The 67,730-nt window shown below is 54.8% G+C and overlaps 3 protein-coding genes across 21 annotated transcripts in view; 1 reads left to right on the top strand and 2 right to left on the bottom strand.

Annotated features, from left to right (window-relative positions):
* LOC134729340 (uncharacterized) overlaps positions 1–3,047 on the bottom strand; it is a 6,408-nt gene extending 3,361 nt beyond the window's left edge. The window contains exon 1 of the mRNA XM_063597893.1: positions 2,784–3,047. Coding sequence (XP_063453963.1) covers positions 2,784–2,859 — 76 coding nt within the window. The 5' untranslated portion in view covers positions 2,860–3,047. The remainder of the gene's footprint in view (positions 1–2,783) is intronic.
* A 7,185-nt stretch (positions 3,048–10,232) lies between these two features.
* KIFC3 (kinesin family member C3) lies at positions 10,233–55,294 on the top strand. 11 transcript variants are annotated; one of them, XM_055100035.2, is made up of 22 exons: positions 10,987–11,179; positions 15,267–15,477; positions 18,414–18,556; positions 24,846–24,984; positions 27,893–28,095; positions 41,236–41,301; positions 41,839–41,982; positions 42,088–42,327; positions 42,825–42,998; positions 43,570–43,717; positions 43,800–43,930; positions 46,537–46,648; positions 47,882–48,063; positions 49,285–49,389; positions 51,262–51,392; positions 51,960–52,083; positions 52,325–52,454; positions 52,541–52,770; positions 53,080–53,214; positions 53,670–53,778; positions 54,357–54,385; positions 54,597–55,294. In XM_055100035.2, the coding sequence occupies exons 2-21, from the start codon at positions 15,306–15,308 to the stop codon at positions 54,359–54,361; spliced, it is 2,823 nt and encodes a 940-aa protein (XP_054956010.1). In that variant the 5' UTR covers positions 10,987–11,179; positions 15,267–15,305; the 3' UTR covers positions 54,362–54,385; positions 54,597–55,294. The 11 variants fall into 11 exon arrangements, with proteins under 11 accessions (XP_063454091.1, XP_063454092.1, XP_063454087.1 ...); XM_063598021.1 differs by lacking the exons at positions 10,987–11,179; positions 24,846–24,984; positions 27,893–28,095 and adding an exon at positions 10,233–10,250; XM_063598022.1 differs by lacking the exons at positions 10,987–11,179; positions 24,846–24,984; positions 27,893–28,095 and adding an exon at positions 10,296–10,563.
* A 974-nt stretch (positions 55,295–56,268) lies between these two features.
* KATNB1 (katanin regulatory subunit B1) overlaps positions 56,269–67,730 on the bottom strand; it is a 22,430-nt gene continuing 10,968 nt past the window's right edge. For 3 of the 9 annotated variants that reach the window (XM_055100049.2, XM_003823725.5, XM_055100050.2), the window contains exons 5-20: positions 62,672–62,772; positions 62,297–62,338; positions 61,875–61,958; positions 61,544–61,659; positions 60,998–61,069; positions 60,671–60,821; positions 60,332–60,522; positions 60,080–60,210; positions 59,604–59,654; positions 58,516–58,583; positions 58,275–58,394; positions 58,019–58,168; positions 57,596–57,672; positions 57,447–57,521; positions 57,041–57,157; positions 56,269–56,699 (exon numbers count right to left, since the gene is read on the bottom strand). In XM_055100049.2, the coding sequence (XP_054956024.2) occupies positions 56,567–56,699; positions 57,041–57,157; positions 57,447–57,521; positions 57,596–57,672; positions 58,019–58,168; positions 58,275–58,394; positions 58,516–58,583; positions 59,604–59,654; positions 60,080–60,210; positions 60,332–60,522; positions 60,671–60,821; positions 60,998–61,069; positions 61,544–61,659; positions 61,875–61,958; positions 62,297–62,338; positions 62,672–62,772 (1,679 nt within the window). In that variant the 3' untranslated portion in view covers positions 56,269–56,566. Of the gene's footprint in view, positions 56,700–57,040; positions 57,158–57,446; positions 57,522–57,595; positions 57,724–58,018; positions 58,169–58,274; positions 58,395–58,515; positions 58,584–59,594; positions 59,655–60,079; positions 60,211–60,331; positions 60,523–60,670; positions 60,822–60,997; positions 61,070–61,543; positions 61,660–61,874; positions 61,959–62,296; positions 62,339–62,671; positions 62,773–67,730 lie in introns of all 9 variants that reach the window. The other 6 variants (XM_063598027.1, XM_008977388.4, XM_008977389.4 and 3 more) reach the window with 3 other exon arrangements.

Raw genomic sequence — 67,730 nt, 5'->3', positions numbered from 1 at the left:
CCCCAGGGCTGGGATTCTCAGAAGGTGGTTAGAGTCTCCATTTGTTAACTTAAGACAGGGGCATCCGGTGCCATTTGCCCCAGGAGATGGGCATGAAGAGCATAGGACAGGGAGGCGTGGAGGAGGTGGAGTGGCGTGGGGGCAGTGTGTGCTTTCTGGGTTATCTGGAGATTTAGACAGGGACACTGTGCCTCCAAGATCCTCTGGGTTCTCCTTTTCCTTTTATTTATTTATTTATTTTATTTTGAGACAAGGCCTTGCTTTGTTGCCCAGGCTGGAGTGCAGTGGCGCAATCTCGGCTCACTGCAACCTCCGTGTCCCGAGTTCAAGCGATTCGCCTGCCTCAGCCTCCCAAGTAGCTGGGATCACAGGCGTGCACCACTACGCCCGACTAATTTTTGTATTTTCAGTAGAGATGGAGTTTCGCCATGTTGAGCAGGCTGGTCTCGAACTTTTGACCTCAGGTGATCCACTAGCTTCAGTCTCCCAAAGTGTTGGGATTAAAGGTGTGAGCCACGGTGCCCAGCCAGGTTCTCCTTTTTCAACAGCAAGTTGCCCAAACAGTACAAGTGGAATGAGCTCCTGCCTCTTATTGGCCAGTTTAGCCCTCGTGATGGATCCCTTGCACCTGTGCCCCTGGCTCAGCGTTAGGTCTAGTCTGGGGTTGCCTCTTGGGCAGCTGCAACTGCCTGTGCCCCATGACTGCCAAGCAGACATGGCTGGACCAGTTCGGGGGAGCCCCTCAGGGGCAGCAGGTATTCCTTACTCACACTTTCTGGAGTGTTAAGATGTTTCCAGGCAACTGAGAGCGCCCTGGCCAGCCCGGTGTTTCGGTGTTTCCAGTCCAGGCTTTGTTTCCAGGCCCTCCCTATCTGAGCAACACCTCATCTCACCCTGACTCATGGGGTCTCTCCTGCTCCACCTCCAGCCGTTTTCTTGCCACCCTCCCCACATTCCTTCAGGTCCACACACACCTGCCCTTTGATTCATGGCTCTTTCCGCTCTGAGGAGGGCAAGCACCAAAGGCCAGGGCCCCATCACACTCGGTCAGCAGCTGGGGCCACCGCCTGCCACTGGGTGTCTTCACACACACCTTTCCTGGACTCTGGAGTGAGGCTGCTTAGAGGGGGATGATTGCAGAGGGGCTGGGTGCTGAGGGCCCTATTCCCAGAAGGCAAATCCCAAAGGCAGCTCTGGCCTGACCTCTTTTTTTTTTTTTTAAGAGATGGGGGGCTGGGCGCAGTGGCTCATGCCTGTAATCCCAGCACTTTGGGAGGCCGAGGAGGGCAGATCACGAGGTCAGGAGATCGAGACCATCCTGGCTAACACGGTGAAACCCCATCTCTACTAAAAATACAAAAAATTAGCCAGGCGAGGTCGTGGGCGCCTGTAGTCCCAGCTACTCGGTAGGCTGAGGCAGGAGAATGGCGTGAACCCTGGGGGATGGAGCCTCCAGTGAGCCGAGATCGCGCCACTGCACTCCAGCCTGGGTGACAGCGAGACTCCGTCTCAAAAAAAAAAAAAGAGAGAGACGGGGTCTCACTCTGTCACCTAGGCTGTAGTGCAGTGGTCTCATCATAGCTCACTGCAGCCTTGAACTCCTGGGCTCAAGTGATTCTCTGGCCTCAATCTTCTTTTTTTTTTTTTTTGAGACGGAGTCTTGCTGTCACCTAGGCTAGAGTGCAGTGACACAATCACAATCTCGGCTCACTGCAACCTCTGCCTCCCAGGTTCAAGTGATTCTCCGCCTCAGCCTCCCAAGTAGCTGGGTTTACAAGCTTATGCCACCATGCCCGGCTAATTTTTGTATTTTTAGTAGAGACAGGGTTTCACCATGTGGGCCAGGCTGGTCTCGAACTCCTGACCTCAAATGATCCACCTGCCTCAGCCTCCCAAAGTGCTAGGATTACAGGTGTGAGCCACTCCGCTTGGCCCCACGCCTCAGGCCTTCTAAGTAGCTGGGACCATAGGTATGCACTCCATACCCAGCTAATTTTTAAATGTTTTTGTAGAAATGGGGTCTTGCCATGTTGCCCAGGCTGGTCTCAAACTGCTGGCCTCAAGTGATCCTCCCTGCTCTGCCTCCCAAACTGCTGAGATTATAGGCGTGAGCCATCGCGCTTGGCCTGACCTCTGTGTAGGTCTCTCTCTCTCCTGTCCTCCCTCCTTCCTTCCTCCTTTCTCTCTTAAACGGCTTTATTGAGATATAATTATCATACCGTAACATTCCCTGTTTAAAGTGTACAATCCAATAGTTTTTAGTATATTTACAGAGTTGTACACTGTCACCATAAACTAACTTTAGGACATTTTATCACGCCCCAAAGAAGCCCCATTCATAGTCACTCCTCATTCTCCCTCCCAGGCCCTGGCAACCGCTCAACTACTTTCTTTCAGTGGAGTTCCTTGGAGAAGCAACTGTGAACAGTGAAGCCAACCCCAGGTACTGAGGTGGGATGCTCCTGCCCTTGGATCAGGCTTTCAGCAAGCAGAATCCCAGAATGAGGACCATCCCTTCCAGCTGGCCCACTCACTTCCTTGTGGCTGTAGCCCTGAGAAGGTCACCAGTCCACCCTCCTCCTTTACCCAGGGAGGGGCATGAGACCCAGAACAGGGAGGAAGTCTGACCAAGGTCACATCGTGGGTTGGGGCCACAGCTCCTGCTGGCGGTACCCACCATCTCTGGCACTCCAAGCTACCTTCCCACAGCAGCCCCTACACATCCATAGGCCTTCCACTGGCCTCAGTCTCTCCATCTGTACAATGGGAATAATAACACCTACCACACATGTTGTTGCGGGGATTGAATGAAAGCAAAGGCAATCCTGTGTGTAAAGAGTTTTTCCCTTTGCCTGGCATGAAGCTGTCCCTCAGCCCATTGCTGAAGTTGAATTAGATTAAATTCCCGTCCTGGCATTCAGGGCCCTGCACATTCTGGTTGTCTGGTGGATGGAAGTTTGTCCCTCCCCTCCCTTGGAAGGTGGCAGATGGAAGCCACTGGAACCGCAGGATCCTTGCTGCTTCCTCTCGGTCACCTGGAAGCTGGTGGTGTCAGCGGGCAGGCGGGAGGTTGACACTGGTGGCGATGACTCAGCACTGAGAGCTGTGGGAGTCTAGTTAATCAGCAGCGTCAAAACTTCCTGTTGCTGTTTGCAAACAAGGGCCACCCCCAGAGGAGGAGGACCAGAGCTAGGGGAGAGGCTGCGCACCACAGAACCTCAGCAAAGCGAAGCTACAGTTTAAAGGCAGCAGCAGCAGTGGTGCTAAGAGTTCAGCAGGTGGTCAGGGGCTGTGGCTATGGCTTTCCAGGAGCACGTGGCTTCCCTTACGGCCCCTGTCCCCATCTCCCTACCCAGGAGGAATTTTTTTTCCCCCCAGTAGTAGCTGATTGACTTATTGCAAGGAGCCCCAGTGAAGTGCCAGGGTGTGAGAGCAGGAATCATGGTGGTGGCACCAGATGAGACTCATCCGTCTAGGATGGGCCAGAGTGTTGGACCGCGGGGTACTGAGGCGTTCCAGGACTGACCTCAGAAGATCTCTGAGGGCTTAACAGCAGGCAGGGATTGGGAGCACTGAATCAGTGCTCTCAGCCCCACCTGGCCTGGCCCAGCAGACAGAAACACTCCCGGCCTGAGCACCTGGCAGAAGAACCAGATACGCCCCTCTGGTGACAGCCATCGCTCAGATATCTTTATATATGCCTCATGCCTCCCAGGAGAACCAGCCAGGGCGAGAATTCCAGATCCAAGAGAAAAACTGTAAATTAGCGTGAAAAGTAGTTCTCGTCAAAAAATGCTGCCAACGACAGTGTAAATTTGGTACAGGCCTTCTGAGGGGCAATCTGGCAACATGTTTAGAAAGTGAAAAAAAATGCTCAGACTCTTTATTCAGAAAGATTTTTTATGAAATTGACAACCTCTCTTCTCCCTTCCCTCCCCACACCAGGGAATGAACGGGCTGTGTGGGTGGCAATGGTGACAGCAATGCTGTTTATAAAAGTGACAAAAATGGGAGCTACTCAAATATCAGACCCTATGGAATGGCCAGCTCAGTCAGGGCACAGGCTCTCAGTGGAATATTATGCAGCCATTTAAAATAGTTTTTTGCTGGGTGCAGTGGCTCACAGCTGTAGTTCCAGTACACGGGAGGCTGAGGTGGGAAGACTGCTTCAACTCAGGAGTTTAAGGCTGCAGTGAGCTCTGATCATGCCACCTCACTCCAGCCTGGGTGAGAGAGCGAGACCCCAACTCTAAATAAGTGAATAAATGAATTACTTTTCAGCCATTTTTATTGAGTGCTAGGTGCGCCCCAGACACTGGAACCTCCATTCTGAATGTGACCTTGGCTTTATCCTATGATGTCTGCACTTCAGAAAAATGTAGGCATTAGTAGGAAAAGTGACATGGAAAATGCTTATTATAATAATTTTAAAAAATTTAGAGATGGGAGTCTTGCTATGTTGGCCAGGCTGACCAACTCCTGGGCTTAAGCGATCCTCCCACCTCTGCCTTCCAAGAAGCTGGGACTACAGGCATGAGCCACCGCACCCAGCACTTACATGATTCAAAGTAAGAAAAGGCAGAGTAAAAAATTCTATCCAGTCTTTGCCTCCCACTATAACTGCAGCTTGTGTTTGCAGAAACGCCAATTGTGTGCCAGATGCTGGGCTGAGGGTGCTATGTGCTTGCTCCAATTTACATCTCACCATAACTCAATGGGTTAGACACTAGCCCTACTCTCATTTTCACAGGAGGAAACTGAGGCACAGCGGAAGTGACTGAGCCAGTGAATGAGCTCAAACCCAGGTCTGCCTGGCCTCAGAACCACCTTTAGCCATCTCTCTATACTGTCTCTCCTTAACACAGAAATGACATCAGCTCAAGGTCAGATACTGGAAAGAAAAATCTGGGCCAATGACAATAAGTGAAGGGTGGTGGGATTTGGTGTTTTAGTTTTTGTGTTTTTCCTCTCTCTCTTGATTTCTATTAGATTTGTGCAGAAAAAAAAAATTTTAAGTTCAAAAACAAAAACTGCCACCTAGAATTTGCAGCAGGTGGGGAGAAGTGAATGAGGAAGTGGGGAAAAATGCGAAGGATGTTAATAACGCATCTGTTGGTTTAGAACCCGGAGCTAGAACAATTTAGGAGCAAGGAGAGAAGCGGCAGACCATTTAGCAAGGAGGAGCCCGGCGGCTTCTGGAGGATGGTGGGAGGATCCTCGGGCTGAGAGGCGGGCCGGGGGCGGGGCTTATTTGGCCCGTGCTACTCTCAGGGCGGTTATTGCTAAATCTTTTTATTACCTGGTGCTTACGTCCATTATCTCCTCAATGTTTGCATTCCTCTCATTTTTTTAAGACTACAGGAAATGATAAAAGGGGAAAAAAAACCTCACAAAGCCTCGGTTTGCTTTTAGCCTTGGAGTGCTAGGAGGGAGGGAATCTCCGCCAAATTCCTCCTTGAGTCATAAAGAGGCTTTAGGTTCCCGTAAACTGAGAGTTAGGGGAGAACTGTCGAGTTCAGTCTTTTTGGCCAATGCAGAAAGGCAGCCACCATTTGGATTTTAAAGAAAGGTGGTTTCCTTTTTATTTTCCAGTCCTCTTAGAAGTTGTTTTTTTTGTTTTTTTTTTTAAGACAGGATCTTGCTCTGTTGCCCAGGCTGGAGTACAGTGACATGATCATAGCTTACTGCAGCCTCAAACTCCTGGGCCCACGCCATCCTCCCGCCTCAGCCTCCTGAGTAGCTGGGACCACAGGCCTGTGCCACCGCGCCCGGCTTGTTGTTTTGTAGAGACAGGGTCTCAATATGTTGTTCAGGCTGGTCTAGAACTCCTGGCCTCAAGCGATCCTCCTGTCTCATGAGCCACTGTGCCTGGCCGGCAAGGTGATTTTCTTGGGGGAAAGATTGCCTTGGTTCTCTGAAAATGGGAGAACTGTTTTCCCCTGTTAATACAGCTTCTAGAAAGGAAGGGACACAGGGAGCAGGAAGGTGAGAGGGAGAGAAAAGAGTGAGAAAAGTACCATTAGTTTAAATATCACTTGAACACCTAATGCCTGCTGAGCTGGGTCTAGAGCAGACAAGGATGAGAGGAATTTACAGTCCAGTCAAGGGACATCCAAGACCACCACCTCTCCATGCCCACGAGGAGCCTGGCTTCCTGAGAACTTGCAGCTGTGAGCCTTGTGCCAGACCCCCTGAGGTGCTCAGGTTGAGTCATGTGCCCAAGACCTGCAGTTGGTGACATGCAAAGCTGGAAACCAAATTCATGCTTATGGGGCTGGGTGCAGTGCCTTCGCCTCCAAGAGCTCTTCCACAGGGGTTTTTTTTTTTTTTTTAGACAAAGTCTTGCTCTGTTGCCCAGGCTGGAGTGCAGTGGCATGATCTTTGCTCACTGCAACCTCCACCTCCTGGGTTCAAGCAATTCTCCTGCCTCAGCCTCCTAAGTAGCTGGGATTACAGGCGCCCACCAGCACATAGGGTAATTTTTGTATTTTTAATAGAGATGGGGTTTAGCCATGTTGGCCAGGCTGGTCTCGAACTGCTGACCTCAGGTGATTGCCCGCCTCAGCCTCCCAAAGTGCTGGGATTACAGGCGTGAGCCACTGCGTCCAGCCTCCTCCGTAGTTCTTTCTGCGGTGCTCATGATGAATGATTTCAGAGGGATTGGAAGATTGGAAGATGTGGATTCAAAAAAGCAGCTAATTGGGTCAGGATTACTTAATATGCGGCTCACTCCAGAATGAGTTTCTCCAACTTCAATAAATGTTCTGTTACCCAGAAGCATGAGAGGACACACTTTTCACAGCTGCAGGGCACTCCTTCCTGACCACATGGAAATAATTGCTAAGAAGCCTTCTCTTACTTCCTTTTGGTAGAAATTATCATTACTTTACATGGGAAGAAAGTCTGTTTGGGTACATTTCATGCACCTGTTCTTCCCTTCTGACTTCTATGGGATCTATGGATTTATTCAATGAACATGTCTGTGATACCAGGCCCTGAGCTGGGGTCAGCTGAGGATTTCCCTGTGATCAAGTAACGAAAGGGTCCTGTCCTGAAGGAGCAGATGGTATACACAGGAACGCCATCATGATCCAGGGTCGGGGATGCTGCAGGGGGTGAGTTGAGCCCGCCTGCTGGTGCCTGGGAGGGTCAAAGAAGGTGACCTCTAAACTTGAAGGAGGGACAAGCAGGTATGGAATTGGCCAGGTAAGGGTTAGTGGAGGCAGATGAGAATGGGGTGAAGGAGAGGGGCTTTCCAGGCAGGGAGGACAACATTTGCAAAGGCTCGGAGAAGACTTGATCTGAGGTTAAATCATTTAAAATGGGAAAATCATGTAAATCTTATCTGTGCTTTACTCTGGGTTGCTATGAGAATCAGATTAAACACAATCTGACTTTTCATTCCCCTTCTTTCCTTCCCTTTGGGGAGCAGAACTCTCAGGCTCTTGGCCACTTCTCTGACGAATGCCTGAGCAGTAAGGGGTTTCAGGCCCTCTGAACACAAAGATGGGCCAGGCATGGTGGCTCATGCTTGTAATCCCAGCACTTTGGGAGGCTGAGGCGGGCAGATCACCTGAGGTCAGGAGTTCGCAAGCAGCCTGGCCAACATGGCAAAACCCCGTCTCTACTAAAAATACAAAAATTAGGAGTTTGAAAGCAGCCTGGCCAACATGGCAAAACCCCGTCTCTACTAAAAATACAAAAATTAGCTGGGCGTGGTGGCGCATGCCTGTAATCCCAGCCACTTGGGAGGCTGAGGCAGGAGAATCGCTTGAACCCAGGAGGCAGAGATTTCAGTGAGCCGAGATTGCACCACTGCACTCCAGCCTGGGCAACAGAGTGAGACTCTGTCTCAAAAAAAAAAAAAAAAAAAAAAAGTCTATGGGCATACCACCGTGAACACACCTGATCTTGTCTGAACACAAAGATGGCGCTGCTAGTCCCTGCCTGGGGATGGGGTGGATGTGGGCGTGGAATTGCAGTGTTCTGGACACTGTCTTCTGTCTGGCCCTCCCTGAGACAGCTGTGCCTCTGCCAGAGTTCGGCAGGAAGGGTCAAGGCTAAGGCTGAACCCAAGAGTCCTCCCTCAAGGGTTTAGGACTTCAGTGTTGGAATGGCCAGGTTTCAGCAAAACTTGCACCTTTCCTGGGGCCAGGAGAGTTGGCAGCCTCCTATGCAAATCATCAGCGAAGTTTCTGGGTTAGAAATGACCTTGGAGTTGGTATGTAGTTCCTGATGACATTGTACATTCTTAAATTCCAACAACTGGGATGGGCATGGTATGGTGGCTCATGCAAATAATCCCAGCACTTTGGGAGGCTGAAGCAGGATGATCGCTTGAGGCTAAGATTCTGAGACCAACCAGGGCAACAGAGCTAGACCCCGACTCCACACAATATTCTTTTTAAAAAACTGAGTCATGCTGGGCACGGTGGCTCATGCCTGCAATCCCAACATTTTGGGAGGCCGAGGCAGGGGGATCACTTGAGGTCAGGAGTTCGAAACCAGCCTGTCCAACATGGTGAAACCCTGTCTCTACCAAAAATATAAAAAATTAGCTGGGCGTGGTGGTGTGCGCCTGTAATCCCACTGCACTCCAGCTTGGGTGACAGAGCGAGCCCCCATCTCAAAAAAAAAAAAAAAATTGAGTCAGGCACAGTGATTCACATCTTCACATCTGTAATCCCAGGACTTTGGAAAGCCAAGGTAGAAGGATCCCTTGAGCCCAGGAGTTTGAGACCAGCCTGGGCAACATAGTGAGACACCCCCATCTCTACTTAAAAAAAAAAAAAAAATTAGCTAGGCACACTGGTGTGTGCCTGTAGTCCCAGCTACTCAGGAGGCTCAGGTGGGAGGATCACTTGATCCCAGGAGTTCAGGGCTATAGTGAGCTATGATTGCATCACTGCACTCCAGCCTGGGCAACAGATCAAGATCTTGTCTCAAAAATGCAACAACCATGAAACAAGTAGTTTTTACATTTCAAATCGGAGTTTTGCTAGAATTCCAAAAATACAACCTCCTTACACTTCAATTTTCTTTTTCCTTCGCTGGTGCTTTGATCTTAATAAGTTGTTATACCCATATGCATCTGATAGTACTGTGTGAGTACCTATTGGAGTCATAGCTCTATCACACACTTCATTTGTGAACAAACTTTCTGAGGCTCAGTTTCCTTTCCTGAAACACGGGAATATGACAGTACTGGTGTTCATAGGGTGTTCAGGGTTAAATGGGATTTTGTTTATAAAGAGCTTAGTGCTGTGCCTGACACAGTGTTAGCTTCAATAATGGCATCTATTATGTACACAGAAAAAAAAAAGACTTCTAAAGTGTTGGCAGCATTTATCTCCAGTGTGTGGGATATGGTTACAATGAACATCTATTACTTTTGTAATCAAAGCAAAAGAACAATAAATGTTATTATTAATTTAAAAATCTGGCTTTGGCTTTGGTGGGAAGGACCTACAGTTAATGTCAATGTACTCAATCCCTGAGTAAGAAAAAGTCTCCAGTTTTGAACCAGGACTTTAAAGACATTCTGTCCTCCCCATCCCCCACCCCATCAACTCATAGGGACTATAATCAAGGGAGATAGATACTAAATCAGAATTCTAGAGACATTTTGCCTTCATCCACCCTTGCGGTCCCCTGGATCACTGCTGTTTGGAGGGCAGGCAGAGGAATTCAGAGATCATAACTCCCCAAATAAGGCTTTCTCTCCCATTGGAAGGGTTCTCCGGTGTGGTGTTCAGCTGGAAATCTAACTCTCTAGGGAATGATTCCAGGAGCGTTACATTCACCCTCTATCAGGCCTTCACTGAGGAATCTCAGTTGGCAAATAAAGCATGCACTAGGCTGCTTCCAGCTGGGGGACTGTGACTGTCCTGCTCTGGCGTCCAGAACAATCTGAGGCCCAGGCCCTTGGCTCCGTCGCTGGTAGAGATTCTTGACTGGCAGCCCAGCGCCTGGGCGGCAGCAGGAGATAGAACCCACCTGGAGTTGCCCGACCCCCTCCAGTCCTCTCCTTGATCTTCTTGGGCCATCCCCTGACAAGCGGGAAGGGGCAGAGTACCCGCCCTCCTGGGATTATCTGCAGAACCGTCAGCCTGCATGGGCTGGCTTCAGAGTGACTTGCTTTCTCCTCTTCCGCACCCGGGGGTGTGGAGAGTGAGGGAGAATATTGCTGCTGGCTCTGGAATAAAATGCTGCCTCTGTTTGGGAGACAAAGAACAGAGTGGCTCCTCCAGGTCAGCTGTCTCTCCCGGCTGGCAGGCCCCTGGCCTCCCCCAGGCCTCTTCTGAGGCTCTAGGTGCCCCAGTAGCAGGGCCTTCTGCAGCAAGGCCGGGAACTGCTGCACCATTGGTGTGTTTTACCTTAAGGGACTCCAGGCAGCTTCCTTGCTGGGAAGATATTCATTTGCTGGGGTGGGGCTGGGGGTGCAGAGGTAGGAAGTGCTGTGGCTAGAAGGCGGCCTGGCCAGCGAGTAGGTGGTGGAGCGAGTGAGAGCGTGTGCGCTGTAAACAGTGTGAGTGCATGTGCGCCAGCGCGTGCAAGGACACGGTAAGGGATGTACATGTATTGTCTCGTGAGTAAGAGCTTGTGTGTGTGTTGGGATGGGAAGACACGTACTGGTATGAGAGCCCGCGTGAGAAGTGTATGTGTGAGTACTCGCGTGGAAGTTTTGCACTCGGGTTTGAGGCTGTGCAAAAGTACGCATGGCTCACCAGGTGTGGGGCTGTGTGGGCTGCCTCGTGTGTGCCAGCCCGTGTGCAGGCATGTTTTGTGAGAGCCTTCAGGGAACGCATGAGCACGTGTGCCAGTGCGAGTGCGGGACGCGGGGAGGCGGGAGAGCCCGAGTGGGAGGCCCCGCGAAGGAGTGGGAGTGGGAGTGGGACTGCCGGCGGGAGACCTGCGGGGGCGCGCCCGGGCTGACGCGTGCGCGCCAGTGCGCGTGAGTGCGGGCGCGCGCCGCCGCCCCCCGCCGGGGTCGGAGCCGGTTGCCATGGGAACGCGCCGCGGCCCGAGTTAATCATTTCCTGTGGAAAGTGTGCGGGAGGGGCGCGAGCGGGCTGGCCGAGGAGGAGGCGGCGGCGTGGAGCTGCCTCCTGCCGGCGGGCCGGGCCGGGCCGAGCCCCGGGCGCTGCGGCGACGCCTGGATCCTGCCTCCGCCAGGCCGGTGAGTGGGGGGCCCGGGCGGGCTGGGTGCGAGCGGGGCGCTGGGCTCCGCCCGGCCCGCCGTTTGGGGCGCCGCGTCCGGGCCGGCCCTGCCCTCGGGACCCCTCTGCCCGGACCCGCTATGGGCGCGGGGAGGGAAAGGCCCGGGAGACCCAGCCCTGCGAGGTCCCCTCCAGCGCCGTTCAGCCCGAGTCGAGGACCTTGCTGGGAGCTGGGCACGGGGGCGGCGTGTCCCACGGGATCCGAGCAGCCTCGGGACCCCGTTTGGATTTTATTGAACGAGAAGAGCGCAGACCCTACCCGGGATGGGCTTGTCAATCGGCGCCGCCCTCTCCCCTTCCTGGCGTCTTCCCCACCCCCAGGGCTCCCTGGAAGGCTGCCTTTGGGTCCCTCCCACCACGTCCCTTGGGGAGTTCGCTTTTTCCCTGGCAGGGCCTGGGGCGGGGTGCGCCCGCCCAGAGGTTAGGAAGAAGGGCCTTGGCCGGTGCCCTCCGGGCAGTGAGGAATCGGGCCATTGACAGCCGCAGCAGTTGTGAGGGTCTCAGCAGGGAGGGCGATCCCAGGACCACCCCTTTAAGCCCAGCATTGCTAGTTAGAGCAGAACTCTGGCTGGTGCAGTGAAGGGCCTGGTCCTGGGAGATATTAAAGAGGAAGCTGTGTTTAATTAAATTCTGGAGTACCATTTACTGCCACCCCGCCCCCACCTCCATACCCCAACACTGTCTCAAGATTGCGGGTTGTGGCCACCCCTGGTCTTTCACCTTCCCTGGCTTTTCCTCTGCCTGAACAGGGTGAGCACCCATTCTTTCCCAGACGTGTATTCCCCATGCCCTTGTTAAAGTAGCCGTCTCCTTGACCAGGGAGAGTCATTTGCTGGGAATGCAGTCTCAGAATGGGGCCCTGCATTTGCAGTGAGTGGACTTTAGGGGCACAGGGTGGTGAGTTCTGCTGTTCATAGGGGCACCAGGGAGCAGAGGGTTTGAAATCTGGGTTGCCCTGGAAAGCCCAGGATAGATGATGGTGTGCAGGGAGGTGGCATTCCCTGTACAACTTCCTTGACCTTCTGCCTGCTCTCCCAGGGGGACCAAGCCCTGCTCGCTGCAGTCTCTGAGCAGCTGTCCAGCCTGTCCCCCCAGTCTTTGCAATGTCCCTGATCTAGGGCAGGGGGAGTATTGCAGCTCTGCTGTCCTGGTCTAAACCCAGAGAGGCAGAGACCCTCTTCCCCAGCCAGGCCCTCTGCATTCACCCACCACTGGAGCAAAGTAACTGAAAAATAAAATTTTGGAGCTCTTTGTATATGCCAGTATTGTTCTGAACACTTGGCCTTGTCTAATCTTTAGAGCAACCCTATAAGGTGGTGTTCTCCCCATTTTATAGATGGAGATAATGAAGTACGGAGAGGCAAAGTAATTCTCCCAAGGTCAGACATCTAGTAAACAGGGGAGCCAGGTTCTGAACCAGTCCCACTGCCCTCCCCCACGAATCCTAGGTTGGTAGAAGTCCCCGGACACCAGGTTTCATCTCAGATGCCCATGTAAATGAGAGAGAGTGCTGCTTTCTTGGCCCAGAACCCTGAGCTTAAGATTCCTTGATACTTTTGACCTTCACACCCCTGAGGCTGCTAAATTCAGCTGCTTTTTCCTCTTCGGGATCTAGCACACGCCCTTCCTCTTTCTTCCCGATATCTTCCTGGCTGCCTCCTCCACTTCCCTTCCTGATAACCGCAGAAACGCTATCTCCTCCTGTCCCTGCCCCTCAGACTGAGCTGAGCTGATCTCCCTGAAAGTCTTCTCTGTCCACTGTGGAGTCAGCCTCCAATGCCCTGCACTGTCTCACCTTCCCAGCAGCCGAGACTGCAGATGGACCTGCCTTGCTCCTTCCCTTGCCCATTGGACAGCTGGTCTGCAGGGTTGGTTGTGTGCCCAGCTCTGTGCCAAGCAGCCTGGAGAAGAGGACATTTGGCTGCTCCCCTTGGTTTCTTCCACGCCACACTGGTCCATCTCAGTTTCCTCAGTGGAGCTGGCCCACGTATTTAGATCAGCCTCTGCCCTGTCCTTTGGCCCACATTCCCATCCTCTTCCCAGTAAGACTGAACCTAGGAGCCTCCTAGTTGTTCTCAGTCAAGGAAGGAAGAGACCATGGCTTCCTCGCCAGGTGCCTGGCATTCTTCCAGGGTTGGGCTCTGCAAACATCAGACACCAGATCTTCAGGCCCCTAACCCCTGGACCCTTTACTTTATTATTTATTTATTTATTTATTTTTGCCTCTCAATGCTTTAGTCACTCCTGTCTCTCTGTCTCCCCAATATGCTCAACTCTCCCCCTATTCTAGACACCACATCCTCTCCTTCCCATCCTAGCCAAACACCCCCAAGGAGAAGGAAGTGGCTGCTTCCTCCCCCAGCTCCCGCCCCACTCTTTGAGCCCTCCCAAGTTTGCCATCTGCCCTTCTCCCTCCACAGGCTCAGGCTTTCTGCCTGTCTGGGCTTTCAGTCCTCCACGTCTCTTTGGCATGATGTACTGGGCACTGACCAACCTCTCCTTCCCACTTACACTTCAGTCACTTCTGAAAACTCTATACTTGCCTGGAGCTCCTGTCCCTCTCTCACCTTCCTTCTGCAGCTTTCCACCCCCCAGTGAGCCCTGTTATCACATGGCTGTCTCCTCTTGCTCAAGCTTTGATGATTGCCTCCTCACCTGTGGCACTGGTGGCCCTGTTTAGCTCTGAGTCTGTGTCCAGCCCTGACCTCTCTTCCAGGCTTCATTTCAAGCTTTTGTGTGTGTTCATTTCAGAACGTTCACCCCACAAGCCATCCCAGAGTGCTTAGTGTGGGTGCAGCTGCAGACTGGGTGCAGTGGGGCTGCAAACATGAATGTGTGTGGGCCCATAGTGGGTCAGGGGAGGTGGACACCCTTCAAATAGCTATCTTCACTTCCTGGCAGGAAGTGGCCACTGCAGTGACGGATGGGGAGAGTAGTCGACAGCCCAGGAAGCTCCACTAGGAAGTCCTTCAGTTACCCCCACCTCAATCTTAAAACCCCATGTTGCCTCTCCAAGCTGACTTCGCTTCTTCTGTAAATGACATTACTGTCTGAGTCTGGGACTGTAGCATGATCACCTTAAATGTCCTCAAGGTTGCTTTGCACACAGTAGGTGCTCAATAAAGACTTCTGCAGGGAATACCTGAGCTCTGTTCATTTGTTCAGTTCATGAGGGACCTATCCCTGACTGAAGCTTTCTATCCCTGACCAATGCTGTCTGCCCCCCTCCATTCCCCACACCACCTGGTGCCTGGCCCGCACCTGCCGCCTCCAGTAGCCTGCTCAGACTGTGAGGGTTTTTTTGAAGTGTTTATCTCCCTTCTGACTGGGAGTTTTCAGGCCTCATCTCTTCTGATCCAAAAGGACCCCTGGCAGATGCCTGGCACCCAGTAGGCATTATTAAATGAAGACTGAATGAATCTTTGTATCTCAACACCCATACAGTGCCTGCCACATGCTAGGCACAGAGCGCAGGCTAGTCGAATACATGAATGAGAACTTACTGTATATAGACTTCACTTGTCATTGGCCACAGTCAGGGCCCTTTTGAGTCCCTCCTCAGTGAAATGTTAATATTCAGAGCATTCACTGCTCTGCTGACAGGCCTTAGGCAGAGCAGCCTGAAGCCTAAGGGTTAAGCATGTGGTTAAGTGCAATTAGAAAATTAGATGTCTTGGAGGAAAAGGATTAGACTTACGGAGATGCTGCTGACTCGCGGTGCCTCCTCTGTGTGGGGCTAGGACCTGGCTTGTCCTCAGGCTCCAGGCTCAGCTGGGAAGGGCTCAGGTGTGGGGTCTCAGGCACAGCTGATATGCTCCTTTCGCACTTCGGAGCCTCCGTATTCGGAAACAAATACCCCCAAAAGGCAGCAGGCCCCATTTCATCCTGCGAGCCCTAGGGTCTTTGGGGGACAGTGCAGTTGGAGCTGCTGCACTGGGTAACCAGCGACCGGTGGGGCGTAGACCCTTCCAGATGGCTGGCTCTGCCCGAGGTGCAGTTGTGCTGGTCCACGGTCTTCAAGCTTATCTCCCCTTGTTCTCTCCGCAGGCTGCCTGGTGCCCCGAGGAGGCTGCTGAGCCCCAGGCCATGGTCCCCTCTCGCAGGACGTGGAACCTGGGAGCCACGCCCTCGCTGCGGGGCCTGTGGAGAGTGGGCCGGGCCCCAGAGCCCGAGCCGGGGATGGCTCGCCCCGCCCCAGCCCCAGCCAGCCCGGCCGCCCGCCCTTTCCCACACACCGGCCCGGGGAGGTTGAGAACTGGTGAGTCCGCATTTTTAAAATGCCTCTTTATTTCCCTTCCTTCCTCCAGATACCAGAGATGAGACTGAGGTTTCTCACCGGTTCCTAAGCCCAGTCAGAGCTGTCAGGTAATTACAGGGTAACCGACAGCCCAGAGCCGGGCGGGCGTGGAGCCGGAGCGTCAGTCTCGCCGGGCGCTCCTTCCCTGCGCCCCTGTCTGGAAAAGAGGAGACCTGGAAGCCGGGTTAAACTTTAACACGGGTCGGGCACAGAGCAGGGGGAATCAGCTGCATTCCCTCTGGCCAAGCTGGTCAGAGCTCTGCGGGCTGCCGTCCTTGGCCAAGAGCGTGTGGGCTAGCTCCGGTCTCTGCCCAGGCTGGTAAACAAGGTAGGTGAAGTGGCTGCCTGGGCACCAAGCGCCGCTGACACTTGATCCTGCCTGGGCTGGCCCCTGGACGGCGTTGGGAGTGGACCGAGGCTGCTCGGGAACGTGGCCTGGCGGGGCTTGGGGGCCATGTGCTCATTTCAGGTGCTTCTGTAGAGACCCTGACAGCAGGTGGGCAGAGGTCCCAGAGTCTTGGCCCCCACTGTACTCCCCGGGGAGCTGTCAGTGCCAGCTCGCCTTTCTGGGTCATGTCCCCCGGTGCTGCGAAAGTCAAGAAGTGAGCGGCTTCTCTGATTCAGGGCCGGGACTGGATTGGCGGGGCCGCGGAGCTGTCCATGACCCTCTCCCGAGGCGTGGGCAGGTCGCCCTGGTAGTGTGGGGGAGAGAGGGCTCTCCAGGCAAGGTGCCTTCAGGGGTCTGCTCCCTGTCCCTCGTGACCTACAGGAACAGGGTCTAGACTGCCAGCCTGTGAGAGCTAGCAGAGTCCCTCTGGGCCATCAGGTCCAAGCCCCTTGGTGCACAGAAGGGGAAACTGAGGCCCAGAGAGGGCACACAGCAAACTCCTGTTCACCCCTCTCTCCCACCACATTTGTGCTGTCAGTGGCAGCTGGACTGATGCCTTCCGAGGTCTCTCTGCTTCTATGGTTGTCTGGGGCTGGCTGCTCCCAAGCAGCACAGCCAGGCTGGGGATGACCCAGGGGCCTGGGGAAAAGCCTGGGCTTTTGGGCCAGGTAGCCCAGTTGTCTGAAAGGGGCAGAGGATGGCCTCTACCCCGTAAGGTTGTCCTAAGTATTACAAATGTAATATGAATGAGTATTGCTTTTCCGGTAAAACAAAAACATTTTCCCTTAGAAAACTTAAAACACATAGAAAAATATCAAAAAGGAAATAAAAATCACAAGCTAGTCACTGAACATTTTATGTAGTGCCTTCTAGTCGTGTGTGTCTGTGTGTGTGTGTGCATGCATATAGGTCTTTGAAATATTGTGTTATCTCAGCTTTCTAACCTGAAGGAAAAAATTGGGTATTATGAAGATTATATGACCATACAGACTTTTATCCACTTAAAAAATTTAAGACAAAGGTCAGATGAAATCCTGTGTGTGAAATGCAAGCGCCGTGCCTGCCACTGGGCCTCAGCCAGCTCAGCTGCCCCAGGCCCCTCTGAGTCCCCTGACCAACCCCCATATTGCCACCCTGAGAATTGGCTGGCAGAGGGTTGATTAGCACATGGGATTTGAATCCTGGCTCCCTGTGACCCTGGGCACATTGTTAACCCTTCCGGGCTTCCGGTTCTTTGCCTGTCAGGTGGGGAGAATGCCCCCCACCTCCCTGGGGAGTTTTGAGGAGCTGATGGCTACTGTAGTCCTATTGGCCTGTACTGTGGGCCCTTTCTGTGTGCCTGGCACTACATGGGCACCACGTGTATTTCATCCCATTTGATCCTTATCACAGGGCTGTGAAGTTGTCCCCATTTTATTGACAAGCAAACTGAGGATCAAGAAGGTGTGTAAAGGCTGGGTGCTGTGGCTCACGCCTGTAATCCTAGCACTTTGGGAGGCCAAGGCGGGCAGATCACTTGAGGTTAGGAGTTCAAGACCAGCCTGGCCAACATGGTGAAACTCTGTGTCTGCTAAAAATACAAAAATTAGTTGGGCTGGTGGTGCGCACCTGTAATCCCAGCTACTCGGGAGGCTGAGGTATAAGAATTGCTTGAACCCGGGAGGTGGAGGTTGCAGTGAGCCAAGATCGCACCACTGCACTCCAGCCTGGGCAACAGAGAGAGGCCCTGTCTCAAAAAAAAAAAAAAAAAAAAACAAAAAAACCCAAAAAAACCCCAAAAAACAGAATGTGTGTAAGGCCTGAAAAGCACTTGGCCCAGTGGCTGGCACTCGGGATATTGTTACGCCCCAGGGTAGTGGCTCTGCAGTGTGCCTCATGACTCGTGAGGCTGGCCCCCATCCCACCCTGTTCAGCCCTGCAGGTGGAGGTGGGTGGCTGGGGCATTGCTGCCACAGCCCGCCCTCTCTCCCATGGGTGAGGGAGGCGGTGTGTCAGAGGCACAAGGGGATGCACCTTAGCTGGTTCTGAATACGCTTGGGGAGGCAACGGAGGCTGGGCCACCTGGTTTGGATTTGGTCTTAATGAAGTCAGGGAAGAAATTGCCACCTAGAGGCAGCCGGGGTAATAAAGCCATAGCCCCTGTGCAAGTCCTCAAAGCTTCATGCAGGCTGGCTGGCACTGGCTTCCTTCCGCTGCCCTGCTGAGCAGATGCCTGCCCCAAAAGCCACTGTGGGGATAGGGGAGCCTCCGGTGGGGTATTGGGCCCCTTCCAGAAGAGAATCTTTGGGCGGCTTTTGGTAAGGAAGGAGCGTAGCCACTGCCCCGAGCCAGGCCTTCCCCTCTGCAGGGCAGGCGTGTAAGGGTGTGTGAGCCCCTCCTGGCCACATCTGGACCAGCCAGGGATGTGTGAAAGCTGAGCTCAGCTGCGGCTCTGGCCAGTGGTCCATGGCTAGCAGTCTTCGGCCAGTGGTCGGAGGAGTGTCTCACCTATCTCTCTGTCCTGGGACAGGGCGTGGAAAAGATACCCCAGTCTGCGGTGACGAGGACTCCAGTGCCCGAAGTGCAGCTCGCCCAGCCCTAGCTCAGTGCCGAGCCCTTAGCGTGGACTGGGCTGGCCCCGGAAGCCCCCACGGGCTCTACCTGACCCTGCAGGTAAGCACTGGGGCCTTCCAGGCTGCATGTGCCTTGGCTCTCTGAGCTCCAGTGGCTGGGTTCCTGCCAGGCTTCTGGGGGTAGGAAGCACCTGGGGAGAGCCGGGGACCCACCTCGCACCTCTCTGTTGGGCCCCTCACGACCCCTCTGCCTGGGAGCCTGCTTTATTAAGTCAGACGGGAAATCTCATAGGAGCTGGCAGGAGCTTTTCAGCCATGCCCTGGCTGAGGTGTTAAAATGGGAAGCATGGGGCCTTGGCTGAGATGGGCAGAGCTTGGAGAAGGTATTGGGAAAACAGGCAGGTTTGGGGTAGTTGATTATTCTGAAACATGGTTATGTGAGTATTTCCTTGTATTTCCTTGGGAATATTTCCTTGTTTGAAGTGAGAATTCAAAGCTAGATGGAGGATTCACTAAAACTTGGGGTCTTCTCCCTTGCAGTTATCACCAAGTGACTTTAAAATGACAAAGTAAGGCTAGGCGCGGTGGCTCAGGCCTGTAATCTCACCACTTTGGGAGGCTGAGATAGGAGGATCGCTTGAGCCCAGGAGTTCACGACCAGCCTGGACAATATAGTGAGACCCCATCTCTACAAAAAGAAAAATAAAAAATTAGCTGGGCATGGTGGTTCCTATAGTCCCAGCTACTCAGGAGGCTGGGGTGGGAGGATCGCTTGAGCCCAGGAGGTTGAGGCTGCAGTGATTGCACCACTGCACTCCAGCCTGTGTGACAGAGTGAGACCCTGTCTCAAAAAAAAAAAAAAGAAAAGAAAAAAGATAAACTTTACATATGTATGTATATTTGGCTATAGAAATAATACATAACGATAATAGTAATAAGAGCTACTGTTTATCAAACATGGACTCTGTGCCAGGCATTAAAAGATCTCATGTTAGTCCTCATCATACTCATAACAATCTCAGGATACAGTATTTGATCTGAGCTTTATAGATGAGGATGTGGAGGCTCAGAGAGGTTAAGTTACTCGCTGCTGGTCACATATTCGACCATTCAACACAACTAGCCTTGTAACAGGGCAGAGATACAGTTATCCAGAAACTGCCTCTCGTAGTCCTCTATCTTTGAGAAATCCACTATTAAGTATTTGGTGTTTATTTATTTATCTTTCCTATATAGAACCACTTAATTAAATTTATATGATTTTTATTTTTGAGATGGAGTCTCTTTCACTCTGTTGCCCAGGCTGGAGTGCAGTGGCGTGATCTTGGCTGTAATATCCGCCTCCCGGGTTCAAGTGATTCTCCTACCTCAACCTCCTGAGTAGCTGGGATTACAGGTGTGCATCATCACACCTGGCTAATTTTTATATTTTTAGTAGAGATAAGGTTTCACCATTTCACCATGTTGGCCAGGCTGGTCTTGAACTCTTTTTTTTTTTTTTTTTTTTTTTTTTGAGACAGAGTCTCGCTCTGTCGCCCAGGCTGGAGTGCAATGGCATGATCTCAGCTCACTGCAACCTCCGCCTCCCGGATTCAAGTGATTCTCCTGTCTCAGCCTCCCAAGTAGCTGAGATTACAGGCGTGTGTCACCGTGCCCAGCTAATGTTTGTATTTTTAGTAGAGACAGGGTTTCATCATGTTGGCCAGGCTGGTCTTGAACTCCTAACCTCGAGTGATCTGCCCGCCTCAGCCTCCCAAAGTGCTGGGATTACAGGTGTGAGCCAGTGCACCCAGCCATATTTATATGATTTTTTTTTTTTTTTTTGAGACAGAGTCTCGCTCTGTTGCCCAGGTTGGAGTGCAGTGGCATGATTGCAGCCCACTGCAACCTTCACCTCCCAGGTTCAAGCGATTCTCATGCCTCAGCCTCCCGAATAGCTGGGACTACAGGCATGTGCCACCACACCCGGCTAATTTTTGTATTTTTAGTAGAGATGGGGTTTCACCATGTTGGCCAGGCTGGTCTTGAACTCCTTACCTCAAGTGATCTACCCGCCTCAACCTCCCAAAGTGCTGGGATTACAGGCATGAGCCACAGTTCCCAGTGCATATTTATATGATTTTTATTATTTATTTTACATGTTATTCTGTCACTAGCTCTTTCCCTCAAGTAAGTCCTGGTAATCTCTTCATGCTCATCAACACATAGAGAACTACCCTTTTTTTTTTTTTTTTTTTTTTTTTTTTGAGCAAGGTCTGGCTCTGTTGCCCAGGCTGGAATGCAGTGGTAGAATCTCACTGCAACCTCCAGCCAAGTCATCTCACCTCAGCCTCCTGAGTAGCTGGGACTACAGGCATGTGCCACCACACCTGGCTAATTTTTGTAATTTTTGTAGAGACGGAGGTTTCATCATGTTGCCCAGGCTGGTCCCGAACTTGTGGGCTCTGCCTTGGCTTCCCAAAGTGCTGGGATTACAGATGTGAGTCATTATGCCCGGCCCTACCTCTTTCTTTTACACGGCTGCGTAATAGTCTACTTCAGGGCTTACCATAAATTATTTATAACAGATCCTCTGTATTGTTTCTGATTGCAGTGAGCTCCTTAAACAAATATCTGTGCTGTGTTCATGCAGTGATAGCTTTGAGTATTTTCAGGGCAGTACAAGCTCTGCCCATTTTTAATTAATGCATTTGTTCAACAGATTATTTAGAATGTGCCAGTCTGTGCTAGGGTCAGAGGTACAGTGCAGAAAGAGACAAGAGAGTCTAGCAGAGGCGCCAGAGAGTGACCAAATAATCACGAAGGGATGAAGGCAAACCAGGCAGGGGCCAAGAAGGCAGTGGCAGAGGATTGACACCAGGGCTATCTGGGGATGCTGCCAAGGCCCACCCCCCAAGAAAGCCAGTGCACGAGAGGGCCCACCACTCCCCCATGTTCTCCTGACCATCCACACACACTGATTCTGCCCTTTCTGGAAGCCACATTTTCACAGAGCCTTGAAGGAATGTGTACAAATGGTGGGCAGGATGGAGTGTGGGAAACACATACCCTTCAAGGGGACGTGTCCTTCCTGGTACAAATGGATGTCCTGGCCCGGGTAGCTTGTTGTCCCAGCCCCTGATCTGAACACGGGTGCAGGGGTTGATGTTGCTTCAGGGACAGTCTTGTGTTTCGAGGTGTTTCTTGTCCCTTCTTATGTGATTCATCTGAAAACTGAACCAAAAGTTTCTTCTTTTATCTGTTCAAATCTGCTAGAAAAGCAGGTCTGGTGAGAGAACAGTTAAAGAAACCTGAGGACCCGCTCTTTACTCTGTCTTGAGCCATCTGTAGTTAAATTGGAAGGCAGCAGTCAGAAACCCACAGCCTCGAGTTGGGTGGTGGCTCTGTTCTTGAGCTTTGATTATGGGGTGCTGAGTTGTGGTTACAGCTGAGTCCTGGGGTCAGCAGATCTACTGAAGATCTCTGGGACGCTGGCACCAGCAACTAGCTTCCACGTTCACATCCTGGCGGGCCCCCACAAAGCTCCATTACGCGGTAGGTGCTTCAGGGTCGAAGATGTGGGGCCAGAGTGGGTCCCAAGCACAGTGTAGCAACCTGGTAGGCTTAGTGACACCCCCTCCCTAGCCTCTGTCCAGCAGTTAAAACCTGAGATGCACCCCACAGAGGCGCTGCAGAAATTCCCAACCCCCCAGGGCCCCATCTGTCCTTCCTGTGGCTTGGCCAACAGGCCAGAAATAGTGTAACCTTTGCCCTGGCTGGCAAATGGAAACTTCCAGCTGCTGTCCTTGCCGCCATGGCTCACAAGCCTGCTCGCGATGGTGTGGCAGTTGGTCACAGGGTGGGGTCAAAATTAATTTGGAGGGAATTTTCTATTTTCTTTTTGAGACAGAGTCTTGAGTTGTCACCCAGGCTGGATTACAGTGGTGCAATCTCAGCGCACTGCAACCTCCACCTCCTGGGTTCAAGCGATTCTTCTGCCTCAGCTTCCCAAGTATCTGCAATTACAGGCACCACGCCCGGCTAATTTTTTTTCCATTTTTTGTAGAGACAGGGTTTCACCATGCTGGCCATGCTGGTCTCGAAGTCCTGACCTCAGGTGATCCACCTGCCTCAGCCTCTCAAAGTGCTGGGATTACAGGTGTGAGCCACTGCGCCCAGCAGGAATATTCCAAAATATAAGAGGTGTGTCTGCCACCCGCCCTTCTCAAGTGGAGCTCTGGGTCGAGAGAGGGAGGGGGTGAATTTTGGGCTAAGGAGCCTGCTGATGTCACTTTTCTTGTCTTTTCAATTATCTGTATTGGCTTTTTGATTGTCAAAGTAAAAAAATGTGAAGATTACAGGAATCATGTCCTGATAATAGCTACCTCATATCAAGCCCTCACTATGTGCCAGGCACCTTCTGGGGACTTGGCTGCAGTTGTCTGTTACTCTTCACACAAGCTCAATGAGGCGGTCCTGTTATTACCATTTTTATTTTAAGAATGAGGAGAATGCAGCTTCAAGAAGGTAAGCAACTTGCCCACCGTCACACAGCTTAGCCGAGGAAGAGCCAGGCTTCACACATGGGCCTTGCCGCCTCTAGACTACGTGTTTATTTTTTAGACTGAGCACTTTTAAAAGAGTGGCTTATTTTTTTTGTTTTGAATTTAAAGGTCACAAAGACACACAGAAATTGTTTGCTATCTCTCTTCCAAGATAACCTCTGTTGATATGAAAAAAAAAAAAAAAGCTGGGCATGGTGGCTCATGCTTGTAGTCCTGACACTTTGGGAGGCTGAGGCAGGAGGATCGCTTGAGCCCAGGAGTTTGAGACCAGCCTGGGAAACATGGCAAAACCCCATCTCTACACAAAAAATACAAAAATCAGCCAGTCATGGTGGTGTGTACCTGTAGTCTCTGCTACTTGGGAGGCTGAGGCAGGGGGATTGCTTGAGCCCAGGAAGTCAAGGTTGCAGTGAGCTGCGATTGTGCTATTGCCCTCCAGCCTGGGCCACAGAGTGAAACTCTGTCTTTAAAAAAAAAAAAAAAGAAAGAAAGAAAGAAAGAAAGAAAAAGAAAGCAAAAAAAATGGCCAGGCGCAGTGGCTCATGCCTGTAATCCCAGCACTTTGAGAGGTCGAGGCAGGTGGATCACTTGAAGTCAGGAGTTCGAGACCAGCCTGGCCAACGTGGTGAAACCCTGTCTCTATTAAAAATACAAAAATTAGCCAGGTGTGATGGCGCACATCTGTAACCCCAGCTACTTGGGAGGCTGAGGCAGGAGAATCGCTTGAACCTGGGAGGCAGAGATTGCAGTGAGCTGAGATCACACCACTGCACTCCAGCCTGGGTGACAGAGTGAGACTCTATTTAAAAAAAGAAAAGAAAACAAAAGAAAACAAAAAAACACAGTCAGTGTTTATAAGGTTAACAATTCAAATGCCAAAGAGGTTCAACATGAAATGTAAGGCCACCTCCTTTCCCCTCTTCTCACGTTCTCTCTGTTGTGAACTTTCTTTTTATTCCCCCAAAATTGAAATGATGCTTCTTTCTACTCTCAGCCACTACACCATCCCCCCCCCCCAATCTTCCAGAGAGGATCGCTGTCTATATAGTTCTCTAGATTTGTCTCTATGCCTGTTTTATTTTCATGATCCTCAAATGGGATCACTCTTTGCATGTGGCCCTGCCACCTGCCTTGGGCATCTTTCTGTGTGAGTGGCAGGTGACGTTCTCTGGATGAAACACCTCTTCGTGCCTCCCCTCTCTCTCCCTGTGCCTGTGCACTGGCTCTCTTTGTCTCGAGTCCTCTGCCTGTGTTCCCCCTGGAAGAGGAGACGGCTTCCCATGGCCTCTCGATAGCCCTGTGGGGCGGAGAGAGTGAAGGAGGCAGGGCTGTGGCCCTTCCCCTGCTCGGACGGACTCCTGCGCAGCCTCCTTGGCAGTCCTGGGGGTCCCATCTGGAGATGCGGGGCTGTGTGCCTGGGGTGGCAGCAGCTGGCATGGGAGCAGTTGCCCTGAGGTTGATACGTGTGTGGTGGGGCTGGATGGTTGCCTGTGGGGTGTGTGCACCGGAAGCAAGCCAGCCTCTGTGCTGGTGACTCTCAGACCCTGCAGGGATGGCATGAGCTTCACCTGAGGACTTGAAGTACCTAAGAACCTTCTTTGCTGGTGCAGAAGACCAGCTGCTGAGGGAGGCCAGGAGAAGGCACTGCCACTGTCTTGCTGTGGGACCTGGCACATCCTCTTCCAGATCCTGGACCTCAACGTACCCACCCACCCACAAAGGGAGGGACTGGACCCGCTGGGCCCTGGGATCCTTGCCAGCTCCGAGAGTGCACCATCCTCTGGCTCGAGGGTCCTTCCCTGGCGCAGTCTCCTTCATGTGAGGATTCTGGTTGTGTCTTGGCAGCAGGCCCTGCAGGACAAGGGGTGCAAGAGCCAGAGTCAGGGGACGAAAGAAGAGAAGCTTTGGAAGAGACAGGCGCTGGCCCCCAGGCGGGCCCGGGAGGCCCGGGAAGCTGGTGGCACCATGAATGTAGAGAATACAGGTAAAGCAGGCCTGCCCGCCAAACCGGCACTCCCCAGTGAAGCCAGCGCAGGAGGGAGGCTCTTGTGCAGTTGGTGCTATCCCCATGCCCTGTCCTCCCCGGCTGGAGGTGGCCTAGACAGACTCCAGCTGCCTGATCCGCAGCTGCAATCCCCCAGCCTGCCTCTCCCGGATTCAGGGACAGTGGTGTGTATAGAACCTTCATCTCACCCATGCCTCCCACAGCATCCAGGCCCCACCCAGTGATAAGAGTCCTTGGCCAGCGTGGGCTGGGGTTGAATTTCCCTGCTTTTTGTTTTTTCCCAGTGCCTGTCAAAAGCAGGGCGAGGGTGGCAGCCTCACAGACGCCACCACCTGCAGAGAGAGACTCGGCCTTCTCCCTCCTATCCGTGGCCCCCCAGGGTCTGGAGGCTCCTAGGACAGGACTTTGATTCTCCTGGCCAGAGGCTGAGACAAAGGAGCCAGTGGCTCAGCTCTTCCCTGGCAGGGCCTGCCATGGTGCCCAGGGCTGGCTGGTTCTGGAAGATTCTACAGGCCCCCCTTGTAGTCTTACGGGTCCATGCCGGGGGTCCCTCGCAGTAAGCGAGAGCCTGGTGATAATGGGGAAGCAGCATCCTCTAGGAGCCCGGAAGGAAGAGAGCGTGTGACGGAAAAAGGAGCTGGCCTTTCTGTCATCTTCCTCCTCCATTGCCAAAAGGTTAACTTGTGTGTCTGAACTTGCCATGTGGTGGAAGGAGCCACTCCCTTCTCTGAGGCTGTCCCAGAGCCCTGTTCTGGGGTTCTGGCCTGTCTGGGCCCAGGCACTCCTCTGCAGCAAGTGGCAGGGGTTGGGGTCTGGCTGAGTGTGGGCAGGCCAGCCTCAGGCAGGGGACATCATCTTGCTGATTGTGCGCTGAGAAGAGGAAGGCCGATTCCAGGGAACAGCAAGGGTTACCTGGTCAGTGGGTCCAGGCCACGCCTGCATCGCATCTTTGAGCCCTGAGTGCAGCCTCCCCAGCACAAGGGCCCCTTTGATCTCACCTTGTCCTCCCGTCCTCCCCTTTCTGGGGCCTCCGTGAGCTTCTTGGAGATCTTTTCTCCACAAGCACTCTCCTGGCCCCCTTCCCACTGCCCTGCCACGGTGCTGAGACCCGGCGAGCCCCTGCAGGGGTGACATCCCGTGGCGTGAGCAGTGTTCTGGATGAGCTGGGCTCTCCGAGGCCTCATTTCTGCCCCATGGCCTGTTGTGTAACAGCCACCCACGCCTGTGCATGTCCATGGTGCTGGGCTCCTTTCGGGCAAGGCTCCTTGTCCCCATTTCTCCTAGGAAGCTCCTGCTGGGCCCCTCCCACACGTCTCTCGAGTGGCAGAACCAGCTCTTGGGCCAGGAGTCCAGTGTGTTCCCTGCCTCACTGCAGCAGCCTGCAAAGGGCTGAGGGCCACGCTGGTCACGTGCTGCTCATGCTGCCCCGTGTGCAGGCCTGGAAGCATCCGTCTGATCTCACTCGCTCTAGAACAGATCGCGGGAGCTTGGCCAGCTCTGTGTGACATGCATGCTGCATCACGTGCAGGCCACACAGCCAGGGTCACCACCCAACCGGGGATGCCCAGCTCCAGCTCTCTGGAGTGCTCGGGTGGAGGAGGGAAGAGCCGACCTGTGCGTGCCCCTCCTGCTCTCCTAGAGCGGGATGGGGGGGCCTGTAGCTATCTGCCCCTCCTCCTGGGGCTGTGCTGAGATGTCCCCGCCCAGCTGCAAGCTGCACCCTCCCCACTTCCCTGTCCAGCTGAGTCCGTTTGGCTTCCCTCAGGCCAGGCTGTCAGAGGGGTGTGTGACTTCAGGTGCAAGTGGCTTCCTTCCCAGAGTCTAAGATCCCCCCAACCCCAGCCTGCCGAGGGCTGGGTTTCCTGGGGACTAATGTGGGAACACCTAGAGCCCCAGGCTCTGAGGTGGAGGGCAGCGCTCTCTGGCCAGCAGATGCCCTCTTCACCCTTCACTCTGCCACACTCTGTCACATCCCATTTGGTGCTCCCTGAGGGGAGGAGGCAAACCCCCCATCCCTCCTCCCTAGCCCCCCATTCTTCTCTCTCTCCCCCAAACTCTTTGCTCCCTACCTGCAAAGACCATGGCCATTCTTGGCGCCCTGGAAGCAAGCTGTAACAAGCATCCCAGGCCCCGTGCACAGGTCACGGGCCCTGATTCTGTGTTCTTGTCCTTCATCCATCTGTCCATCTCTCTCGTTCCTGGTGACAGGGCAGTGGGAGGCCTTTGGAGGAGGAGGACTCAGGCAGAGCTTCTGCCCAGCCGGGTGTTTCCCTCTCTCTTGCCTGGGAGGTTCCTGCGCTTCATCCTTGCTAGGTGCCGGCTGGCTGAGTTCTTGCTCCATGTGTGGGGCTGGCTTTGTGTCCTGGTCTGTCTGTCCCTCGCACATACACACGGCTCCCCTGGCTCCCCTCTTTCTGCACAGTTGACCACTTGCCACAGGGGCAGGCTGGGGAGCCCCACTCTTCTGTACTCTTGAGAGAGTTTGAGACTTAAAGAAATAACGTTCCTACAAGAATAGAGTTTTCTAGGGTGAGAATCCCTTGTCTTTCCCAGCTGCGATTCCTTGCAGCCTGGCCATGGAGAGAGGCTGGCCCATCAGACCTAGAACATGTGCTTTGAGAGCCGTATTCAGTGAAAATTGCTTTCTTAAGTCCGGATCCAGGTAATTTCATCCCCCAGATGCTGCCTGGGGAAGTGTCTTCTTCTGGGACAGGCCCTGGAGGCCCCAGCTAACCTATGCCGCTGCCGCCCCAGCCCTCACCTGGTTGTCCACCCCCTCTGCTTGCACCTCTATCATCCCTGGTGGTCTGTCTTGCTGTGATGGACCCCCTCCTCTGCCAGCGTGGGACCTCTGCTGCCCTCTCATCAGCCACTACTTTGCTCGTAGGTGGGCGTCTCTTTGGCAGCAGGAGGTGCTCGAGCTTGTCAGGGCCTCCAGGTGCGGCCCCCATGGTGCTTAGGATGGTGGAGGCCATGTCCCAGCTCCAGGAGGAGAAGACCCAGCTACAGGAGGAGCTGGTGGTCCTACAGGAGAGGCTGGCCCTCCGCGACAGTGACCAGCAGGCCACGTCCACCCAGCTGCAGAACCAGGTACCTGGGGAGGCTGGGATGGGCAGAGGCCACTGCCCACTATGGAGCAGGTCAGAGGACATCACCTGGGCACCTGACCCCACCAGGCTACTGGTGTAAGAGGAGATAGCTGGGGTCTCGTTTCCTGGAATACGCTGGAGGGTAGGGTGGTGAGAGTCAGAGGCCTCCCATCCTGGAGGATGCGCTTTTGAGATGCAGCATTTCTTTCAGCTTGCAGAGGCCTTGCATCCTGGTCCTCCTTGTGCCCCATCTCCTTGCGGTTACCAGGGGCCAGGACCTTCCCCACTAGGAGGTGACGTAGATGTGAGTGGAGCAGGAAGGTGCGGGGTGCTTCCCACCCTGAGTCCACCCCATCTTCGACGGTGCCCTGCACTGGGCAGCCTGAGCGGACAAAACTCATCAGATGGTCACCCCACAGGAGATTGGCATGACGTTTCTTGTTCTTTTGATTTCTCGTTAAAGGTGGATGCTAGTTTGAGTGCATGTTGGGGAAGGGATCTCTCAACCTCTGGAAGCCAGGGAGAGCCAGGGTTCATGCAGGTCAGCGTTGTCTCCTTCATTGGCTGGGCAGGACATTTGGGTACCATTGGCTCATGAGCTGCACGTCCCGTGGGGCTGACCACCGGCCCTCTTCTGTGTGTGTGACTGCGTCACTTTCTTCTCCTTCTGCATCTCCATGTGGGCTCCCAGGCCTCTTTCCCCACTCTCATCCTCAGTGTCTGTCTCTGTGGCTGTATCTGAGCCTTGCCCACTTCCCCAAGGTCTCCAAGCCTGTCTGCCACATCATCCCCACTTCTGATCCAGTGCCCTGGCCTGGCTCTTGGGCCTCTGAGCTCTGGGCCCAGCACTCTGTTGACAGACTGGCCTTCAGGTAGAGCTAAGTTCTTTCTGTGTCCCATGAGCCAGCAAAGAGATGGCCTGGACATGCCGACGTCTGCCTATTGCGCATCATGTGTGCTGTGATTTGTTCTCTCAGTTCTGGGGGCAGCATATTGTACGCGTTTTTGAAATGCAGCATTTCTTCCAGCTTACAGGTGTGTCCTCTTCTCAAGAATGGCCTGGCCTGCCCACCTGCCCCTTGCTGAGTCGGGTGGGCCTCCTTGGGGCACCCCTCATGCTTTGTGTCTTCCTCTTACACACTTACCCCACAGCTTGACTATCTGGGCCTGCCTTCCCCACTAACTGGGGACTCCTCTAGGCTAGCCCTGTATCCTCTTGCCTGCTGCATGCCCGCCTGCTCCCTTGGGTATTTGTGCACGCCCCTTTTGTACTGGCACTGAGCTGGGCACGGGGGATACCCCAGTGGACAGCAGGCTCCCACTTGGTGGAGGCTCTGCCTGGGGGAAAACGGACATTTGCTTCACACACCCACAGAAAGTGGGAAGGGCTCACTGGGATGGGCACACACATGGCCTCGAGGGCTTGTCCCTGGGCGTCTTGAGCTGAGCTCTGGGACAGAGCAGAGGAAAGTGTACTCTGAGCTGAGGCCTAGCCAGTGCAAAGGGACTTGTGGTAGGAAAGGTGTGGCTCAAGCGCCTTGGGGGGTTGCAGGGGGTCCAGGGCCCACCCTGAAGGACACGTGTCTGGCCTCAGGCAAAGGCTGAGCAGCCCCTCTTCCTTCCCTGACCTTCCCCAGTTAGGCTTTTCAGACACTTCATTTTGCAAATAAGTGTTTTTTAAAGGGCTTTGTGGGCTGGGCGTGGTAGCTCACACCTGTAATCCCAGCATTTTGGGAAGCAGAGGTGAGTGGATCGCCTGAGGTCAGGAGTTCAAGACCAGCCTGGCCAACATGGTGAAACCCCGTCTCTACTAAAAATACAAAAATTAGCTGGGTGTGGTGGCGGGCGCCTGTAATCCTTACTACTTGGGAGGCTGAGGCAGGAGAATTGCTTGAACCCGGGAGGGAAAGGTTGCAGTGAGCTGAGATCACGCCACTGCACTCCAGCCTGGGCAACAAGAGCGAAACTCTGTCTCAAAAAAAAAAAAAAGAAAAGAAAAGAAAAGAAAATGGGCTTTGTGGAGATATAATTCACATGCCATAAAATTCTCCCCTTGAAGGTGTACAATTCGGTGGTCGGTGGTAAGTATATTAAGGTGGCAATGCACCCATCACCAGTGTCTCATTGCCAAACATCTTCATCCCTCCAACAGGCCTATTGATGGTCACTCCCCATGCTCCTTGCCCCACAGCCCCTGGCAACCTTTAATCTGCTTTCTGTTTTTATGGATTTGTCTTTTCTGAACATTTCATAGAAGTGAAATCGTAGTATCTAACCTTTTGTGACTTTAAAGAGGTTTTTGAAAACACTTTTTCCTTTAATTAACAAAATCAACTTACTTTTTAAGAAGGGAAAGTGAGGAGGAAACATCCCAGCCTTTTTAGTTATTTGAGCCCCAGCTCTCTAGCCTCTCTTAGGAGAACCCCCGAGCCTACCCCACTCCCACAAGTGACTTAGGAATTCAGAATGGTTCCTGGTCTTTGTTCTCATTTTGTCCTTGAGTGTTGTTTTTCTTTTTCTTTTTCTTTTTTGAGATGGAGTTTCGCTCTTGTTGCCCAGGCTGGAATGCAATGGCGCAATCTCGGCTCACTGCAATCTCCACCTCCCAGGTTCAATCGATTCTCCTGCTTCAGCCTCCTGAGGAGCTAGGATTACAGGCATTCACTACCATGCCTGGCTAATTGTTTGTATTTTTTAGTAGAGACGGGGTTTCACCATGTTGTTCAGGCTGGTCTCGACCTCCTGACCTCAGGTGATCCACCCGCCTCAGCCTCCCAAGGTGCTGGGATTACAGGCGTGAGCCACTGCGCCCAGCCTGTCCTTGAACCTTCTGACTGCAGCTCTTTTCTGGAAATTTCTCAGGGGATGTATCTGAAGCTCCAGGTCTCTGAGATACTCTGGAGGGCCCGACCTTGTGGAGATGTGGCCAACCACATGGGCCTGGAGCTGGGTTCAAACCCTGACTTTGGCACTACTTATTAGCTGTGTGACCTTGGGACAGTTAATTACCACTCTGCAGGTCAGTTTCCTCATCTGTGAAATGGATGTAATAATAGGGCGTGATGAGATGATCCCTAGTGAGTCATTGGTGTTGCTGTGGCCACCACCATTGTTGTTACTGGGAGAGTTTTGGATTTGGAATCCCGTGAGCAGGATTCTATTCTGGCTGTGCCATGTGCCAGCTGGGCAGCTGTAGGAAGTCACTTCCTCTCTGAGCCTTCACTTCCCAGTCTCTACACTGGGGCTCACAAATGTCGCATTGCAGTTTGGGGGTGGATCTGTTGTAAGAATGGACAGAAAAAAGATGGTCAACTGTAATGTGTGGTGCATCGTGAGCTGTCACTCCCGTGTGCCCTGGTCTCCTGCTGGCCTCACTGTGGTTTGACTCAGACTTGGACTTTCCTGGAATTCTGAACTTTGCCTCTCTAAGCAAAGCCCGCCAGGGGGTACACTCTGCCTTGTTTTCCATGGTGCCGTGTTTCCAGCCCTGTCCACACTGGCTTCTGATTGGCTGCTTTCTCACACTGCTGTTCCTGCAAGGCTGTGTGGCCCCATGGTTAAGGGTGAGGGTTCTGCAAGGGTCAGCCAGATGCGAATTCCGGTCCTAGGTCCACCACTTACTGGTCAGGTGACCTCAAGTAAGTTGCCTAACCAAGTCTTAACCTCTTAGGAGCTCAGTTTTTCTTCCTGTAAAATGGGGATAATAATAGTACCTACCTCAGGGGAATAGGGGATGAAAAATGGTCTTATGAAATCCCCCTGCCCTACTGGCAAAGCCAACTCAGTTAACGGGGCTCCATTATCACTGTTGGGACCTGGGCTTGTGGGAGCTCAGGAGTCTTCTCAGACCTCCCCATTGCCGTGCCAGGTGGAGGAGGTGTTTGTATTTACTGAGAGCAATTGGGCCAACGGCCCATAGTCCTTGAGCACCCAGCTGACCCAGGCCACAGAGGCTGCTCATCTTGGTCTGGTGACCACAGGAGGCTGTGGCTGTTGGGATGACCCTCCCCAGTGTTGTTAACAACAGTCCCAGGCCATGTCCTGCTGGCCTTGAGTTCCCCTGTCCTCTTGTGGATGTCCCTAGAGCCATGGCCTCAAGGTTCCTGAAGTTCCCAATAACGTGACATGCTGCCCAGACCTCACTACACTCCTTTTTTATTTTGAGGCAGGGTCTCACTCTGTCACCCAGGCTGGAGTGCAGGGGCGTGATCACAGCTCACTGTAGCCCCTGCCTCCCGGGCTCAAGCCATCCTCCCACCTAAGCCTCCTGAATAACTAGGACCACAGGTGTCCACCACACCTGGCCCACTTTTGTATTTTCTGTCCAGACGGAGTCTTGCTATATTGCGCAGGCAGGTCTCAAACTCCTGGGCTCAAGAGATCTGACTGCCTCAGCCTCCCAAAGTGCTGGGATTACAGGCATGAGCCACTGTGACCGGCACTCACGGCACTCCCTACCTGCCCCCTGCACCTCAAGAGTGAACCTTAAAAAATTGTTTTCAGGCCAGGTGTGGTGGCTCACACCTGTAATCCCAGCACTTTGGGAGGCCGAGGTGGGCAGATCTTCTGAGGTCAGGAGTTCGAGACCAGCCTGGCCAACATGGTGAAACCCCGTCTCTACTAAAAATACAAAAATTAGCCGGGCATGGTGGTGCACACCTGTAAGTCCAGCTACTAGGGAGGCTGAGGCAGGAGAATTGCTTGAACCCGGGAGGTGGAGGTTGCAGTGAGCCAAGATTGCGCCACTGTACTCCAGCCTGGGTGACAGAGCAAGACTCCATCTCAAAAAAAAAAAAAAAAAAAAAAAATTTGTCTTCAGAGACCACAGGCTGGAAAACCAGATCTTGCCCTCAAATGTGTCTTGTTTGGCTGCTGCCTTCTTCTTTTTTTTTTTTTTTTTAAATCATTTTAAAAATAGAAGTAACATAAAATTTACCATCTTAAGCATATATATATATATATTTTTTTTTTTCTTGAGACAGAATCTTGCTCTGTCGCCCAGGCTGGAGTGAAGTGGCATGATCTCGGCTCACTGCAACCTCTGCCTCCTGAGTTCAAGGAATTCTCCCACTTCAGCCTCCTGAGTAGCTGGGACTACAGGTGCACACCACCACACCTGGCTAATTTTTGTATTTTTAGTAGAGATGGGGTTTCACCGAGTTGGCCAGGCTGGTCTTAAATTCCTGACCTCAGGTGATCCACCTGCTTAAGCCTCCCAAAGTGCTGGGATTATAGGCGTGAGCCACCGCGCCCGGCTGATCTGAAGCATTTTTGAGAGTAACGTTCAGCAGCAGTACATTCTCATTGTGCAACAACCATCACCATCTGATATAGTTTGGCTCTGTGTCCCCACCCAAATTTCATCTCGAATTGTAATCCCCACATGTCAAGGGAGGGACCTGGTGAGAGGTGAATGGATCATGGGGTGGTTTCCTCCATGCAGTTCTTGTGATAGTGAGTTCTCATGAGGTCTGATGGTTTAAAAGTGGCAGTTTGCCCTTCATGTGCTCACTGTCTCTCTCCTGCCGCCATGGAAGACATGCTTTGTGTCTCCTTCTCCTTCTGCCAGGATTGTAAGTTTCCTGAGGCCTCCCCAGCCATGTGGAACTGTGAGTCAATTAAACCTCTTTGATTTATCTATCTACTTATTTATTTATTTATTTATTTTTATTTTTTGAGATGGAGTCTCTGTCTCCCAGGCTGGAGTACAGTGGCACAATCTCAGCTCACTGCAACTTTCGCCTCCTGGGTTCAAGTGATTCTCCTGTCTCTGGCTCCCGCATAGCTGGGACTACAGGTGTATACCACCACACCCGGCTTTTGTATTTTTAGTAGAGACAGGGTTTCACCATGTTGGCCAGGCTGGTCTCAGAATCCTGACCTCAAGTGATCCACCTGCCTCGGCCTCCCAAAGTGCTGGGATTACTGGTGTGAGTCACCATGCCTGATGAAACCTCTTTTCTTTATAAATTACCCAGTCTCAGGTATTTCTTTATAGCAGTGTGAAAACTGACTAATACACCATCCATCTCCAGAACTCTTTTCATCTTCCGCTACTGAAATTTGGGCCTCATTAAAGAGTAACTCCTCATTCGCCATCTGTCTCCGTGGGTTTGACTACTCATGTAAGTGGAATCATCCAATATTTGTCCTTCTGTGACTGGCTTATTTCACTTAGTATAATGTCCTCAAAGTTCATCTATGTAGCATGCGTCAGAATTTTCTTCCTTTTTAAGGCTGAGTAATATTGCATTGTATGGATATACCACGTTTTGTTTGTTTTGTTTTTCCATTCATCCATCCATGGGCTGCTTCCACCTTTTGGTTACTGTGAATAATGCTGCTATAAACATGAGTGTACAAGTATCTCTTTGAACCCCTCCTTTAAATTATTTTGGGTATATACCCAGAAATGGAATTGCTGGATCATATGATAGTTCTATTTTTAATTTTTTGAGGAACCATCATACTGTTTTCCATAGTGGCCGCACCATTTTACATTCCCACTAACAGTGCACACGGGTTCCAGTTTCTCCATATCCTTATCAGCACTTGTTTTTCATTTTCTTTCTTTATTTGTAGAGATGAGGTCTCGCTATGTTGCCCAGGCTAGAGTGCAGTGGCCGTTCATGGTCGTAGCTCACTGCAGCCTCTGAACTCCTGGCCTCAAGCAATCTTTGTGCCTCAGCCTCCTGGAGTAGCTGGGACTCGCGCCTGCTTATTTTCATTTTTGTAACAGCCATCCTAATAGGTGTGCAGTGGTATCTCATAGTGGTTTTGATTTGCATTTCCCTAATGCCAGTGATATTAAATATCTTTTCAAGTGTGTTTTAGTTATTTGTATGTCTTCTCTGGAGAAATTGCTATTCAAGTTCTTTGCTCATTCTTAAATTGGGTTTGTTGTTGTTGAGTTATAGTTCTTTATATATCCAGGATAATAACTCCTTATCAGATAAATGATTTGCGAGTATTTTCCACATGTTGCCTTTTCACTCTGTTGATAGTGTCCTTTGTTATACAAAAGTTTTTAATTTTGATAAAGTCTGACTTACCTGTTTTTTCTTTTATTGCCTCTGCTTTTGGTGTTATATCCAAGAAGTCATTGCCAAATTTAATGTCATGACATTTTCTCCTCTATTTTCTTCTGAGAGTTTTATAGTTTTAGCTCTCACATTTAGGTCTTTGGGGGTTTTTGTTTTTTTGTTTTGACACAAGATCTTGCTGTATTGCCCAGGCTGCAGTGTGGTGGTATAGTCAGGGCTCACTGTGGCCTTGGCCTCCTGGGCTCAAGTGATCCGCCCGCCTCAGCCTCCCTAGTAGCTGGGACCACAGGCGTGTGCCACCGTGCCCAGCTAATTTTGGTTACTTGTAGAGACAGGGTTTCCCTATGTTGCCCAGGCTGGTCTTGAACTCCTGGGCTCGAGCACTCCTCCTACCTTGGCCTCCCAAAGTGCTGGGATTACACCACGCCTGGCCCTCTTTGATCTATTTTGAGTTAATTTTTGTTTATGGTATAAGGTAAGGATCCAACTCCATTCTTTTGCCTGTGGATATCCAGTTTTCTCAGCACCATTTGTTGAAAAGATTATCCTTTCCCACATTAAATGATCTTGGCAACCTTGTCAAAAATCATTTAACCATATATGCGAGGGTTTATTTCTGGACTCTGTATTCCATTCCATTGCTCTTTATGTCTGTTTTAATGTCAGTACCACACTGCTTTGATTGCTGTAGCTTTTTTTTTTTTATTTTTTATTTTTATTTGAGACGGAGTCTTGCTCTGCTGCCCAGGCGGGAGTGCAGTGGTGCGATCTCAGCTCACTGCGACCTCTGCCTCTCGGGTTCAAGCGATTCTCCTGCCTCAGCCTTCTGAGTAGCTGGGATTACAGGCGCCTGCCATGAGGCCCGGCTAATTTTTGTATTTTTAGTAGAGATGGGGTTTCGTCACGTTGGCCAGGGTGGCCTCAAACTTCTGACCTCAGGTGATCTGCCTGCCTCGGCCTCCCAAAGTGCTGGGATTACAGGCATGAGCCACTGCACCTGGCCAATTGCTGTAGCTTTTTAGTGAGTTTTGAAATCAGGAAGTGTGAGACCTTCAGTCTTTCAAGACTGTTTTAGCTATGTGGTGTCCCTTGATATGGATTTTTCTATTTCTTTAGAAAATGTCATTGGGATTTTGTTAGGCATTGCATTGAATCTGTAGATCACTTTGGGTAGTACTGACACCTTATCAATATTAAATCTTCTAATCCATGAACATGGAATGTCTTTCCATTTATTGGTGTCATCTTTAATTTCTTTCACCAATATCTTGTAGTTTTTAGCATACAATATTTAACCTTTGTTAAGTTTATTCCTCAGTACTTTATTCTTTTTGATGCTATTGTAAATGGAATTATTTTCTTAATTTCCTTTTTGGATTGTTTATTGTTAGTTGTAGAAATGTAACCGATTTTTGTGTGTTCATTTTGTATCCTTCAACTTTGCTGAATTTATTAGTTCTAATTGCCCTGCTTTTAAAATCAAATTAATTCCAACATTCAAATCTTAATTAAATTCACATAAAACTCTAGACTTCCTTTTTGTCATAAAATATTGGAAGATGTGGCACCTCTGAGCTGACATTGCCACATGGCACCCACTGCTTGAGGCCTAGTGGCAGCTCCTGCCTTTGGTGGAGGTGACCATCCTTTAGCACACTCGAGCCCCACCACCCTTTCTGTCTGTGCTTACCAACCTCATCCACAAGTTCTGCTCTGGCTGGCCCCTCATGCATTCAGCATTCTTCCTACAGGTACTTACTGAACACCTACTGTGTACCAGGCACTGTTCCAGGCACTGGGAGTACAGTGCTGAACACAACAGACAAAAATCCCTGCCTTCGCATATATCATCTCGTTTAATCCTCGAGACAGCCTCCATGAGGTAGCCTCATTATACAAATAAGGAAACTAAGAGACATAGAGAACTTAAGAGACTTGTCCAAGGTTACCCAGCAGGTAAGGGGATGTCTGGGTTAGAACCTGGGCAGCCTGGCTTTAGAATTCGAATTGTCAGCTGCTATTACTGCCCATCAGTGGCGGAAGGACCCAGAGGTGAAGACTTGGCAACAGAGGCAGGGTAGCATGGACAGGGGACAGATAGGCCTGGCCGGTGGTCATACAGCCAGGATCAGGCCTTCTGTGGGCTCCACAGGGTGTGCTCCCAGGGCCGCCCCGCTGGCCTCTGGGCTGAGTTTCCTTGAGGTTGTCTGGATCCCTGACCCTCTGGCCTTCCCAGCTCAGCAGCTTCAGCCTGGGAGAGCCCGCTTTTCCTCAGCAGACAGCTGATGATCGTTGACTGGGCTTGGTGGGAGGTAAGGAGGTAACCAGCAGGTTTTCTTTCTGTAATGGTAAGAGGCCGCCTTGGAAGCAGACAGCTGAGAAAACACAAAGACCTGGGCTGACCGGCCCCACCCTCGGTCGAGCCGCTTCTGCCTGTGAAGTGTAAATGCAGGTGGTGTCAAGCCGGCAGACAGGCCCAGCTCCCTCTTCCCCTTGAGCAGGCAGGGCGACGCCCCCTGCAGCAGGCCCGTGATTCAGTTGCTCTGGCTGATGAGGAGCTTGGGCCCGGGAGGAGTGTCGCACAGCCCCAGCCTGGTCCGTCCTCAGCCCTGGATTGACGTCCATGCTGTCCTGGGACCGTTTCAGCGGCCTAGTGGGGAGTCTGCTTTCTCCTCCGTCCTGTGTCTTGGGCTCAGGCATGTGCCTGCTGCCCCTTTGTGGCCACAAGTATGTATTGGGCCCAGGGTGGCGCTCGGGACCCTCCCCTGTTGGGCTTAGAGACATGGACGGCCCTTGCTGGCTGGAAGCTGCGGTGAGTGTGTGAAGGGCCCTCAGTCTTCCCTGAGGCAGGCGCTGCCTGCTCTTGGCTCTCACTGCTCCCAGGCCATCTGCCATCCGCTTTCCCCAGGTGCCTCCGTTTCTCTCTGACTTCTTGCCTGTTTTCCCTAACTCTGAGAGATTACCTGCCTTCAAGTGCAGGAGAAAGCAGACATCTTCCCTACAAGCCCGAGACCTAGCCCCCAGTAGAGCTGGCCAACCACCTGCCACGGAGCAGGCCACTGGTGCCTTGGCCAGAGTGCTTGTGGTGCCAGTCTGCTGCGTCTCAGTCACATTCCGCCTGCTTTGCTGCCCTCAAGAAGCCAGAGATGACCTAGTGTCTGACACCTCTGAACAAAGGGGCCTTTATAGCCCCTTCCTCAACTCCCTCACCATCCCCCATGCTCCCCAGCCTGCCCCGGTTGCGGCCACTTCCTTTTGGGTGCCCCTCTGAGATTCCAGACAGAGCCCAGGAGCCCCCAGGTTCCCATTGTGATGCAAGGACAGAACAGAACCCTGGGCCGCAGGCAGGTGGCTGGTGGGTATCCCACCTCCCACCCCCAGCACGGCAGTGGAGATGATCAAGGTTAGCACGCCCAGCCCCATGCTGAGGCAGCAGCCTGTCTGGGGAGGGAGGGGGCGTGGAAGGAGACTTCAACCTTTTGAAAAGGAAGTCAGTTCACTTATGTCAGGGTAGGGAGAGTAGGAATTACGTATTCTTTGAGACTGAAAAATTACTGGCCGGGCGCAGGGGCTCACAACAGTAATCCCAGCACTTTGGGAGGCTGAGGCGGGAAGACTGCTTGAGGCCAGGAATTCAAGGCCAGCTTGGGCAAAATGGCAAGACCCTTCTATACATTAAAAAAAAAAAAAAAAAATTAGCCGGGCGTGATGGTATGTGCTTGTAGTCCCAGCTACTCGGGAGGCTGAGATGGGAGGATGGCTTGAGTCCAGGAGGTCTAGGCTGCAGTGAGCCTAGATCGAGGCACTGCACTCCAGCCTGGGTGACAGAGTGAGACCCTGTCTCAAAAAGAAAAAAAAAAATTACTGAAAAGCATAAAGATTTTGTCAACTATAATTCCACAGCCCAGAGACCCCCACTTTTTAGTGCTGTACACTCAATGGTTTTTCAGATGTTTCTTGGACTTAATATGTTGATGAGCCTTTCCCCATGACATTTAAAACTCCTGATAAACATGAATGTAATGATGACAGAATAGTCTATGTACTATATATACACATTGTAATTCACCTGCCCACTCCTCTAAGGGTGCTTATTCAGGGTATTCTCAATTTTAGGACGAAAGCAGAAAGGCTGCCTCATGCAAACTGTCCCTACTCCCACCCAGGGGCCAAAGGACTTGAGCCGTCCTCTCATCAGGCACTGAGTGGGCAGAGAAGTGGCACAAGCTCTGCCTCCCTGCCTGGCCCGTGACCCAGCGTGTTGCTAGGAAGGAATGTGTTTGTGCAGGTGGCGGCAGAGCTGACCTCCAGGGGTCTGGCCCTTGGGTCACCTGCTTGTCCCCCAGGAGGCCTGGCTGGGCCCCCAGCCTTTCACCTGGGTCTTGCATCTTGGAATCCCCCTGCCCCACCAAGAGCAGGCAGTGCCAGCTCCCTGGCCTTTTCCTCAGAGGTGGGGGTGGATCCCTTGGTCCACTTCCTCCCTGACCGCTCAGAGCTGGCCTAGCTGCTGTGAGTCAGCTGTTCTCCCCCACCCTGGGAGACAGGGACCTCCGAGGCCGAACACTACCTTGTTTGATGACACAGACTTGTTTGATGACATCTCAACCATGTAAAGTAGGGAGATTTTACACACACCCCCAAAATCCAGATGTCCGGCCTGTCTTAACTATGGCTGATGCATGCTGCTGAGTGCTAAGGGGGCGGACTCTAAGCCTCTATTTTTATTTTATTTTTTTTAGACAGCCTCGCTCTGTCACCCTGGGGTACAGTGATGCTATCATAGCTTACTGCAGCTTCAAACTCCTGGGCTCAGGTGATCCTCCCACCTAACCCCCCGGATTACAGCTGGGATTATAAGCGTGCACTGGTGCACTCGGCTGAGTTTTGAAACTTTTTGTAGAGATGGGGTCTTGCTGTGTTGCTCAGGCTGGCCTAGGCCTCTCTTGAAAGATGAGAATTTTGGCGATGCTGGGTGTGCGTTCTCACCTCCTGTCGTCCGAGGAGAGTACGTGGTGGCCGCCTTCTTAGAGGGTTCTTGGGAGCCAAGCCCTGCACAGCCCCTCACCTGCCTTACCTGGCTGTCCCCTGTAATCAGTGGACGTCGTTGCCTATCATTTAGTAATGAGAACCCAGCTGTGTAAACCTCCTAAACCACCACACAGGAATCTGGCTCTTAGCGCACCTTTCCCGAGGTGGGGGGTTGCTCACCACAGGACGTTCTGCAAGAAAAGTCCTAAACATGCCCTGACGGAAGCTGGAGCCAAAGTCTGTGTCTGTGAATTGTTTCCTGAGAGAGGTTTCTGGGGGTGGGCTGATGTGAGACCAGGGTCTAGGGCCTTGGGAGGGGATGGCTGGCTGGAGGACAGCGCTGGGGAAGGGTTGCTCCCCTGGGATCTGCCCTCATGGGACTGGCACCATGATGGTGTCCCCTCTTCTGGGGTCTGGATAAGCTAGGTAACCGTGGCTTCCTCATGGGGTGCACACCCCCTTCCCCCTCTAACAGCCTTGGCTGCCACAGCTTTCCTGCAAGGCAGATTGGGAGCAGGGGTGGACACAGGTTCTGAGTGTGCCCTGACCACTGGCAGACCCATCTCCACAGGCTGACTTGCCAGAGACCACCCCAAGTGGAAAATTCTGGGGGCTGGGCCAGGGTGGATCTAGGGCTCGGAGGACCTGGAGTATGTACAATCTGGGGGCCCCTTTAAAGAGAGAGAACATAAAATTACATAGACACAGGCAGGTACAGGACTTTGGGAGGGGCTCGTGTAGTGAGGGGTCCTGAGGGTGGGCTGCCGTTGGGTGGGCCCAGGGGGCATCGGGGTGGCCTTGGTTGCACTTGCTCTCTGGGCTTTCCTGAAGAGCTGGGGTTGGCTCTGTCCTGTGGAGGGAGAGGGTGCGGGAGGCTGTCAGCACCAGCCCAGGTTTCTCTCACCTGAAGTCCCAGGTGTGATGGGATGCTTGAACATAGGGGAACCTAAGGCCACAGCCTTAGAAGAAGCCACGGCCACATCAGTCATCCCTGGTGCTGGGCAGGAGGCCTGGGTGTAGGCTGGAGCTGAGGACTGAGGCTCACCTTGCTCCTGACTCTGTGCCCACAGGTAGAACACCTGAAGGAGAAGCTCATTAGCCAGGCCCAGGAAGTGAGCCGACTGCGATCTGAGCTGGTGAGGCCACAAGGCTGTCCTGGGGTAGCGCAGGGGGCTGGCCTGCCTTGTACAGATGGGCCCTGCCAGGGGCAGGGGTGCGACCCTCTCTCTCCTGAGCCCGCACATCCCACTCTGTCTCAGAAACACACCGAGAGCCTTATCCCCACCTCCTAGTACCCTCAGAGGCCTTGTGGCTCCAGGGGGTGGGAGGTTCCTTCTCTGTTGCTGACATTAAACGGGAGTGTGAACCCTGGTATAAATATGTCTCTCCTTGTGACTTTCACACTCAGAATAGGGTGGGGGCAGCAGGGAGAGCAGGCTCTGGGTCACCACCCTTCTCAACTCTGCCCTCCACTGTCTTTCTCTTGGTTTCTCTCTTGAGTTTGTTCCCTCCTCTCTTGCCCTTGCCTTTTTCTTTTTCTTTTTCTCCTGCCCTCTGCCTTTCTCCACACCTCTCCTCTCTTCCCTGCCCTTGTGCCATCTCCGCGGGCCTCTCTTCTTTCCCCCGTCATCTGCCCTCGCCACATGCGCCCCCTCGGCCCTGGCTCTCTGCAGGGGGGCACCGACTTGGAGAAGCACCGGGACCTGCTGATGGTGGAGAATGAGCGACTGAGGCAGGAGATGCGGCGCTGTGAGGCCGAGCTGCAAGAGCTGCGCACAAAGCCAGCAGGTCCCTGCCCAGGTTGTGAGCACAGCCAGGTGAGCAGAATGGCCGCGGTCCCCATGCTGGTCCTGGAGGGCCACCCCAGCTCCTCACAGTGAGCCTGTCCCTTGCACTCATCCAGTGCCTCCCAATGGCTGCAGGAGAGCGCCCAGCTCCGTGACAAGCTGTCCCAGCTGCAGCTGGAGATGGCGGAAAGCAAAGGCATGCTGTCAGAGCTGAACCTAGAGGTGCAGCAGAAGACCGACCGGCTGGCTGAGGTGGAGCTGCGGCTCAAGGACTGCCTGGCTGAGAAGGCACAGGAGGAGGAGCGGCTCAGTCGGCGCCTGCGTGACAGCCACGAGACCATTGCCAGCCTGCGGGCCCAGTCCCCACCTGTCAAGGTGAGCCCTGGCCCACCTGATCTGTGCCTCAGCCCAAGGCCCCTGGCACCTGGGGCAGGGCCAGCCCATAAGGGGGGCTTGTCCTGGTGAATAGGTAGGTGTGTGTGGGTGGACGAATTATTCCAGTTCTGTGCTTGGTCCTGCCCCTTCCCCTTCCTGTATCCAGGGCCAGGCACCGAGTAGGTATCCAACAGCTGAGGTGCCAGGCACAGATGCAGCGCAGCCCCTGGATTCTGCCCTCGTCTTTTTGCCTTTCTTGTTTGTACCCAGGATGGGGCCCCAGCCAGGCTCATAGTAGCCTCTTGTTAAGCTGAGAAGGTTCCAGGAGACCCCCCCAGCTTTCTGGAAAGCCAGGACCTCAAGGCTCCTCTAGTTTTTTTCTGGTTTCTGAGTGGGATGTTCCCGAGAGTTCCTTCCCCTGGCCGGCTGCGTCTCAGGCTCTTGGGTGAGGTCCGGTGCCCGCTGGCTCCACGTGCCATTCCTCCCTCACCCTGCAGTATGTCATCAAGACAGTGGAGGTGGAGTCGTCCAAGACCAAGCAGGCCCTCAGCGAGTCCCAGGCCCGGAACCAGCACCTGCAGGAGCAGGTGGCTATGCAGAGGCAGGTGCTGAAGGAGATGGAACAGCAGCTGCAGAGCTCACACCAGCTGACCGCGCGGCTCCGGGCGCAGGTACCCAGGCTGTGTGGGGGCACATGCCCAGCCAGGAAGCCAGAGGCAGGCCCTTGGGCCAATGCATCGGTTAAACATTTGGGTACCCCACAGACACGGGGTCCAGTCCCTCCTCTCCCCGATGGCCACGGGACCCAGGGCAAGTTTTGTCTGGTTTCCTTTTCCTCATCTATTATAACACGATCTGGTTCCAGAACCCACCTCACAGTGGGGACTCAGGAACGTGATCCCAAGAAGCTTTGTGCCCACGGCCCAGCACACAGGCTGTGCTCAGTAAGCTCTACGTGGCACTTGTCACTGTCATCACAGAGGCCCTCTCCTACCTTCCTGAGGGCACGTGGCTTGGGCACCTGATGTGTGCTCAGCACTGGGTTGGTGTTGGGGCCAATGCCCAGAGCTCACAGCCCTGTAGGGGGAGGAAGACAAGGCCATTCTGCCCCTCTGGGTGTGCACATGTGTGTGTGCATGTGTGTTCATGTGCATGGGAGGTGACCAGTTTCTTTCTCGGTGTGGCACCTGCCCCTCTCCCTCCCGCACCTCGAGGTACTGAGCCTTTTCCTGGTCTGGCCAGATTGCCATGTACGAGTCAGAGCTGGAGCGGGCCCATGGGCAGATGCTGGAGGAGATGCAGTCCCTGGAAGAGGACAAGAACCGAGCCATTGAGGAGGCCTTTGCCAGAGCCCAGGTGGAGATGAAGGCTGTGCACGAGAATCTAGCAGGTGAGCTGACCAGCTGGGCCCTGTCTGCCCCACGCCGCGGCCCCTCATCCCCTCCCGCCTCACAGCCTGAGTGTCCCCATAGGCGTCCGGACCAACTTGCTGACCTTGCAGCCGGCACTGCGGACCCTCACCAACGACTACAATGGGCTCAAGCGGCAGGTGCGCGGCTTCCCACTGCTGCTGCAGGAGGCCCTCAGGAGTGTCAAGGCCGAGGTGAGCAAGGGCAGTGGGTGGGAGGGTCCAGGCTAAGGGGGTGCACTGGGAGAGACACGACATCCACTCAGGGCGTCCCTCCAAAGCTCAGACAAAGCCCCTCAGACAGCAGCCCCTGCCCCACCCACCATGATACTTACTGCTGCCCTTATAGGCCCTGTTTGAAACTAGACTGCTCAGGGCAGGCATTCGGCTATTTGTCTTACTATGATTCTTTAAACCAAACATGTTACAGATAACTTCATATTTCAAACATGCAGGCCAGGCGCGGTGGCTCACACCTGTAATTCCAACACTTTGGGAGTCCGAGGCAGGCGGATCACTTGAGGTCAGGAGTTTGAGACCAGCCTGGCCAACAAGGCAAAACTTTGTCTCTACTAAAATTACAAAAATTAGCTGGGCATGGGTGGCAGGTGCCTGTTAATTCCAGCTACTCGGGAGGCTGAGGCAGGAGAATCACTTGAACCCAGAAGGCGGAGGTTGCGGTGAACCAAGATCATGCCACTGCACTTCAGCCTGTGTGACAGCGAGACTTTATCTCAAAAACAAACAAAAAACATGCTACATACGTATTTTTTAAAAAAATTATTAGAGACAGGGTTCATTATGTTGCCCAGGCTGGTCTTGAACTCCTGGCTTCAAGCAGTCCTCCTGCCTTGGCCTCCCGCAGTGCTGAGATTATTGGTGTGAGCCACCATGACTGGCCGATACAGTCTTACCTCTGTTAGGTTTAACTTAATTCTTTCAAGCTGTACTTGTACATATGAGAATAACCAGCGCCTCTTAAGTGCCTCCTACATGTCGAGCTGTTTATAGCCGTTAGCTCCTTGAATTTGTATGATAGCTTTGCAAAGACTAATATATTTTGGGAACAGAATATAGTTCTTCTCCTTTAAAAGACTATATCAGTAATACATGGACGTGGTGAAAAGTCAAACTCCATAGCAGGGCATCAGGTGAATAGGAAAGGCCTCTCTGCCACCCACCCAACTCTTCCAATGTGGCCTCTCAGCATTTCCCCCGACTGTTCTGAGCATGCTTAAGCCAATTGTGTGTGTGTGTGTGTATGTGTGTGTGTGTGTGAATATATGGTAGGCCCTTCCCCCATCCACAGGTTCTGCATTCCCAGATTCAAACAACCACAGATCAAAAATATTTGAAAAAAATTAACAGTACAACAATTAGAAATAATAGAAATAAAAAATAACATATAACAACTATTTACACAGCATTTTTTTTTTTTGAGACAGTGTTTCACTCTTGTTGCCCAGGCTGGAGTGCAATGGCGGGATCTCAGCTTACTGCAACCCCCACCTCCCGGGTTCAAGCGACTCTCCTGCCTCAGCCTCCTGGGTAGCTGGGATTACAGGCGTGTGCCACCATGCCGGGCTAGTTTTGTTTGTTTGTTTGTTTGTTTTGTATTTTTAATAGAGGCTGGGCTTCACCATGTTGGCCAGGCTGGTTTTGAACTCCTGACCTCAGGTGATCCGCCCACCTCCGCCTCCCAAAGTGCTGGCATTACCGGCATGAGCCACCGCACCCAGCCCCTACCCAGCATTTTCATTGTGTTAGATATTATAAGTAACCTGGAGATGATTTAAAGTACATGGGAGGGGCTGGGCACAGTGGCTCACACCTGTAATCCCAACACTTTGGGAGGCTGAGGCAGGAGGAGCACTTGAGCCCAGGAGTTCAAGACCAGCCTCGGCAACATAGTGGGACCCCATCTCTACAAAAAAATATAAAAAAACTAGCTGAGTGCGGTGGCCTGCACCTGTATTCCCAGCTACTCGGGAGGCTGAGGTGGGAGGATTGCTTGGGTCTGGGAGGTCGAGGCTGCAGTGAGCCAAGATAACACCACTCACAATGAGTTTCCACCACATCCATGGAGCTGTGATTGCACTTCCAGCCTGGGCAACAGAGCAAGACCCTGTCTCAAAAAAAATAAAGTATATGGGAGGATGTGTGTAGGTTACAGGCAAACACTATATCATTTTATATCAGGGGCTTGAGCATCTGTGGATTTTTGTATCCTCCACAGTTACTAAGGGAAGACTGTATACACTGTATACACTTCCCTTCTACTCCAGAAAGGGGATGTGTGATTTGTGTACAGTGTGATACTGTATGTGTGATTTTGCATCTTTTTTCCACCTGTGAAATGTAACTGGGAGATCTTTACAGATTCATGAGTTAGATGGTATTATCCCTGCTTTCCAGATGAGAAAATTGAGGCTTAAAGACATTGAGCCAGTGGTCTCAGGTCCCCAGCTACTCAGGGGCAGAGTTGGAATTTGAGTCTGGCTGAATCACATAGTCAAGCACTAGTGCTGTGGTGTGGAGGGCTGAGTCCTGCCTCTATGCTTATTAGCAGAGCAGCCTCAAGCTGTCAGCTTAGTGTCTCTGCGGCTCAGTTTCATCATCTGTAAAATGGGGATGGTAGCAGTACCTACCCAGAGGGGTGATTGGGACAGTCTGACATGTGACAGCGTGTGTCAGGTACTCAGCCAGGGGCAGGAGGCAGTGAGCACCCCTCAGGGGTGGGCAGTCAGGCCGGTAAGGCTGATGGAGCCGGCCCCCTGACAGTGGTGTGCACCCCCCACCAGATAGGCCAGGCCATCGAGGAGGTCAACAGCAACAACCAGGAGCTGCTGCGCAAGTACCGCCGCGAGCTGCAGCTGCGTAAGAAGTGCCACAATGAGCTCGTGCGGCTGAAAGGTGACTGCAGGAGGGCTGGGGGTGGGTGCTGGCCTCGGGGTCCTCGACCTGGCTTGGCAGTCATGCTTGGAGCTCACCCCACCATTGAGGCACTATTCTAATCCTATCTCTGTAGATAAGGAAACAGAGGCACAGAGAAGGCAGGGAACTTGCTCAAAGCCACATGGATATTAAATGGTCTGCCTTGGATTTGAACTTGAGTCTGTCCAGCTCAGAAGCCCTGGCCCCAGTGCCTGGGCAGGTGACTCCCCAGGCCCTGGATAGCCGAGGGGTGTGGTGTTGCAGCATTGGGTTGGTGGCAGCTGGAAAGCCGCTTATTCTGACCTGGGGCCTGGTCAAGCTTGAGACTCCACCATTCACTGCATGGAGCTCTAGAGTGCCTGCTCTGTGCCAGGTGCCGTTCCAGCCCGAGGCTATGGTCATGGCCCCACAGACTGCCTCCCGGTGCACACTTTAGTGTGAGAATCAACAATGATGATTGTCAGGGAACCCCAACCCTGCCCCCTTCCAGGGCTGAGACAGGCTTTCCTGGGTATGGGACAGGCAAGTGTGTTGAGGGGCTTCCCAGAGAAGGCAAAGTTAGAGCTGAGACCTGGACAGTGAGCTGGAACGGATGGGTGAAAAGGGAGGGCAGGTGGGCCCTGCTGGCAGTGGGGGGTGTTTCCTCTTCATTCCAAGAGCACAGGGATCCCAACAAAGGCTGGAAGTAGATGGTGGCATGACCAGCTCATGCTGCCAGATACCCCTGTGGCTGCCCCACTATCTGGGCCCTCAGATACACCACCAGTCATCACCTGCTGCCTGGGCCTATATGCCCATCTGATTCCTAAGCCCTGTCCTGCCATTCAGGACAAGGCTCTTTGCTCATTGGGGCCCAAGCCCCTCGTTGTCTGGATGAAGAAACTGAAGTCCAGGGAGAAAAAGAGTGTCTGTTCTGGTGTCTCACCCTGATGGGGTGCAGTGCTTGAGCCCCACAACTGACCTTTCCTCCCTATCCCTAAGGCAGAGCTCCACCCCAGTCAACTGGTCTGTTCAAGAAGAAATGTACTAAGTGAATTCATACTATAGTGTGAATGACGGATAACAGCTTTGTGGGCCCCCTTCCCCTAGGGGGCTGTGCTTAAAAGTCAGGGGACTCCTAGGTCAACTAGTCTGCCTGGGACACCAGTGGACCAGAATGGAGACTGGTCTTGACATGGCCTGGACCCATTTCCCCATCCCCAACCAATCCAGGGAACATCCGAGTGATTGCTCGTGTCCGGCCAGTCACCAAAGAGGATGGGGAAGGACCTGAGGCCACCAATGCTGTGACGTTCGATGCCGACGACGACTCCATCATCCACCTGCTGCACAAGGGCAAGCCTGTGTCCTTCGAGCTGGACAAGGTCTTCTCCCCACAGGCCTCGCAGCAGGACGTGAGTGTGGCCCCATGCGGGAAAGGGAAAGCAATGGAGAGAGGGAAAGATGGACTCACAGGGAGCGGGGGCGCCGGGCAGGAAGAAGCGTTAAGAGTGGGGGGTGCAGGAATCAGAAGTGGGGAGCCAGGGTCCTGCTCCTTCCTCTGGAGGACAGAAGAGGGTGGGAAGTTAAGACTGAAGGCCTTGAAAGCCTCCTTAGGAAGGAGAGATCCAGACACAGCCCATTCCCTCCCATGGCTGTGGTTCCTCCCGTCCCCAAGGCCCCTTCTACTGTGTGGCCCCGCCCACCCTTGAGGCCCTTCCCACTATCGTAACTCATTCCATTCTCTCAGCTGTGGCTCCTCCCACCATGTGGCCCCTCCTATATCCACAGCCCCTTCCACCACATGGCCTCACCCACAGCCCCTCCCACCACCATGGCTTTGGGTCCTCCCATTCAGGTGGCCCCTTCCACTGCATGGCCCTGCCCACTCTCAAGGCCCCTCCTACCATCACAGCCCATCCCACCCTCATGCTGTGGCTCCTCCCATCTGCATGGCCCCACCCACCCTCAGGCCCCTCCCATCTTCCCACCATGTGGCCTCACCCACTTTCAGGCCCCTCCCACCATCACAGCCCCTCCCACCCCCATGGCTGTGACTGCCCACCCACATGGCCCCATCCATCTTCATGACCCTGCCCATCTACCCCATCCGGGAATACCCTCCTGTATCAGTCCCCTGGGCCTTCCTAGGAATCCCCCAACCCCCTGAGGCTGTATGAGAACCATGTGTTCTCAGTGTCCACTCTTCCCTTATCTCTGCCCAGACCAACCTGCCAGCCCTGCCAGGCCTGTGCCCTCCTGTTCTCATGTCTGGTTCTATCTTTGCCCCCATCCTCTGATGGCTGGCAGGCAGGCCCAGGCCAGAGAGGCCCCAGGCATGTGCTGGCCTCCACCTTCCTTGTGCTGAGCACTCTTTGAGAGAGAGCAGGAGGAGCTGGGGGAAGGGCAGCAGGCACTGGCCTGTCTTCCCTGCAGTCTTTGGGCGGCCCGGTTGCCCACTGATGTCTAATGTATGACTCATGAGTCAGGAATCATTGTGGGCTGAGTGACTGCAGTAACACGTGATGTGGTGTTGCTGAAGGACAGCATGGTTGGGGAGGTGGCTGGACTTGTAGCTGGTGGTCCCAGCGGCCCTGGAAGCCCCCCAACCAGCCTCCCTCCCACCACCCTCCCAGGTGTTCCAGGAGGTGCAGGCCCTGGTCACCTCTTGCATTGATGGCTTCAATGTCTGCATCTTTGCGTACGGCCAGACGGGCGCCGGCAAGACGTACACGATGGAGGTGGGTGCTGCCCAATGGGGTGGGGGTTCACAGTGAAGCATGAAGGGAATGCGGGCTCCCTCATTGGTGTTGGGGTATTGTGCAGTGTGTGTTTTGCCTCATTTGGTCCTCACAACCCAGGAGCAGAGGCTGTAGTTATCTGTGTTAGCCCCGAGGCACCAGGCCTTAAGAGGGGGCCCCCTTGCCCAAGGGCACCCACAATGGGCCCAGCAGGACTGGGAGAGAGGCAAGGGGGGACTATCATCACAGGGATCTCGGCTTGGGGACAGAGTCCGGGGCAGGCCACCGACCTCTCTCAGGACCAGGGGTGCATTTCACCTTGAGTGTGCAGTGCACACTCCTGCTTTACCGCTGCCTCGGGCCGGGCCTGGGGGATCTGGGATGAGTGGCGGGTCTCAGTCCTCAAGGAGATCCCAGGGCAAGACTGGCATATGAAGGCTGTTGTGGGGAGCCCAGCTCTTGCCGGTGGTCCCTGGGGCCAGGCCAAGGCTTCCTCTCCCTGCTCGTCACCGGCACCCTCCCAGGTGTGGTGGAGCAGGTGGCAGGCCAGGGAGAGGGGCGTTGAGACTAGGAAGGATCTTGACTGTGGGCAGAGGGCAGTGGAAAGCTAGCCCTGGCTCTGAGGGGTGCTGTGGGATTGATTCCCTAGGTCAGGAGGAGGCCAGGTGGTGTGGCGTCTGGACAGGGGAAGGGGCTAGCCAGGCCTGCTGGGCGGCCCTCTTATTTCCCATCTGGTCTCTGCTGTTCCCTCGATTCTGGGACTGGTGAGACTAGTTAGTGGGGGCAGGCCAGGCCAGGCAGGAGGAGGAAGGGGATGTGTGCGGCATCCTCTGGGCTCCCTGCTCTGCTTTGGGATTGCTTAGTGTTGAGGTGACCACCAGGAACATCAGAGCGTTCGTCCTCAAGTGTATCTGCTGATGCATAAGGTGTATCAGGCATCGTGCCAGGCACAGCTGTGACCCAAACAGTCCCTGCCCCCACAGAGGGCCCTCCCCACAGGGCCAACCTGGCTGTGGGGAGACAGCAGGGTCCACACAAATCAGCAAGTGTCCTGTCAGGCCAGGGAGAAAAATAAAGCCAGGGATGCGGAACTGACTAGGGGGAGGGACAGGGCATCTGGGGGTGCTGGGCGAAGGAGCAGCCTCCCTGAGGGGGCATCTTGGGAGCAGCCTCCCTGAGGGAGATGACGGAGCCGGCCAAGGGGCGGTCAGAGGAGTACCCGGGGCAGAGGGAGCTGCAGGGCTGAGGCCAAGAGGCCAGAGCATGCCAGGGGCACCTGAGGCCCAGCCAGGAGGCCCCTGCGGCCGGAATAGAGAGTGAGTGAGAGGTGCTGTCAGAAGAGGGGTGAGGGCCAGGCTCCCAGGGCCTCGAGGTCCCGGGTGGGGACTCCAGGTTTCCTTCTAGAAAGGCCGGCCCACCCGTCCTTCCCCAGGACACTGGCCCGCTCCTCCTTGTGCCTCCTCTCTACCACCCACAGAGCCCAGGTCTCAGCCTCCCTGAGACTGAGCGCCTTTCTGGGCAGTGGCGGGGTCATTCATTTCCAGTGCCCCTCCCAGGTGGCCCCACAGGGCCAGGCATGCATCTGGCCCTCAGCTGCCCTGTGTGGGGTCTGGGCCAGGCCCCTCATCCCAGTGCTGCACTATAAGTCTCAGGGTAGTCCTGGCAGGGCGATGCCATTTTAATGGTGGGGAAATAGAGGTGCAGTTGCCCGCAGCTGGTGGAGGGCATTTTGGGGGACAGTGGCAGGTAGGTAAGAGCTTTGGGCAAGGAGGCTTGCTTGTGAGGGGTAGTCAAGGGGCTTTGGGGACAGACACTGCATTAGCGTCTTTGGGGACAGGCCTGGCTTACTGGGGCCTTTCCTTCTGTCCCCAGGGGACCGCTGAGAACCCAGGTATCAACCAGCGGGCCCTGCAGCTGCTCTTCTCTGAGGTGCAGGAGAAGGCGTCTGACTGGGAGTACACCATCACCGTCAGCGCTGCGGAGATCTACAATGAGGTCCTCAGGTGGGAGCCCCAGGGTGTGCGGAGCAGGCCTCAGGGGCAGCTTTGGGGTCCTCCGGGGTGGTGCTGGAACGAGGTCCTCAGGTGGGACCCCCAGTATGTGGGGAGCAGGCCTCAGGGGCAGCTTTGGGATCCTCAGGAGTGGTGCTGGAGCAATGGGGGATAGGAAGTGGGGTCTTTCTGAAGGGAGTGTAGGGACCAGATGAGGCCGTCAAGGGACCTGGCTGCAAGTCCTGACTCAGCCCAGTGGGTTGGATGGTTCTGGGGGGAGGAGGGGCTCTCTCTGAGACCCAGGCAATCCTTGCCCCTACCTGTGGGCTACACCAGGTGGCCATGGGTGAGAGTGGGCAGCTAGGGGCCCTGCCAACAGGGGCTCATTGTATTGTGGAGTGAGATCTCCACGTCTTCAGCTGAATGCGGTGGAGGAGCTGGAGGAGGAGAGATGCACTCAGCTGATGGCTGGAGGCAGCTTCCTGGGTTGGGGGAACATTCCTGGCTGGGGGGCTGGGTGCAGTGCAAACAGCAGCTGGAAATGGGAGGAGGGAGTGACTGTCTCACCTGCCCCTCCAGGGACCTGCTAGGGAAAGAGCCTCAGGAAAAACTGGAGATCCGGCTGTGCCCAGACGGCAGTGGGCAGCTGTATGTACCAGGGCTGACTGAGTTCCAAGTGCAGAGCGTGGACGACATCAACAAGGTGTGGAGGCGGGAGCCCCTGACCACAGCCACACTGCTCTAGAGGACACAACTGGGTTTGAATGTAGGCTCTGCTGTGTCCTAAGCACGCACCCTTGGGCAAGTCCGCACGCCTCTCTGAGCCTCAGTTTCCTCATCTAAACTGCGGAGGGTGGTGCCACTCCTCATGGGTGCTTGGGGCCAGGTGACTCTGAGGACCCCATTCTCAACGCTGTGCCTCTGCCCTCCTCCCAATCCCCCAGGTGTTTGAGTTTGGCCACACTAATCGCACGACCGAGTTCACCAACCTGAACGAGCACAGCTCCCGCTCGCACGCGCTGCTCATCGTGACGGTGCGAGGCGTGGACTGCAGCACAGGCCTCCGCACCACGGGTGAGAGTGGCAGGCAGCCTGGCCTGAGGATCCCCACAACCCCAAGGGGCAGGGCAGGCCTGATCTGGTGGGTGCCTTCCCTGCAGGGAAGCTGAACCTGGTGGACTTGGCTGGCTCGGAGCGCGTGGGCAAGTCGGGGGCCGAGGGCAGCCGCCTGCGGGAGGCGCAGCACATCAACAAGTCGCTGTCGGCTCTGGGGGACGTCATTGCTGCCCTGCGCTCCCGCCAGGGCCACGTGCCCTTCCGCAACTCCAAGCTCACCTACCTGCTGCAGGATTCGCTTAGTGGTGACAGCAAGACCCTCATGGTGGTACAGGTGAGGACCTTGGGTTAGGGCGGGCCAGTCCGTAGCATGTAGGGGCTACGCTAGCAGTGAGACCCAGTCACCCCAGGCTGTGCAAATGGACCTCCCCGCTCCTAGACCTGGCCACACACACCCTTTGTAACTCCCAGTCCCTCCTCTCCACCTTTGACCACAGCACCTCTGCCATGTTGCCTGCCCTCCCACCCCATCCCTCAGACCTCTCCAGGAAGCCTTCTGACAGCCCCAGCTGTGAGCTCCCTCTCGTGACCCTGCTGCCCCTCCAGCTGGCCCAGGTGGGCAGTGAGCTCTCGTGTCCCCTAGGTGTCCCCTGTGGAGAAGAACACTAGCGAGACGCTCTATTCCCTCAAGTTTGCTGAGAGGGTGCGCTCTGTGGAGCTGGGGCCTGGGCTACGCAGGGCAGAGCTTGGGTCCTGGTCAAGCCAGGAGCATCTAGAGGTACGGGGACTGTCACAGGCCTGGCTCAGGTGGCCCTGGGTCAGAGACTTTGGGTCATGGCAGGAGCAGGGAGCTGGGCGGGGATGTCCTGAAGCAGCGGGGGCAGGGAAGCTGCCGGAGGTGGGTGGAGCTACGGCTGGAACCCACAGCCAGCAGCCTCTTCAGTACAGGTATTTCTTCTTGGCCTCGGAGGTTCCTGTGGGGTGACAAGCTGGCCGTGGGGGTGGCACATAGTAGATGCTCAGTGGTAACTAGTTGACTTCTTTCCATGAATTATCTCATTTAATTCTTGCCATAACTGAGGCTGGGGCACGAGCATCGTGCCCATTTTGCAGATAGATGAGGAAACTGGGTGTTAGGAGGTTAGGAGGCAGGGCAGGGGAGTAGAGAAGCACAGCAGGGTGGGGAGCCAGGGCAGCCGTGGCCCCCGCCCATCCGCCCTTCCCTGCTCACAGTGGGAGCCGGCTTGTCAGACGCCACAGCCCTCGGCACGGGCCCACTCAGCCCCCAGCTCTGGGACCAGTAGCCGCCCTGGATCCATCCGGAGGAAGCTGCAGCCCTCGGGTGAGCCTGGAGTGGCAGTGTGGGTGGGGAGTCTCCCCAGGGTAATAGTCACCAGGCTGCCCTTACCTGGATGGGCTTTCTCTTTTCTTTCCTTTTTAAAAAGTTCTTACACCTTCTCCAGAACCTGTTTTACAACCTCCCCTGCCCCCAGGCAGTAGTCAGGGCAGACAGACAGTGCTGTGTCCGTTCTGCAGGTGGGAAATGGAAGGTCTGTGGGAAGGGGGCAGTGTAAGGAGACCCCAGCCTCTCAGCCGGGGGTGCTGACTCTACCCTGGGACCCTGCTCTCTGAGCGTGGGCTGGCTGAGCCTGTGCAGTAAGCCCCCTCCAGAGCAGCCCCTGCAGCCCCCTCCCTGTGCCTCAGCTGCCCCGGGGGTAGAAAGGGCCGGGCTTGCCTACCTCCTAGGTGAGGAGTGAGCCCCGCCACAGGACCGGGACCCAGGGCTCCAGCCCCTGTTTAGCCCAGATCATGGGAGGGCCTGGCCCATCCTTGAGTCCAAAGGGGTAGCAGCAGCAGGGTCTTGTGGGGTACTGGCCCAAGGCAAGCCCACCAGTGAGACGCCTGTCACTTTGATTTCAGCCTGACGGCTGGGGCTGCAGAGTCTCTAGGTGAGTGTGGGGCCTGTGGCCCAGGGCTGCCCGCCTGCCCGCAGTGGGTTGCAGGGCTGCGCTGGGACGTTCTGCTGTTCAGAGCTGGGTCTAGCCCCTGCTGTCGCTTGTCTGTGTGCTTTTGCTGGGTTCCCTCCTGCTCTCGGTGGCAACTGCTGTGGGCTGCCGGTGGGCAAGTGGACAAGAGGCTGATGATTTCATGCCCCTGCAGGGAAGTCGCGGCCACTGCCTGTGTGACGGATGTGACCCCGCTGGGCCTGAAGCTGGGCCCTGAGGTCTCACTGGCCTGTTCCTGCTGCAGCGCCAGGACCCCCCGGAGGTAGAGGCGAGAGTGGAGGCTCTTCTTCTGCCCCGTCTCCCCTCAGAGATGAGAAACATGTTCAGAAGGAAACGGTGTCTCTCGGCTGTGGCTCTGAGTGCAAATTGCATGGGCGGAAAGGCGGGGGTGGCTGCTCTTCCTGGCAGGCCTGGGCCATCAGCGAACTGGGCCCCGTGAGGAGGGCGGGAGTGTGGAGGAGGGTGGGCCTCTCACCCAGGCTGCCTCGGCTCCTCTCCTCAGCTTGCAGAGCTGGCCAGCCCCCTCCTTAGGGGGTGGGCGAGGAGCCTCTGGGCAGACCCAAGAACCATGGGGACTGGGGTGGGTTGGTGGCACCAATGGCAGCCCTCCCCGCCCCTCTCCTTCAAGGTGGGTTCCCGCAGCTGGGGGGTGTGCGGAGGCGCATGGCCTCCCGCCACGGGGCCGTGCTGTGTTTATGGCTGGCAGAGGCAGCCAGCGGGTGGGGGATTCTGCTGCTCGCTCACCTGCCTGGCTCGCTGGTCTCTCGAATTTTCTTCCCTCTGAAATCCTATTTAAGAACTTTTGGAAGCTTAGCCATTTTTACTTATTAAAATAAAAGCCTTTTTACACAAGTATGGTCTGAAAAAGTTGGTCTGTGAGCCCCTCTTGGTCTGATTAGGGGGACGGGGCACTGGCAGGTCTTGTGGACTCCCCCGCTGGCTGGTCACCCCACAGCCCTCTGGGATCTGTCCTCTAGGTCAGTTAGGGACATGCGTCCTTAACAAACAACTGGGGGGAGCCTGCGCTGTCCCACCCTGGGTCACTTTCTCTGTTGTTTGTTTGTGGTCACAGTCGCCTCATGCGGTACCTATCATGTGCCCACGATAACTGACCTCCCAACAGGGGCATTCCTCCATGTTACTGATGGGAAGGAAACTAAGGCTGGAGAGAGCTTCAAAGGCTATCAAAGCCTTGCCCAAACCATGCTGGGCTTCCAGGTTACTGCTGGGCACCACCCACTGCCCACTCTGCCCTGGCCTTTTCCCTCTTCAGTGAACTGGCCAGAGGTCCACGCCACCTTCCTCCAGTGCCGAGGACCCTGACCACCCCGGGGCGGGGCTGTACCTGGTCCCTGCCTTGGGAGCAGGAGGGGGCCCACCTGTCGCAGTCACCACGGAGCAGGGAGCCCTTTCCCGCCAGCCAGTGCTGGGGACTCCAGCAGGGAGTGACAGCTGATCGGAGCCCTGCTCAGAGGAAGGGGCAGGTGCCCTTCTAGTCCTGCCCCTGGAGGCATCCTGGGGGTGTCCATAAGACAGCTTGAGCGTAGCTGAGGTGGGGAGGAACAGGCTGGTGGGGGCCACCCCTAACCTCAACACCCAGTGGTGGAAGGGTGGTTGCCGCCTCCCCTTCCTTCCCAGTCTGCACTGGCTGAACTGGTGCTGTCCCAGAGGCCTGATTCTCTGCTGCCCCCTGCTGGCCACATGACCCAGAGCCCCACCCCCGGGCTTGGAGGGGGTGTGGCCTCATCTCAAACCATGGGGCAGGCACTCCTGGGCCCGAGGAGCCCTGTGGCCAGCAGAAAACATTCCCCACAAGGAAACCTGGGAATAGTTACAAATTTAATAAAATTTGCCTTATAAATTACAGCAGCAGCCCCAGGGCTCAGTTCGCTGCCCCAAGAAGCAACAGTTGGGCAAAGCTGGGCAGCTATTGCTGGAGAGAGTTGTCTCAAGAGTTCAGGGCTGTAGAGGTGGCCAGGGACCAGCATCACCTCCTCCAGGACGGCCACAGGACAGCGGCAGGGGCCAGGCAGAGGCTCATGGGCCAGTGGGTGCACAAGGAACAGGAGTGGGGGCTGAGGTCAGGCCCTGTGGGCTGCCGAGCGCCCCTGCCCACTGCATTCCTCAGTCAAGACTGGCCATGAGCAGGTGCAGCTCGCGGAAGGTACTGCCATGGCGGCCGCTCAGGCCTGACTTGCTCTTGACCAGGCCGCTGATGCTCTTAAGCTGCTTGTAGCAGAGCCGGCACTTATGCAGCCTGTAGAGAGGGCAGTGCCTGAGGGGCCAGCTGGCACCACCACCACCCCCCCGCAACCCCAGGGCCTTTGCTGTCCTAACTGCTCCAGCCCTTCCTCCCAAGGGAAGGCGGAGGCCCAGAGGGGAACCACCCAGGCCCTGCCAGGGATTGTGGGCACAGCCAGGCCATGGAGGAACCCAGCTCTGGCTAAGCCCACCCACACCCTGAGCCATGGCCCCAGACCAACGCCTCCTCTGTACTCTGTCCCAGCAGGACTGTCAGTAAGAGGGGCCCAGGCCTCCAGGCCTTTGTCCCCTCACCTGTTGTGGCACCCCTGCCCCCAACACATGCGCTGCCCTCACCTCTCCTCCCTGCTGATATCCACACCCACAGAGGGTGGGGCCGCCAGCATGTCTGTGATGAGGGGCAGAAACCGCTGCAGGATCAGCTTCAGGGAGGTGCAGCCTGTCTGGACGTAGCTTTAGGGGGAGATGGATGAAGTCACAGATGGACCAAGGGCCACAGACAGAAAGAGAAACAGCAAGGAACAAAGGAGGAGAGGGGCAGAAACAGACATAGACACACACACACATACACCCACACACGCCTGTTTGCACTCCCACCTCCGGACTGTTGAGGGGCAGCAATGCTTCACAGCCAGCTCACAGGAACACCCAGGCTCTTGGGGGTCCTTCCCATGGTTCTGGAGGAGGCTTCTTACCTCTCCCCTCCCCCTGCTTCAGGCAGGCATGGCTTCCCCACACGCACCTCTCATACTTGCTCTGCAGAAGCTTCTCAATCTGTGGCAGGACCGTGGTGCACAGGTCCAGCTTCCATAGGGAGCTAGGAGAGGCCAGGACATGCTGCCATCAGCCCAGCCCTGCCCCTCCGCCCACTCCCCCTCTGCAGCCACTTACGCTTTCTGGTTGACGATGTTCAGGAGGTCCACCACCACCGACAGGTCGTTGATGGCCACAGCGGAGTCCACCGACGTCTGTGCAAACAGAGCACCGTCAGGGGTGGGGCAGTGGGGGACAGTGTGGCCCTGTGAGGGTGAGGGTAGGGGCACGAACGTGAATGTGGGTGTGCTGATGGGGCTGTGGGTGTTCAGCACTGCACCTAACGCAATGAGTGTAAGGCCAGGCACGTAAACAGATGCTCACTAAACGGCAGTCTGTGATGATGATGATGATGGCGGAAACAGATGGTGTGACATCAGGGATGGCCTATCCCACACTGTCCCCCATGGATGGCCTCTTCTTGTTCTGCCCCAAGCCCGGGCAGGCAGGTGGCAGGGGCAGGGGGGCGAGATGAAGCCCTGTGCAAGGGTGGGCACTTGCCTTGATGTCGCCCGTGGTCCACACAGCCCGCACGGTGTCCAGGTTCTTGTGGCGGCTGGTGAGCACCACACACATGGTGTCGTGGCCTTTGCGGATCTGTGACATGGCATCCTCGTCCACCAGCTCGGCCTGCTGGGGGATCTTCACGGCCTGCGTGGGATGGACACCCAGATGCTGGCATGGGAGGAGCCAGCAGCAAAGCTCTGCCCTCCACCCACAGACCTCCACCCATGCCTCGAGCTGGGCTCCTACTCACGGGCAGGAAGTCAGAGGCCTTCAGCCCGATGGGCTCATTCCGGGTGGCAGGGATGATGGCAGGCTCAGCCTTGGGTGCAGGTGTGGAAGCAACCACTGGGGGCCGGGGCAGGACCTCCAGCTGAAAGTGTGAAACTCAGCGGTTGCCGGCCTGGGGCCTCCCTCTCTGCCTCCTGAGGCACCCCCAACCCTGGGTCAGGACCTTCTCTAGGCCCCACACCATGCTCCTTCCATGGACGTACATTTGGCACCGGGAACTGCACATCCATGGCAGGGCTGGGCTTTGCTGCCTCCTTTGCTGTGGCTGCGTCTGGAGGCAAAAGGAAAAGATGACTGGGTCCGGCCAGAAGGGCCTGGCAAGAAGGGCAGGGCTCAGGGCGGGACTCTGGGCAGCATCTGCAATGGGGGGATGGAGCAGGAGCATGGGGGAGGCTGCAGGCCAGTAGCGTGGGGGTTCCAGAGGACCTGGGGGCAGGCGTGGACCTGCCTCCTCCCTCTCCCCCAACTCAACCTTAGGTTTGCCTGTGGGTGGGACCCAGGGGGCTCTAGGATGTGGCCATCCTGTCCCTTCACTGGCATGTATGTGGAGGGGGCTGGGATGACTGGCAAGATGGAAGTGGAGGCTCCTAGGAAAGCCAGGACTGACGGCAAGGACGGTCCCTGAGGGGAGGGCAGGGGTACCCTGCAGGACAGGTGGCCCCATGCCTGCCCGTTCTCCAACCACAGTGCAGATCATGTTTTCTCCCTTCTTAATCCAAACCCCCAGCTGAGGCCTTGTGGGCCTGACCTCTTGCTGGGACTCGCCCCAGCTCACCTCCTCTCAGCTCCTTTCCTGCCAGAAGCACTTCTCTCTCCCTCTTCTCACTGGCCCCCAGGCCTCGAGGACTCGCCCCAGCTCACCTCCTCTCAGCTCCCTTCCTGCCAGAAGCACTTCTCTCTCCCTCTTCTCACTGGCCCCCAGGCCTCGACAGGCGTTGGGCCTCCTGAGAGCCTCCCGATCATCCATCTACAGCAGACCCCATCTAAGGTGGGCCCCCAGTGACTCCTCTCCATCCTCCACAGCCCGAGTGCCCCTGGCAGGCCCCCCCGTGTGGTGGTGTCCATGTTTGTCCCCCACACACCAGGGCACAGGCTCCTACGGGGGCACTATCGGTCTTGCAGGGACCTGGCACATAACAGGCAGAGGGCAGAGACCCAGCGGGAGAGGCTGTGGGTCGTGTCCTGAGAGGGGAGGGTCCTGGGAAGGGGCTTGTTGGGAGGGTTCACAGGAAGAGAAGATGAGGGACGGGGGGCATCAGAGACCTTGGGAAACCAGGCTCACCCAACTCACCGTCCTCTGGGGGTGCAGGGAAGGGCTCACTTCTCCGGGGTGGCGTCCGACCTGCAGAGCAAAGAGGGCCCTGGCTGTGAGCGCTCCTGGCCAGGCCACCTGGGACCCAGGGCCCTGTCCAGAGTGCGGGGGACGGAGGGTGGCTCCCAGGCATGCGGCTGCAGACTGTGGACCCTGCTCCTGGTCCCAGGAACCCTCAGTCCTGCCCCTCCCAGCCCACTTGTCCCTGGCAGGGCAGGGACTGGGACACTGAGCAGCTGCTGGGCCGCTGCTAGGGAGTGCCCAGGCCCCCCTCTCAGTTCCATCAGAGCACAGCCTGGCAAGGCCCAGGGAACGTGAGGACAGGGCACGAAGCCCAGGTGTGGGTTAGGAGGAAGTTAAAGGGATGCGGAGCCACAGCAGGCTACCCTGGAAGGACCCCCAGCCTCCCTTTCACCGATGGGGACGCTGGGCTGGGGGCGGGAGCCCGGCCTCACTGATGCTGTTCTTGGGCTGGAAGATCTCGTTGTAGTCCTCGGCGTTCTGGATCTCCGCGCGGGACTCGCGCTCGTCCCGGTCATCCTCGCTGCTGGGGCTGCGGCGCTCGCTCTCTGAGTTCTGCTTCACCCTGGGGGCGTGAGGCCAAGCCCAACGGAAGCAGGTGCCCTGTGAGGCCCAGGGCTGGAACTCCGAGGCTTCCCCTGTGACAGTCCCTCTCCTGGGCCCCCGAAGGCCCTCCAGGCCCTCACCTCTGAGGCTTGCTGCAGGTTGTGCTGGGCCGCTCATAGATGCGCCGGAGGGGGGCGCTGGGGTTGGGCAGTGGCTGTGCCAGGGGCCGGTGGTCCTGCACAGGGTCCCGGGCCACCGTGCCAGTCCTGGTGACACGCGTCAGATCCACCACGTAGGAGGAGACGTTGCTCTGGGAGAAGGCCACACCTATCTGCAGAAAGCGGAGAGGTGGGGCTGGGACGGCAAGCCGAGGGGGCAAAATCCCAGCCCCAGTGTGGGGGTAGGAGGAGGGGCCTGGGCTGGAGGGAGGCGGGTGGCCCTGTGGGAGTGGGGGGCGGTGGGTGCCATGGCTCTCTCACCAACTGGTCATTGCAGATGGCCAGGTCGGCCACCTTGCCCCAGTTAACGAGGACCACGTCAAAGCACCGCTCAGGTTCCCAGCCGTAGACACGCAGTGAGTCCTGGCAGCCGCTGTACAGGCAGCAGCCGTCTGGGTTGAAGAGGACGCTCCTGGGCCAGGCGAGAGATGGCCGTGGGTCCTGTGGCACCCAGCCTGGTCCCCACCCCGAGGAATCCAGAGGGCCCAGGGCAGGGAGGGCGCAGCAGCGGAGATGGGAAAGGCCCACCCACAGCCACGCCCCACTGCCGGGAGGAGCGCTGGGCCGCCCACCCCACAGCCTGCGTACCTGACGGGCCCAGGCTCCCCTTCGATGCAGCTCACCACCTGGAACTTCTCCAGGTCCCAGAAGCGGATTGTCCTGCAAAGGCAGCCAGGCTGTGCTGCGAAGCCTATCCCTCATCCTGGCCTCCACATGTCCCTGGGAAGCCAGCTTCTCTCTAGAAACCTCTCCCCCAGGGCAGGGCCACCAGGAGCAACATCTGGGGCAGAGCTGGCCCTGACTTTGCAAGGGGGAGGCTCGGCCCGATGGCCCTGGCCCCAGGGTTGGCCCCAACAGCCACGAGCCTCCCTGCCCTATGGGGTCTCACTAGATGCCTTGGGTCCCAACCTGCCCATGAAGCTACAGACCTGGGACACTGGGGCCAGGGAACCAGAGCCAGGGGAGATGGACCAGGGTCCAGTCCTGGCTCGGCTGAAATCCAATTCAGTCCACACAGGATCATCAGACGTATGACACCCCAGACAGCGACAGACCGGCAGTAGAGACACGCACAGAGGACAAGGTGGTGAAGGACAGCAGTCACAAGCAACTCGCCTCGCTCCTCCTCCTCACCTGTCAGAGCTGCCGGAGGCCAGGAGGTACTCGTTGGGGTGAAACTCGACCACGTTGACAGGCCCCGTGTGACCAGGGAACTCAGACATCATCTTGCCGGCAGTGAGATCCCAGAGCTGGAGGCAGGGCAGGGAGGAGGTCAGGGTGACCAGGCATCTTGGCTGCCCACCCTCCCTCTAATCCAGGCCAAGCTCTTTATCCACAAGCTACCTTCCACTCGGGATAGGCTTGGGACATGTGAGCCCGATCAGGAGGGAGGTGAGGACTCAGCCTGCTGTGATCAGCAGACCCCAGCCCCCAGCCCCTGGGCCCAGGTCAGGCCGGGAGCTACCTTCACGGTGTGGTCATCTGCGGCTGACGCCAACCACTTCCCATCGGGGCTGAACCGGAGACACCGCACGGCCTGGCTGTGCCCCTGAGGGAGGACACGGCATGAGCTCACCCTGGGATCCTGGGCCCAACAGACCTCTCCCTGCCTCCTCACTCCTATGGGATCCCTTCCATCTAACAACACTGGTTACCCGCCTGGTTCTGCTTGGAGCAGTTTGATGAACGTGGCTCTAGGGGATTCATGGAGAGCCAGGGGATCCAGGTGGGCCGCCCATGGCACTCCTGCTCGGCTCCAGATCCATGTTTTATGTTATCACCCATGTGGGACAGCCATCCCCTCCACCCCCTGCTGGGGTCTGGGCACCACACCACACTCAATGCCCGCAAGGTGCTCATGGAGTCACTGACAGAGCACATCCTTACCCTGTATCGGAAGACACAGCCTTTCCTCCTGATGTCCCAGAGCTGTGGGGGAGAGAGAAGCAGAGGGGCAGAGTCAGGAGAGGTCAGAGCCACGACTGGAGGAAGGTGTGCGGTCGTGAGCAGAGGGCGGGGCCCAGCCTTCTCTAGGTCGTTACTCCCCACGGAGACAAGGACAGAAACTGCTCACTAAAGCTGGCATTCTGAGTAGAAGCATCTGGCAGATAGATGCCTGCCACCCGCTTTCCCTAGGATGGTGTGGATGTGGCTGCAGAAAGGGAAGAGGTCCCCTCAGCAGGCATCCAGCACTGAGGGCCGGGCCGGGCTGGTCCTGCCACAGGCCCAGCAGGAGACACGGGGCACGGACCGGCCTCTCACCTTGATGTTTGTGTCCTGGGAACCAGAGGCTACAAACTCGCCGTACGGGTGGAAATCCAGGCTGCAGATGTTGGCTTTGTGTCCCATGAGTGTGCGAAGAACTAACAAGAAGGAAAGCAGAGACAGTGGCTAAGAGGCAAATGAGAAGGCTGGCAGAGGAAGGGCTGCTGTGGGCATTTGTGTGTGCGCTTTTGGATTAGCTGCTGCACAGAAAAATAGAACAATAACACATATTTTTAAAACAGTAGGAAACAATCAAGGGCCCCACCACCGTAACAACAAATTTTCTTTTCTTCCTTTTTTTGAAAAGGAGTCTTGCTCTGTCGCCCAGGCTGGAGTGCAATGGTGTGATCTCGGCTCACTGCAACCTCTGCCTCCCGGGTTCAAGCAATTCTCCTGCCTCAGCCTCCCAAGTAGCTGGGATTACAAGCATGTGCCACCACACCCGGCTAATTTTTTTATATTTTTGGTAGAGATAGGTTTTCACCACGTTGGCTGGGCTGGCCTCCTGACCTCAAGTGATCCACCCGCCTTGGCCTCCCAAAGCGCTGGTATTACAGGTGTGAGCCACTGCGTCCTGCCAACAACTAATTTTCCTACATTTCTCTTGAGAGATGACAGCCCTATGTTACCTCAAGTCTGCAGAAATTGTACCACACTCTCCCCACAGACTGTGCTCCAGCAGAAGCAGAACCAGGGAACCACCACACTCAGTTCAGGCCCCATGGGTGTGGAGCTTATGGTTTGCAGGGCACTGAACCCCACCCAAGACAGTGCAAGGAGAGAGACAGACCAGGAGAGGTTCAAGCTGGGAGAGAAACTGCTTGGTTGGAAAGAGAAATCCAGGAAGGCTTTATGGAGGAGGTGGTATTTGAGTAGATGTCAGTGGGTGGAGGATGAGGGATGCTGTTAGGTAGATGGAGGTGATGGGCAAAGGCCCTAAGAAGGGCAAGTGGAGGGCATGGCTGGGGTGGCCCTGGTGCACACACCAGTCTTCTTGGGTGACCTCTGTCCAAGGGATCTTGAGGGTGGCTGTGAGGACACACTGAGGAGCAGTGAGAACTGAGAGGACACAGGGAGGACACGCGAGGACCAAAGAACTCCTGGGGTGGGGCCTGATCGCCTCCCACTGCCCTAGGAACCACATCTCCTATCCTTTCCTTGAAGGTTTCGCAGGCATCTCCATGGCCAGGAGTGGCCCAGCCTGGAGGCAAACCTTGTGTGTTTCAGGGTGTCCTCCAGTACCACTCAAATTTGTCTCATGTTTCCTGCTTTTGGAAAGATTCATATTTCACTATCTGAATGAAACTGACCATCCCAAGTGCCAGGGTCAGGAAATGTGGGAGTCCAGCCATTCTTAGTTTTGAGCCAAGGTGCAATAGGTCACCTTGTGAGGTAGTGAGCTCTCTGTCAGAGGAGGTATTCAAGATTCCATATATAACACTTTACTGCAGAGTCAAGATCCAAGCACTGGGTGAATTAAATGAACTCTACTGTATGATCTTCTCTACCCCCAAAGTCAGGATGTGGGCTCTGGCATCAGACAATACTGGGATCAGCCTTGGCTCCGCTCCTCACTGGTGGTGTGACCCTGGCCAATCACTTACTGTCTTTGGGCCTCATGTTGGGTCACAGAATGGAGTAAACATACATAAAGTGCTTAGCACGGGCTCTGCACATGGTAAGTGCTCAATAAATGCCAGTCTTAATTAGTCCCATTCACATTTCTTCCTGCACAAGGCCTGCCTTCTGCTCTTGGCTGTCCCGCAAGCTGGGCCTTCTCTCCTCCTCCCCAGGCCTCAGTGCCCCTCTGCAGCTGGCCCTGTCTGGCGCTGGAGCTGGGTCTGGATACTTTCACATCCCTCTGGAGTCTGTCGAATGCATATCCAATTCACCTGCACCAGAATCTCTGCAGCTGTCACTCCTTGCTCCGTGTAGCTATCAGGTGCTGCTGGGGGCTGGGCATTGCCTCCTGGCCAAGGAGGCCATGCTGGCTCTTGCTCCAGTCCACACCCGCTCCCAGCCCACTCAGCTTGGATCCCACAGCAAGGCTTCCAAAATCCTGCCCTGCCCAGAGAGGATGTGGCGGAGTCCCACCCTGTGTGGGCTGGCTGCATGAAGCACCGGCCGCCCTCCTGTGAGATCCCGTGGGATCTCCTGCGCTGAGCCACCCTTGCCCTCTGGCTGCGCCGTGGAAAGTAGGCAGGACCACATTCTTCCGGCTTGACTCCTGCCCTTGCTCTTCTGTCCCACGAAGGCCTCTGATGCCTACATTCAATCATGGGATCTAGGAACTGCAGAGTGGAGGGGCCTCCGGGGTCTGTCTGCCCCACACAGGAACCCCCAGCGCCTCCCAGCTGAGCACCTCCTCAGCCTACATCTGAACCCTCCAGTGATGGGTGGCCTTTCAAGGCAACCGATATGAGGCAGCTCTCTCTCTCTTTTTTTTTTTTTTTTAAAAAAAAAATAGAGATGGGGTCTCCTTTTGTTGCCCAGGTTAGTCTTAAACTCATGGCCTCAAGTGATCTTCCTGCCTTGGCCTCCCAAAGTGCTGAGATTACAGGTGTGAGCCACCATGCCCGCAGAGCAGCTCTCTTTGGAACCTTTCCACACCTGGGGCCTCAATTTGCCTGTCTGTCACTGTCACCTGCACTCTGGCGAGGGGGTGTGGAGGGGGGCCAGAGGTCTTAGCTCTACCTGCTGTGCTGATGGCAAGTTTCTCTTCCATCCAATGGCAGAACAGACAACACTGGGATGGGAGTCCTGACGCCGGGATTCAAGTCCCAGGCTCTGCTACCTGCAGCTACTGGGGTTTTCCTAAGCTCGGTGCTCTCCCTGGGCCTCTTTTTGCCCATCTGTCAACCTGGCTGTCCATCAGAATCACCTGGAAGCTTATTAAAATCCAGATCCTGGGCCCACCCCAGTACTGAATCGGGTTCTCTGAGGATGGAGTCTGGGCCGTGAGTTCGTAATGAGTTCCTTGTGGAGCAGCCAGCCCTGGCCGTCCAGGGCCCAGGAATCCAGCAGTCTTCAGTTTTCATTTCTCAGCCACCTCAAGGAATTCCTCACATTTCCCTTGTGAGCAAAACAACTGTGGCTGAGAAAGCCTGGACAGGGGGCACGGCGCCCTCGGCTTCTCCCTTCTGTCTCTTGTTCTTCGGTGAATACTGAATGGCTGGTGCCCACGCGCTGGGATTCAGGTCCAGGGAGCTGCCCACCTTCTGCCTGAGCCTTCCCATCTTCTCCATGAGAGCCCAGCCATCCTGGACTCACTCCTCCCTGGCCCGCTTGAGTTCAGCGACACCAAGCACAGCATGCCCTGGTGTGGCCAGGCAGTGTGATCACGTGCCGAGACGCAAAGCCTGCAGTCCTGTTTGTTATCAAAGAGGTCCTGGGGCTCTTTTGTTCTTAAACTGACCATCACTGAGTAGGCAAGCATCACTGAAGAGGCTGGGTGCATCTTTATTGAGTACCACCTACGCAGAGAGCCCACTGTTCCTGAGCAAAGGGAACCTTGCCACTGTGCATGTGTGGCTCATGGCTGCTGCCCTGCCGCCAACATAGAGCATGAACCAAGGAGAGGCCCAGAAGAATCTTGAAGTCTCAGCCAGGCCAGAGGGGCTCTCTTCTGGAAAAAGCAGCCTCGGCAAAATCCACGTTGCTGCTTCCTCTCCAGGGCTTCAGGTAGGTGGCCTCCTGCCTGGCACGCGGGATGATCCAACCAGGGCTATCAAAAAGCATCAGGCAGGCCAGGCATGGTGGCTTATTCCTGTAATCCCAGCACTTTGGGAGGCTGAAGTGGGCGGATCACCTGAGGTCAGGAGTTCAAGACCAGCCTGGCCAACATGGAGAAACCCCGTCTCTACTAAAAATACAAAGATTAGCGGGACATGGTGGTCCGTGCCTGTAGTCTCAGCTACTCAGGAGGCTGAGGCAGGAGAATCGCTTAAACCTGGGAGACAGAGGTTGCAGTGAGCTGAGATTACACCACTGCACTCCAGCCTGGGTGACAGAGTGACACTGTCTCAAAAAAAGAAAAGAAAAGAAAAGCATCAGGCAAACGGGTCTTATTTGGACCTCACAGTGCTGGCCTGCATGGTGTTCTGAAACAAATGTTGAATGAGCTGTCAACATTTTTAAATGGGTGGATTCCACATGAATTTCCAGATTTCCAGCCTCTCTTGAAAAATCCGTAGAGCTGGCACCACCTGCTAAGGCACCAAGGCACATGAATTTCCAGATTTCCAGCCTCTCTTGAAAAATCCGTAGAGCTGGCACCACCTGCTAAGGCACCAAGGCACATGAATTTCCAGATTTCCAGCCTCTCTTGAAAAATCCGTAGAGCTGGCACCACCTGCTAAGGCACCGAGGCACAGCACAGGAGCAGTGGGCGAGACTCTCCGCTCAGCCCAGAACTGAGGGCATGAGTTTCCAGACCACAACCTCATGAAACCAGTGACGACCTAGCACAGGGTGGAAGCAGACCCACCCCAAGGCTCACCACACCAGAACACTGGGACAAAGACCCTAACAGCCTGCAGAGACAGAGAGAGAGAGGAAAGAAAAGAGAGAGAGAGAGGAAGGAAGAGACAGAACATGGAATGAAGCCAGTCCCCTGTGAAGGATCTGGGATCAGAACAACACCAGCCCCTCCCAATAGCAACCTAGAACCTAAAAGGCAGAAGAGCTGCACCTTCCAAATTCTGAGGGCGATATTTTATTGCCAACATAGAACTCTATACTCAAACTCATAAAACAAACACAAAAGCAAATGATGGGGGTAGCAGAAAGTCATTTTCAGCCATGGAAGTTCTCCAAAACTACGCCTTCCCAGCACCCTTTCTCAGAAAACTACAAAAGAATGTGCTCCATCAAAAAGAGGGAGAAAACCAAGAAAGGTTGCGGCGTGGGACCAGGAACAACAGATGGAGAGAATTCCCCAGAGAAGAGACACAGAGGCCCAGGATGACAGCTGGGCTGCAGGTCACTAGGACCAGAGGAGAGGCTCTGAGAAAAGGCGCCTGGATTATGGGATGGGTTTCAAAGAAACAGGAGGAGC

Source organism: Pan paniscus, chromosome 18 (genome assembly GCF_029289425.2).
Source record: "Pan paniscus chromosome 18, NHGRI_mPanPan1-v2.0_pri, whole genome shotgun sequence".
Classification (NCBI taxonomy): Eukaryota; Metazoa; Chordata; class Mammalia; order Primates; family Hominidae; genus Pan; species Pan paniscus.
Note: the sequence above shows the minus strand (reverse complement) of the source record. Positions and strands in the feature narration are given on the sequence as shown.

What these genes read in the sequence shown, in the direction of transcription:
- KIFC3 (XM_063598017.1), top strand. Translation starts at nt 10,537, where the DNA reads ATGTGCGCCAGCGCGTGCAAGGACACG. An exon ending in CCCAGTCCCCACCTGTCAAG is followed by an intron (nt 42,328 to 42,824) that starts GTGAGCCCTGGC and finishes CTCACCCTGCAG; the next exon opens with TATGTCATCAAGACAGTGGA. An exon ending in CCGCGCGGCTCCGGGCGCAG is followed by an intron (nt 42,999 to 43,569) that starts GTACCCAGGCTG and finishes TGGTCTGGCCAG; the next exon opens with ATTGCCATGTACGAGTCAGA.